Here is a 72,089-nt window from a genome sequence, read left to right as displayed (position 1 = left end):
ATATACATCTGATCCTATATTGTTTATGGTTATATATCTCTATGCTTTGATGGTATTTTGCTGCTTTGACTCTACAAGTGTTCTTTGAAGCGGGACAAGTGAGAAAGGAGTGGTGAAAGCTCTATCAAGGGAGAGGGGAAACAAGCAAGGAGCCAAGCGAAAGACTGAGGTTGGTATTATCTGCTTCTCTCTCATCTATCTCTCATAAAGGAAAACACAAGTGACTTTAAATTGTTCGTTTCTAAGATAGCTACTCATCTTAGTGGGACTAGCAACTGTGAATGGACACTAGTTTTCCCGATAACAAAATGGCGACTCCGCTGGGGAGCGAATAGCTTGTTTGCTTGTTTCTATTTGTTTGCTTTATAAACTACAAATGAAGCCTGAAGTTAAGCCAGCTAGCCTTCGAACTGCTTTTGCTATGCAACTGCAAAGTAGATCAACGCTGCTTCAGTCAATCTCTGGGTTAGTTTATGAACTGAACATCTGACTTGCAAACATCCTAAGTGCCCTGGTGGTAGCTCAAGTAACCTCATTAGATCAGCCCCTATGCTTTGTGTTTACTGCCTATCATTAGCTCAGCCTAAATCCCTGAACTAAGCTGCAAACTGTGAGCAAAAACCAAGCTCAGTCTCGTCCCTGGACCATCACACTGTCTCTCATTGGCAGTCTGGATGCATCGCACCTCCCGTGTGTTGCAGGTGAGATGCATCCCTGTTTCCCTGTGTTACAGGTGCGATGATTAGGTGAAACTGTTTCTGCCTCCAGATTTTGGTTTTTTCTTCATTGTCTTCAGCTTTATTCAGTAGTTTTGCTGTCTATGATCAGTATATCATTGTTGAAACTCCCTTCCTTTGCATTATTCAGCCTCCATTGTTCAAAGAATTTAATTTTTTTTATGTATTTTTTGTCATTTACAGTTCTCCTTTGCAAACAGTAGCTTAATCGAACTGTCGTCTTTTGATTTGAAAGTGTCGCAAGTGTCGTTTTCAGTCAAAGAAAAGAGTCTTCCTCTTTTTGATAGTTGATTACACTTTTGCCATTGTATTTGATTTGAATTAATAGTATTTCAAGTGTCGAAAGCAGTTTTCAATTCGAAATCGCAAAGTGTCGTCTTAGTCTTCCTTTCGTTTTTTGAAAAGAAAATTGTTAGTACTGTCACTTTGAAAGAAAATAGTTCAGATCTGTACTTAGCATTCTTTTTGTCATTCACACATTAAGAAAGTGGAAAACAAATACATGCATGTGCATTTGCATTTAGATTGCGTGCGGAAATTGATTTAGGACAATGTATCTTAGTGTGTGCTCTCTGCTCTATGTTGAAAGAATTTCACTTCTCTTTCCTTAGTAGATAGGATTTTCATTGCAAAAAGAAAGTAAACGAATGTTTATCATCTTAGATTGCATATTTAGGAATTGTATATCTACATCATGCGGTGAACCTTAAAGGAAAACTTCTTAAGAAAGATCAACTGTAAAATAAATTTCAATGAACATAAAAACGCTTTGGAACCTAACGCACAACATCTAGAAGTCTAGGCTAGAGACGTATTCCGGCGTTGTAAAGCCTGGCAATTATCATTTTCATCGTAGGTTGGGTGATTCCTCCTCTTTGATACGACAAGTACCAGTACGGACTTGTTCTCCCACGTACCGTTGAGTATATATTGGGAGACCACAATAGGTTATATCCTTTATCCTTAGGAAGCTGTGTCTGCCGCCCTATCGATCACAATGTAATGAACACATCATTCGGGAAGATTGACTGACGTACCTTAAAAAGTATTCTGCAGTTTTGCGATTGGTTTGGTAATCCCTCTGTCTAGATTTCCAGAGTAGTCACTTTCGTTCCTTTTCAGACTCTTTAAAAGAAAAGGTCCATCTGAGCACTTGTCACTTCAGGCTCATTAAAAATCGAAGGCGACTAGAGTTATCTTTAGCTTTTTTTCGACTCTTAAAAATTGAAAAAGCAAGTTGTGTCAAAGCATCATAAAATTTATTTTAATCGGAATAACATCACTGTTCCCTCGTTGGTCTTAGGTTGATAAAATGGAGTCCACCAATCAAGGATTTTCCCTTGGGGGGAATCCTAGTCCCTTCTCCTCTTGGGGAGATGTTGGTGACCTCATATGGCCACATTGTCCCTTCCAGGACTGACAATTGGCCTACCAGTATGGCTTTTCTCGACCTCTGTAGTTCAAAACACCATGATTTCTGAGCAATCAAATCAGCAACCAGATGATACTGGAGTTACCCCCCAACCTTCTACTTCGTTTGCTTCTCCCTTTCCTTCTTCCTCTTCGCTTGATGAAGCTAGTAAAACTAAAAACCAAGTAATTGAGAAAAAGAAGAAAGGGAAGGAGAAGAAGAAGAAGAAGCCAATGACAAAAGGGGGAAACCATGCATCGTCTGGCAAAAATCCACACACTGCACCATCCAAACCTAAATCTCTGTGTGTCATTTGCAAAGGAGACCACTATCATCGAGATTGTCCTTTCATCCCGCGGATCTTAAGGGACTGGTCTCCCCACTTGCACAATCCGGTGTCCTCAACCTCTGATGATCATGTTGAAAGTACACCGTCAACTAGTGAAAATGAAGTCAATGGACAGAAAGGAAGATCTAAATTTCCTTGTAGACTGTGTGAAGGTGATCATTCCGTCCACTGTTGTCCCTTCCTAGACGAAGCTAAAAGAGTCTTGGATAACCGTCCTGCTTCACCACTACGGCTTCCTCGTGGATACAAGAAACTCTTGCCGAGTCCATCACTAGCTGAAAATCCAACTAACACACCTTTGTTGTCAGTCGAAGCACCTATCATTGAAGATAAACCCTCTGAGTCCACCCCGGACCAAATTCAACAGGTCGAGATGGCAGTCGACCTAGTCTTGTCTTTAGAAGGTCCACCTTCAGATGATTACAATCACCAAAGAGAATGAGAACGACACCATTCAAATTCTTTTTGTTAACACAAAATCCGATGAACCTGGGGGAAATATACCTGTTCCTTTACCGCAGGAAGGAAGTTCATCAAGGATTTACCTGGCCGTTTATTCGGTCCCTCCTCCAAGCAATCTAGTCATTTCCTTCGATTGGAATCTACTAGGCAGACCCCGTCTACCATCTACTGTACAGTTCCGAATCATAGTACAAGCTTACAGAATGATCATGGTCGGTACTATCATAGATGAAGGGGCTTCTGTGAGTATCCTTTCTTCAACTGCTTGGAAAGCGCTTGGTTCACCATCGCTTTTTCCTGAGATTCGAAATCTATCGGGCTTCAACAAAGGAACCAGTCAACCATTAGGGATCCTTCCAACTTTTCCTATAACTTTGAGAAGGAAAACCGTTTATCTGAACGTGATGGTAGTCCAAGGGCCATTAGATTACAATCTACTCCTTGAGCGTGACTACATTTATAGCATGGGAGCTACTGTTTCCTCACTCTTTCGAGTGATGTGGTTTTCGCATGAAGGCAGAGTGGTACAGCTTGTAGACTAGCTTTCATTCCCCGGTTCAAACATAGCTAATATTCAAGTGCCATCCCCAACTGGTCTTTTTGCATAAGGAATGTCTCATCAATCTCCAGTCAATCCACCTGATGAGCGCGAGTGATTTGGTGAATGTGACTAAACCCAGGAGGCATGTGCCCTGGTCTGCTTCGGCAGGAAAACCCCAGTTATAAGGTAGGTTTCCGCGTAGGAATATGACTAGTCTGACTATCCTGTCCGTTTAGGAAAATGGATCAGACTGGAAAAGGATTACCCCATCAAAGGTTAGGTGATTGGAACTGGAATCACCTTCGTCCATTTCGATGGACAAAGCCAAGGAAGTGTTTTGTCTACTACGTGGGTGGAACAATCTGGCTAATGCAAGAACTCCTGAATGGTAACCTGGAAACTCTACTTCATTATACCTGGGGGCATGCAAGCGACCATTTATTTTCTTAGTTTGTAGGCTCTCAACCCTTTAAACTTATAGGTTGGTCGTTCCTAGCTTGCATACGAAAGGCTCCAGAGCAAAGTTTCGAATGGGGCAAGCTCCCTAAAAAATGAACCTATTGATGAGACATCCTTATTATACGACTGGCACGAGCAGTTTTATGCGAAGTTTAAGCTCGTTAAAAAATAAACCTAGCAATGAGCAAATGTTCCCCCAGAGTTCAAGCTCATTAAAAAATGAGCCCACCTTTGGTAAATAACCATTGCGATCGCATAATCATCAGCTTTTGAGCCTTGGTCGTGTTCTTACCATCACCTCCACTCTTTTTTTTAGCCGATCATACGCCTCCATTTGATTGTTTACCCATTTTGAGGAATAGCTACGACGAGTGATTCTATTAGCCATTTTCTTCACACTGCCGTGATTGAAAAGTTCCAAACCTTACCTGGAACGAGCTACTATCCGAAAACATCACTCATTCCTCAAAAAACGAGTCTCCTTTAATCTCTTTTCATCTGACTGGTAAAATGAAAAGATTGCCGAGCAATTGGCCTCTCCAGCTTGTTAAAGTGATTGGAAGTGCCATCCTTCCTCTAGATTTTAATCTTTTTGGACCTGAGGGATCATTACACAAAAATATCGAGCGCTTGTCTTGTTCGGCTCGTTAAAACTATCGAAAAGTCATCCCTTTCGTATTATTTTATACTTTTTCGGACTTAAGGGATTATATTACGAAAAAGGACTACTGGAGTTGCCTTTCCATCTCTTTTTAGACTCTCTAAAATTGAAAAGGACCGAGTTATCTTTGTCGTTAAACTCGTTAAAACAATAGCGACAAACTTGTCCATGCAGACAAGAGCAAGTTTCACTGTCGCTAGGCTCGTTAAAACATAGCGACGGGTTTGCCCGAAGGGCAAATTATAGAACAAGCATATGTTATCCTCTTCAAGCTTGACAAAAATAAAGAGGTACTGGTCAGAAATGATTGGGGAAAAATTGGGAAGAAAACTTGAAGAAACTTTATTGGTAGCAGGTCGCTCTTGAACATGACACTTTCACTCCATCACCATGATTGAGTCGGGTTGGGTTATTTCGTTCACCGGTCATATCACCATTGGTCCTCCGTACCATCCATTTTTGGGGTTAACACTACCAATCCATTTCAGTGTCGCCGATATGTTCAAGAGAAGTCGTTCAGAGAATTCACCAACCCAGCTTACGTCTCATCCGTTGCAATACCTTCACGCTTCATTCTTTCATGACCACCACCCTGAGCCTTGTATCATCAAATCGTTTTCACCTCCACAAAATCATTTGCTCCGTTTCGTGTCGTAGATGTGGGATACATTAAGGCCCTCCTACGACGGGTCATTTCTTGTCGACATCAGCTCATTATCCAAGAAGTTGACTTAGGAACAACCCTTTCAGTACTTTGAACCTTGCATGCCTCAATGGCAAGTTTCTCACTTCCGGCGACAGGTTTACATCAATGGCATCGACTGGAAGATTTTGCGTGGTGTTCGACATCGACTCATGTATTCACACCATGTGAATTGTACTGCCGTACCTTGAGGTCATTATCATTATCGGTGATTCCTCTCGCGCCTGTTAATAGCTTACATAATTGGCTGGTAATCAGGCGATGTCTTTCCATGTTCGACATCAGAACATCCTTTCACATGGATTGACTTGTACTTCGGGTGAAGATTGAACGAGTTTGAAGACCCCGGATCTAGTTTCATTCATCCGGGCTGCGATATATTCAGGAAAATAAAGACATCAAATGTACATCATAGTTGCATAGATAATCATCCAAGCTAAGGGATGATGGCTCTACCAGAATCATCAGTTTGTCACACAAATGGTTGTCTGTCATATGTACATGAAAATGAATTTATAAAGCTGAGCATGGGAATGCCCGCCTCAGCTAGATCATGAAAATATTATGAAGATAATGTATTGTATTGTATCTTATTACATGTCACCTTCCAGTTCGAAAAACCTCGGATCCTTATGATAAAGCATTTCACCCGACATCAAAAGATCTACGACCTCATGCTTTAGGGGGAAACTGTTATAGACATATTTGGGCACTACAATCCCAATCTTATATGTCCATAAACCAAGGGCTTCTAAGCCCCTAAAAGTGTTGTTTCATACCCTAAAGGAACAAGGTCAACTGATTACATCATCTCCCTGAAGTTATCCCTGAAAAAATACTCAAAACTGGTCAAAACTGGACCATACAGACTGTTCAGTGCTAAGGGTGCGATGCATCTCACCTACTACATGCAATATCCAAGTGGAACGAAGAACTATCATAGAAATGACACTAATCAAAATCGCAGAAGCTGACTCACCCACCTGCAAATATCTATATATGGATCCCTCATTCTAGAGATCCAGAGGCTGGAATTTTGTATCTTGTAGGGAAGTGATGTTGGTTTCTCTGTGGAACATCATAGTGTTGGGTGATCTAGCTTTTCATGGGGTGAAGAGGGCTTTCATGCTGGGAGGATGGCGCTGGATCAGACAGTTTGGTTGTAATCCTCTATTCTACTACTTCTATCAATAAAGCTACTTGAGTTTTCCTCCATATGCTTGTATATCTCTGAATCTTGTATTTGTGTATGAATTTGTATGGTTAATATACATCTGATCCTATATTGTTTATGGTTATAGATCTCTATGCTTTGATGGTATTTTGCTGCTTTGACTCTACAGGTGTTCTTTAAAGCGGGACAAGTGAGAAAGGAGTGGTGAAAGCTCTATCAAGGGAGAGGGGAAACAAGCAAGGAGCCAAGTGAAAGACTGAAGTTGGTACTCTTTGCTTCTCTCTCATCTATCTCTCATAAAGGAAAACACAAGTGACTTTAAATTGTTTGTTTCTAAGATAGCTACCCGTCTTAGTGGGACTAGCGGCTCTGAATGGACACTAGTTTTCCTGATAACAGTGGGGCCTCATCTCACAATTATCTCAAGTTCTTCTACTCTTAGCACTCCACTCTTGAGGATTACAAGTTTCACTTGGCCAGACTATGATTTGCATATGGAGGAATCATGTAGTTCATGGAGGAATGACGCAGGGCTATATGGGGATCATCTACATATGTGGCATCACTTAGTTTGAGTTTGCATTTGTTGACTGGAGTTATCATGGTACTTGGATTCACTCATGGATGAGTTTACTATGCCATACATGGAATTTGATTTCCCTTGATGTGCACATATGGAATTTGATTTTGCTCTGATGTATCTATCTTCTGCACATGGAAGTTGACTTATCTTTTCTTGGGATTTGCTCCAAGTTCAGTTCTCACATGAATTATTCCTTTGGATTTGCTCCCAAATCTCTATATAATGAGGCTATATGCTCTCATATTGTATCATGTAATAATCTGTAGGGCTTGAGGAAACTCTTCCATTTTGTACTTGCATACTTTCTTAATACAATCAAGACTTTGGGGCTATCTGGCTGTTGTTCTCTTGGCGTTATGAGGTAATGTCATTTCATACTACTGCTATTGTGTTTAATTTCTTTCGCACGTTGAATTAATATTAGTTTATGCTTGCCATCTTGCTTGGATTGATACGTACAAGCTATCATGCACATATAATTGATTTAGAGTAGTATTCTAAGGATAAGCTTGCCAATTCATTTTAGGAGAAATGCTTGGTTTATATTAGTCATTATATTGCTTTAATATTGTGAAAACTAATACGTGTTCAAGTGTGTAGGAAGGATCTTTTGTATTGTGTGCAGGAATCCATCTGGAAGTGGGAGAAATCTTAATTAGATCAACTCACTCCTAGAGTCATAATGATCCAAGACTCAACCATTATTTCGCTCCAAATTTTCCATCCAATGAAGAGCAAAATGGAGTTTTCTTAGTCTATAGCTACTTGATCATCCATTTAAATTCAAAAATACTTCTTTGATTCTATTTCTTTCAAAGTTATATCTCCTATTCAAGAGTCATTTCCAAAGCTAGGAAAATATGGGGTTCACTCCCATTACTTGAGCTAGTACTTTGTATATTAAATTCTAAGTTTAGTTTTGGTTTCTTTTTCCTAATTTCACACTGTCAATTGTTTTTTTTTTTGTGTTTTGTAGCCCATAGGCTTGAGAATTAGGCAACATGGAGCTTGAGGAGAAGCTTTGGAAAACTACTCACTTGTGTGTATGTAGGTCCCCCTCACGCTATCCAAAGAATAATTTCTAGGGAGGCCATAATCACTTGGGAGAGAGTTGCAAACTCATCGAGGTCGTGGGACTTTTGAGCCTTGTGAATCTTTTTTGGAGAGTTTTTTTCCATCTTCAAGTTTCTTGTTGTTATATTTTTTGGGGAGAGAGTCTAGCTTTCTTAGAGTCCCATCTTTGTAAAATGTCTCTCGTATTGTGGGCTTCCCTCTTAGAGGCATTTTTACCCACTTTAAGCGCTAATAAAAGATAATAAAAAAAGATTGTTGGAGGGAGCTTGGGATTTTTCCATGGCATCCCCCTTCCTCATTTAGAGGAGGGATTCTTGTGGGTGGCCTAATATTGCTTTTAGTTTTTCTTAGTTTTCTAGCTTTTAATTTCATATTGTGCATGCTTAAAATCAACACATTTCACTCCACATGAAAATTTTACTAATCTTGTATTTAAATTCCCACATGCATACACTCTCAAGTTTTTCAAACTATTTCTCTTTGAAGCATTTTCATGAAACATTAGTTTAATTTGGAGAATTAACACAATTTTCACTTCATCTAGGTATTTTAATATAGGAAGGCCCCAAGCCTCACTAATACTAACCTCCAACTTAAGTTGGATGAATAGAATTCTAGGGACCCTCTACCTCTATTGTCTCCTCATTGTGAGATTCAAATATTTGGGTGAGGATGAGGCCTGAGGACTAGAGTTCAATTTTAAATTTGCCTTAGCACTAATCAAATAAAATGAACCAAGAACAACATTCCATCACATTTGCTTTGGTTTAAAGTCTCACATGCAAATCTTATTTCAAGAGGCACTTTGGATGCAAGCATTGTAATCTCTTTTAATTTTGCAACAAGTTTAATTTTCTTGTACTTGAAAATTGACTCATCTTTTGGTTTAATTGCATATTGTCATGAATGGTTGATTTCACTTTCAAGTACTATTATTTTGGGTTGCAAACTTAATTGCATGTTGTCATCTTGGTCTAACATTTGAGTTCTTTTTGTATCCTTTTGAGCAAGATAGTTTCCATGCTTTGATTTGTAGACTTACTCATCTTGAAATCATTTATAATATCTTGTGCTAACAATTTATTCTTTCACTTTTCAAGATCATTTTGGCTTTCCATTTGAAAGAATTTCACTTCATTTTAAGCAAGTACAATTTCATTTCTTAAAGAGCAATACTTGGAAGGCACTGGTTGTTCATGTATTTCATGATTATCTTATGATGGTTATTGCTCATATCAGTTTTTGCTTATAAATCTTAAAGATATAATATATTTAACTCTAACAATTCTCCTAGAAACTCACATCTTTTTTAACTTAACTTTTCATTAGGGACCACCCCCCTTAGTTAACCTAGGAGATAGCTCAAATGGAGAGAGTCGGGATTAGTTTGACAACCCCTTCTTTGAATTCCCTGCCACCAACCACACCTTATGGGGTTGAAGGCTTTTCTCACTAACTTGTAGGTAGGTGTAGGCGGCAAGGTCAACATGCCCAAGCAGCCCCACCTTGGTTTGTCCATTGAAGAACCTAGATATAAATCTCAACCATTTGCTCGGAGGGAGAGGGAGCCGGACGAAGGACGAACATAGGCGGAGCCACATGATAGAACTAGGTGCAGGCGCATATTTTGAGATGAGTATATTTCAAGGGAATATTCCCTAGAATATTCCATGCAAAATCAGTGAGGAATCTAAAAGATTCCTTAGAGGGAAAAAAATTCACAGTGGCAGAATCATACCAAGTTTATTCTCAAACGGACTCGAATTTTGCCAGGAGTTTGATGGTGTAATCAATTTTCAGATCTGAGCAGCAAAACTTTAGTAAACCAGCGAGAATGAATCTTTGGGGAATTTTTGATATTCTCGAGGGTCCAGATTTTGGCATTGTCAGAAATGGGTCAAGTTTATAGTTGTAACAACCCTGGTGAAAATATCATGTAATAAAAGTTAAAAAAAGGAAAATAATAACCACAGTTTATGGGACACTTATTCCAAGTTGAATGTTGGGAAAGACATCCTAGTGTGGGTGTTCATTTGGTTATTAATGGCTAAGGAAATTAGCAAAGGCAATGACTAAGGATTCGAAAAGGAAAAATGGTATTTTTAGCACATTTATTTATGAAAATAATGGAAATTAGGAGGAAAGGGAGGTGAAAGGTCATAGGTTGCATGTGAGGAGGAAAATGAAGGAAAATAATGGAAAATGGAGAAAATAGAGGCCTTATTCATAAAAGGGCTTCTGAGGATCAGTTGGTAACCTTTTGTTAGTTCAGTTTTGGAGCTCTCTTATTATTCTCTCTCCCTCTCTCTCTCTCATATTCTTGGAGAATTAGAGTTTTCTTGGAGCACTCGTGGAGGGTGTGGTGTACTTGGATTTTGGAGCATGAAGGCAAAGGAAGAGTAGGAAGCACAAGAGGACATCGAGATCAACAGGTATAGTGGGATTTTCTTGCAGGTACCGAGTTTCATGTATGTTTTCCTCACTAGTTTTGGCATGCATGTGGTTTGTTTGTTGTGATCTATAATTGGCATCGAGGATGGCCAAGATTGATAGTGGACTGCCTAACCTTTCCATTTCCGGGATAGCCATGGAGGTTGTGGGTTTATTTTCATTGTTTTGTTTTGGTTAGTTCTCATGTTTCCTTAGCTTGAGTTGAGTTATTAGTCTCGTAGCCTTGGTCAGAAAAACGCCATGGAGCATTGTAACATCTTGGGTTGAGTTACCACTCCCGTAGCCTTGGTTGGAAAAACACTCTGGAGCCTTGTAACATCTTGGGTTAAGTTACTAGTCCCATAGCCTTGGTGAGAAAAATGATCTGGAGCCCTTGGTGGGTTGAGTTACTAGTCCTGGAGTCTTGGTTGGACAAACGATCTGAAGCCTGGTAAAAGTTGTGGGTTGTGTTACTAGTCTTGGAGCCTTGGTTGGACAAATGCTTTCGAGCCCTGGAAGGCTTGGATAAAGGAATATTTGATGATGGTTTTGTGATGTCCAATCATGAGGTGGAATCACTGTTTGATGGGTTGAGGTGTATGGCCTTTGGAAGCCCTAGATGGTTTTGGATTAATGTGTTCTATGAGATCCCACATTCATGCTTGGAATATGGCATGAGGGTGAATGGCTGAAGATAGATTTGGCTCAACCATTTTATGGTTGGGTGGAACATGGAAGTCCCATCTCGGATTTGGATTTTGCTTCATCAATATGAGGTTATTTCTCCTTCTATTTCTATGAGTATTATACATGATTATGTGTGGTTTATATGGCTATGATTTCATTGGTATTTTTGTTGCTACTATGTTGGTTATGTATGTAGTTTATGACAGTAGCTGTTTATGGATGTCATCATGTTTTTACTTGTAAATGAATGGAAAATGTGTCTATGACCTAATGGATGAAATGGAAGTTGATGTGTTGAGGCATCAATGCTAATTAGCGATTCTCAGCTAAGTATGAGACCCCTATGCTTAGATATGTTATTTACACATGTAGATTACATATTCATGATATGTTTGACGAATTCATTGTCATGGCTAGTAGGGGTCCAGTCAAGGTCTCATTTTAATGATTGCATTTACACTGTCATATCCTTGTTATTTTACTGTTCTGAAGACATGATTCAATTCTGGGCAATGAACTGGGCTCCGGGCCTCAAAAAGTGGCTCATATCCTAGGGACGCTGGCACAACACTGTGCAAAATAGTCCCTGGACACTGGCTTACAATCCTGTGAGAGCGTCCAAAGGTCCTTGGATGTTGGCATGCCCATAGCATGAGAGCGTCCAAAGGTCAAGTGGTCCAAAATCTCAGTGGGACCCAGGGGCTAGTTGGTAGAAAGGTTGGATTGGTTTCTGAGGGTCCTAATGCCGATGTTGAATGTCTGTATGGTGTGTTTTTGTCGGTTCCACTTAACATGACTTGGGAGGTCGAATCATATCATAGTGGCCTCTCATCACATGTTCACCCTGGCTCATCGGTTGCTTGTGTAGATGTGGAAGGAGGGTGTTACAGAGTGGTATTAGAGCATGGTTCACCCCTCAGACTGGATGGGCTATGTGTTGGTCATGCATGCATGTCAATTGCATGTGTGTCTCTTACACTTGCATTCAATGTGCTTGTTGCATTTGCATGATGTTGATCGTGGTTGCAGTGATGTCACCATGTTGTTATTGTGCAGTGCATCGTCATGAGTATATGACTGGTTACATGTCGCTTACATGTATCATTATTGTACACTTGGTTACATTCTTGTATGTTTGGTTACATTCTTGTATGCTTGGTTGCATGTATCGTTTTGGTAGGTTGGTTACAAGTATTGTTATTTTATGCTTGACTACATGTGTTTATGCATGTGTGTGGTTGGTTACGCATTGCTTATGCATGTGGTCAAGTGTACAATGATGTAGTGGTTGTTTTCATGCATGAGGTCGTGATGTGTGTTGTTGTTAAGGTCATGCATTGATGACTGGACCCTATCTAGAATGATGGTTGCATGGTCATATGCTTATGTGTTATGTTTCTATATGCTGTCATGATTATGTTATACATGTATCACGCTGATTTGTTGATCTTGTAGACAAGATATCCTCCCCAAGCTATACTAAGATATGTTGGTTTATTGTGATTTGGTTTAGCTGACATGATATACCTTGCAAGAAGAAATATCAAATGGCTAGCAAGATGGTAGACTACAAAGACTCTCCCTATGAATCAGAAGAGCAGTATGGTGTTGGGAACTCTTCCAATTTGGCAGATACACTGAGAAGCTTAAAGGAATAAATAAGGAGTTGTAAGGTAGATAATGACATAATCATGCAGGCACAAGAGAAGCTAGCAAAGGTAAATGCAGTGATACTTCAAGGTTTGTCAGATTTGAGGCCACAGGGACCACTTCAGATCAACCATGAGAAGGAGGACAAAACTAATGGGGCATATGGTAGTAGGTCACATTGTGGTCACAAGTCAAATAGCGATGACATGGTCAGAGATGACATACTGTTGGACACTTCGGATATGAGAAGGGATAGACACAAGAACCATTCTAGTTCTGGTTTTGACAGGCACAATGATCAATATTGTTATCATCCGTACATGTGGAGTGATAGGGGATATGTGCTAGATGAGTTTAGGAAAGTAAAGACACCTAATTTTGATGGAGACATGAAGAAATTGCAGGATGTAGAGGCATGGTTTCTTAGTATGAAGAAGTTCTTTAGGTTGCATGATTATTCAGAGAACATGAAAGCCAGAGTAGCTATATTTAGTCTCAAAGGTAAAATAAACATTTGGTGGGAAGATGTGAAGAATGTCATAGGTACACATGATGAAGATTTGAATTGGAGTGAGTTTGAGCAACTATTCAAGAAGAAGTATTTGTCAGAGAGATACTTTGATGACAGGGCAAAATAATTCTATGAGCTAACGATGGGATCTATGACAGATGATGAGTACACTAACAGGTCCTTGGAGCTATTGAGGTATGTGCCTTACCTCAAGGAGGAGAAGGCCAAGATTCAGAGATTCACTAGTGGGTTACCAATGGCATTCAAAGATAGGATTGAGTTCGATGAGCCTATATCATTGGAGGAGGCCATCTGAAAACTAAAGCATTGCTATGAACAATTGAAGCGCAAGTATGAGACTAAACCATATTGGAAAGGTAATGCCAAGAATAAAGGAAAATGGGACAAGAAGCGAGTAAGACCACAAGATTCAGGTAATAAAGAGAATGTTACACCACCTAAGAGGTTCAATGCATCAGATAGAGGACATGGACATCGATCTGAGGAGCAGAATAAGGAGCCTGTGTAGTGTTGGACTTGTGGAGGAGATCATTGCAGGAGGGATTGTCCACAGATATATAGTGCATAGGACACATAGACTGTTGGGGATGTTGGTCAGAGTGTTCCTCATATTTATGCAACATTGGATAACAAACAGGTAGGCCACCAGTTATCTATCATTGAGATGGACGGTAAGATTTGTGATTAAGCTATTTCTATTTTGATTGACCCTGAATCTAATTATAGATATGTTAGTCTTGACTTGGTGGATAAGTGTGGTTTTAGTAAGGAATTGCATGCAGAGTCTTGGTTAGTGCAATTGGCTACATGTACAAAGAAGTGAGTTCATCATTGGGTAAGAGCTTATGCATTTGATTTGAATGCTATGCCTACAACAACACATTTGAATGTATTACTGTTGGGATCATACAACATGTTGTTGGGTATGGATTGGTTGTACCTTCATAGAACCAAGGTGGATTGCTATGACAAGGCCATTGAGTGCTTGGATGAAAATGGGGAACCAAGAGTCTTGCAAGGAAAGAAGAAAGCCACATCAGTTAGGATGGTGACATCCATGCAAACAAAGCATAGTTGCATAAAAGGGTGGGTGTTATTTGCAGTACACATATCTAGTGATAAAGGTAAGGAAGTTGAGGATCTAGATGTTTTGAGTAGGTACCCAGTTCTACAACAGTTTAAGGATGTATTTCCTGAGGATATTTCAATGTTTCCACCTCCCAGGGAGGTAGACTTTTCTATTAAGTTAGTGCAAGGGGCAAATCCAACATCAAATGCACCTTATAGGATGAGCACACTTGAGTTGGTTGAGTTGAAGCTATAGTTGAAGGAAATGTTGGACAAGGGATACATTAGGCCAGGTGTATCACCATGGGGCACACCAATATTGTTTGTGAAGAAGAAGGATGGTACTCTCAAATTGTGCATTGACTACAAGCAGTTGAACAAAGTGACCATCAAGAATAGGTACCTGTTACCAAGGATTGATGACTTGTTCGATCAGTTGAAGGGAGTAGTAGTGTTCTCGAAGATTGATCTGAGATTCAGATATCATCAGGTACACATCAAAGAGGAGGACATTTACAAGACAACTTTCTGGACCAGGTATGGGGATTATGAATTTTTTGTAGTTCCATTTGGATTAACTAATGGTCCAACTACATTTATGTGCTTGATGAATAAAGTGTTGCGTTTGTATTTGGATAAGTTTGTTATTGTGTTCATTGATGACAGATCGGTATATTCTAAAAATGAGGAAGAGCATGCTGAACATTTAGTAGTAGTGTTGAGGTTGTTGATAGAGCATTCGTTGTATGCTAAGCTCAACAAGTGTAGTTTCTTTCAGACTAATGTACACCACTTGGGGCATGTTGTCTCCAAGGAGGGCATTGCAGTAGATCCGGAAAAGATAAGGGCCATCATGGAGTGGTTAGCTCATAAGAATGTAGATGAGGTGAGATATTTCATGGGTTTGGTAGGGTATTATAGGAGGTTCATCAGGAACTTCTCACAAATTTCTTATCCTATCACATAATTGCAGAAGAAAGGTAAAAATTTTGAATGGACAGAGGAGTGTGAGGCTTGTTTTAAGTAGCTTAAGCAGTTGTTGACACATGCACTAGTGTTAAAGATTGCAGATCTAGACAAAGAGTTTGTAGTATGTACATATGCTTGAAATAAGGGAATTGGTGGATTCCTTATGTAGGATGGACAGTTGGTATGTTATGAGTCGTGAAAACTGAATTAACACGAGAAAAAATACCCCACACATGATCTGGAGTTGGCAACAATTATACATGCGTTGAAGATGTGGAGAAACTATCTTCTGGGTAGGAAGTTTACATTGATGAGTGATCACAGTGGTTTTCAATATCTATTTGATCAACTGAATATGAATGGTAGGTAGGCTCAGTGGTTGGCTACGATCAGTGAGTTTGATTTTGAGATAAGATATATCAATGGTAAAGAGAACATAGTGACAAATTCTCTCAATAGGCGAATATAGGTAAATCACTTAGCAACTATGAGCTCCTATGGGACAAACTTACAAGACATGATCTTGTAAGAAGGTCAGCAAGATGTCAGATATATAAAGATTATGCATAGGTTTCTGCAGAGTACTGGTATAGGTACAGGTGATAGTACATGTACAGGTATAGGTAGTGGTATAGGTAAAGGTGTAGGTGCACAGGATATGGACTATTGCCTTACAACATATGTATTGGTTAGATTTCGAGACATGATATATGTGCCAGAAAACAGTGAGCTCAAGAAGGTGATCTTGAGGGAGTTTCATGCGAAACCATATTCGGGTCACCCAGGTTATCAAAAGACATTGACAACAGTGAAGAAATTTTATTATTGGTCGAACCTGAAGAGGGATGTAGCAGAGTTTGTGGCTAGGTGTTTTGATTTTCAGCGTGTGAAGGTAGAGTGTAAACACCCAGGTGGACTGCTACAACTGATTGCAATTCCAGAGTGGAAATGGGAAGTCATTTCCATGGAATTAACCACAGGGTTGTCGAGGACAATGAGACAACATGATTCCATCATGGTTATTATGGACAGGCTGACGAAGGTTGCGCACTTCATTCCAGTGAAGTCTACGTTCTCATCTAATGATGTAGCATAGGTATTCATCAGAGATGTAGTCAGACTGCATGGTGTTCCGAAAAATATTGTGTCAGACAGGGATGCAAAGTTCACTTCCAAGTTTTTAAAGGAGTTATTTGCAGGTTTGGGCACATAGTTAACCTTTAATAACACTTATCATCCACAAACAAATGGATAGAAAAAGAGGGTCAACCAGATATTGGAGGACATGTTGAGGATGTATGTGATGCACCAACGACAAAAGTGGGAAGAGTATCTTCCATTGGTAGAGTTCGCTTACAATAATGGATATCAGGAATCTTTGAGGATGATTCCGTTTGAGGCATTGTATGGGCGGAGTTGCAATACTCCTGGAAGTTGGAGTGATCCAGTTAACAAGGTGTTGATTGGACTAGACATGTTGGCAGACATGGAACAAGAAATGAAGGTTATAAAGAAAAACCTAAAGGAAGCACAGGATAGGCAGAAGAGCTATGCAGACCGAAATAGGTTGTTTAAGGAGTTCCAAGTTGGGGAACATGTGTACTAGTGCATCAAACCAAAGAAGAGCTCCTTACAGATTGGATCATGTGCCAAGATGGAACCACAATTTTGTGGACCCTTCAATATTATCGGGAGGATTTGGTTAGTAGCTTATCGACTTGCACCACCTCTGACAGTGAAAGTCCATGATGTTTTCCATGTGTCATTGATTAAGAAGTATGTTAGAGATGCTGATCATGTGATTGATTGGTTTGTATTGCAGGTGGAACCAGATGGAGAATTCTAGCCGAAGCTTCAGGGTATATTGCAGAAAAAAGTGCTCATGCTCTGAAACTGAGCAATCGAGAAAGCTAAGGTGCAATGAAAGCACTTTCGGCTCGATGAAGCTACATGGAGGATGGCGGATCAGATGCGGGCTATGTATCCTTCTTTGTTTGTTGGTTGAGGAAAATCAGTTTTGGTATGGTGTTTTGGTATATGTCTTGGTATATGTTTTGGTACATGTTTGGTGATGTTTGGTATATGTACATATGTATATGGATGTAAATTCTGCCACAAGCTATGTTATAAAGCACCAATAAGCGGTATAGGTATCATGGCATTATGATGTTATGTTTTCATGTTGGTTTTCTTCTCAACAGGTTGACCATTGTAAATACTGCATCGAGCTAAGTTATAAAGCTCCATCGACAATATATTTTTCTTACAACAATTTTGTGGTTATAGGTGTTGTTGAACACCCAAGACGGTGTTCCCCCAAGGGGGAGGGTTCGGTAACAACCCTGGTGAAAATCACATGTAATACAAGTTTAAAAAGGCAAAATAATAACCATGGTTGATGGGACACTTATTCCAAGTTGAGTGTTGGGAAATACATCCTAATGTGGGTGTTCATTTGGTTATTAATGGCTAAGGAAATTAGCAAAGGAAATGGCTAAGGAAATTGGCAAAGGCAATGACTAAGTCTTTGAAAAGAAAAAATGGCACGTTTAGCACATTTATTTATGAAAATAATTGAAATTAAGAGAAAATGGAGGTGAAAGGTCACTTTTTTTCATGCGAGGAGGAAAATGAAGGAAAATAATGGAAAATGGAGAAAATAGAGGCCTCGTTCATAAAAAGGCTTCTGAGGATCAGTCGGTAACCTTTTGTTAGTTCAGTTTTGGAGCTCTCTCATTATTCTCTCTCTCTCATACTCTTGGAGACTTAGAGTTTTCTTGGAGCACTCTAGGAGGGTGTGGTATACTTGGATTTTGGAGCAAGAAGGAAAAGGAAGAGCAGGAAAGCGCAATAGGACATCGGGATCAACAACTATAGCGGGATTTGATTGCAGGTACCAAGTTGCATGTATGTTTTCCTCACTAGTTTTGGCATGCATGGAATATGCATGTAGTTTTTTGGTTATGATCTGTCATTGGTATGGAGGATGGCTAGGATTGATAGTGGATTGCCTAGCCTTTCCATTTCCAGGATAGCCATGGAGATTGTAGTTTTATTTTCATTGTTTTGTTTTTATTGGTTCTCATGTTTCCTTAGCTTGGGTTGAGTTATTAGTTCTGTAGCCTTGGTTGGACAAATGCTCTGGAGCCCTTGGTGGGTTGAGTTACTAGTCCTAGAGCCTTGGTTGGAAAAATGCTTTAGAGCCTGGTAAAAGTTGTGGGTTGAGTTACTAGTCCTGGAGCCTTGGAAGTCTTGGATAGAGACTGATTTGATGATGTTTTGTGACGTTCGACCGTGAGGTGGAATCATTGTTTGATGGTTGAGGTGAATGGCCTCTAAAAGCCTTGGATGGTTTTGGATTAACAAGCATTAACATTGAATGTTCCACCAGACACTTCTGAGACGTTGATGAAATATATTGGCTCTTTGCATAGTTATCTCCGTCATTCATTGTTATTATTTGAACATAAAACTCTTGATGAAGCTAGTGTGTAGGGGGAAGCATGAGCAAGAAGATCGCCCAAAGAGGACAACAACGGCTAAGAGAAAGGAAACAAATCCCTCTTGCACTCATTGTGAGAAAGAAGGACATGATGAGGAGCATTGCTAGAAATTACATCCATAATTGAGGCCAAAAAGGGAAGTAGAAGACAATTGCAACTATGCAACAAGACCAAGAATCTGAATCAAAGGATGATGAGAAGATCACAACTACAAGATTTGCAGGTGTTGGACCAGTTGACCTTGGATTGGACTTAGGTAATGAAATGAAGATTGCAGCTCTTGGGATTGAAGAAGATGGACCTATCGACTTGGGTTCCGATTTTGGTGATGAGACAAATACTTCAGCAGATGTTGTGCCAAAAATGAAGAGTGCACCAAATGCTGCATGGCTCCAAGAACTCGAAGAAATCAACCAAATAATTTAGGCGAAGAATTTTGAACTAAGGAGACTCCTACAAGAAGTAGAGAAGGAGAAACAAAGGTTGCATCATCAGTTACAAGCCAAGGAGGAGGCTTTGGAAAAGTTGCAGCATAACAAGTTTGAGGTAAGAAGTGATTCTTCAATATCATGCTCTTTTTATGATGATGATTTCACTGCTTTTGAGAAACATACTACAACAATTGGATCAAAATTTTTGAAGAAAATGGGGTATCAAGGAAAGGGCATCGACATTAATGGCTAAGGCATTGTGAATCCTATCAAAGTGGAGGAATTGCCTCGATATGCAGGACTTGTATATGTCAGAAAGGAGGTTGGGGAATGCTCTAAGGCAGCCAGTGATGAACCAACGACATATTATGAGAGCACCTCTTCACATTCCGGTGATAGTGAAGATTCCACGGGCACTTATTAGAGGTGCACCAAGAGTAAGTGTTCCAAGATGATCTAGAAAGTTTGGAGGAGAAAGAATCATTGTATTCACTACAACGAGGTTTGACATCAGAGAGCCACAGGCCATATACTCCATGCCCAAAAAGCACCTATGAAGGAACCGACTGGTGAAGATGTTCAACAAGTGAATCCGCCATAGGGAGATGACCCATTCACTTTGTTGAGTAAGAGATGGTTTTACTAGATATAATAGCTTGTCATGGCCACATTTTGTAAATCATGTGTTGCGATATAATTGTAAAAGTGATGATGTGTTTTCCATTGCTTATTAAAGAAACGATGATGTTTTGGCCTTTTTGTTGATAATCGGGGTATTGGTTTCTATTATGATGTAAAATTGACCAAAGAGTGTGTGTTATAAACTCTTGGCAAGTATGGGGTTGTTTGAGTCATGTTTGGTTTTGTATTTGATTGCAAAGAATGTACCACAGATTTGCATGGAATGTAGATGTTGAAAGTGTGGTTTGACAAGGACACATGTAGAATGCAGGATGTGTTCATCCTTTTGGAGGACCAAAAGCTCCTCAATGGGGAGTAATGTTCCTGGTGGCTCCAGAAATGCTCAAGCTTCAGAAGTGGCTTTGGAAAAGCTCAAAAATCAAAGTCACTGGATTGAAGTGGAACTAGGGTCAGATCAAATATCTCGATGCGAGCTTTCCAATGACGTGAACGAAACCTCAATCCAAGTTCGTATGTGAAAGTTATGGTTGGTCAAAGTTCTGGTCAAATTAGGCTCAGTGGCAGCCACTAACGAGGAAACAATTTGGCATTTATTGACGCACGGATTCCGGCCGTCAGAACAGGCAAATTTTTGCCTCTTTAATTTTCCCAATAACCCTAAAAATCTTCCAAACAAATTTTGAATAGTTTTTTTTAAAATAAAAAATTATAAAAATCTGTTGGCGAGCCACCAACCCCGCCAACCAAATGTCATATATGTATTATATATGGTGGGCAGGCCACCCAACAGTGGACCCACTTAACCAATCATCCACCATACACATATCAAATGGGGCCAGCGGGATTCGAGCCTGCCTGACTGGCTGGCCGACCCGCCCACAGGTGGCCCCACATTCCACCACAACACAAAAATCAAAACAACTGCCATAACAACACACTAATATAAGGAGTTGCGAGATTCAACCTTAGGCAGACCCATAATCAAACAAGCCCACTTTCTAATGGCCCAATCGACCTCACCTTGGTCTGTCTACTTGTGAACCTAGATATAAGCCTCAACAATTTTTTCGATAGGAGAGGGAGCAGGACAGAGGACGAACAAAGGCGTAGTATATTTCAAGGGAATATTCCACATAATATTCAATGCATAATCAATGAGAAATCTAAAAGATTCCCTAGAGGGCAAAAATTCACTATGACAAAATCATACCAAGTTTATACTCAAACGAACCATAATTTTCCCAAGAGTTTGATGGTGTGATCAATATTTAGATATGAGCAGCATAACTCCAATCGACCAACAAGAAGGAATCTTTGGGAAATTTTTGAGATTCTCGAGGGTCCAGATTTGGCGGTGTTAGAAAGGGGTCGAGTTTATAGTCGTTTGACACGATTTCATACCACAAATTCAATAGTGATGTCTGTTTCTGCAGCTGAGCTTTTCATTTTCAAGCCATTAGGGAAAATGGAGGTATAAGGGTAATTTATGTAATTGATTGTAATTTATTTTCTTTGCCATTTAATGAAAGAGGCCTCCCCACTTTAAGCAGAGCCCGGAGACGTAGCCCATGCTGGGTGAACTTCGTTACCAATATGTTGTGTCTTTACTTATCATGGTTGCATTTTTTTCATGTGATATGCTTTCATGGTTACATGCTCTTTTATATGCAATTCTGTATGCATGTTTGAATTAAAAATATCTGGATCACTTGTTGTAAGGCCCATACAAATAATTGATTCTTTCCTTTACTGATGCCTAAAACTACCTTTTGTTGATATTTTAGGAGGTGGGATTTACACCTTACTGGATTGGATAAAACTGGGTGTAAAGTTAAACCCCCTTCAAATAGGAGGCTCTCCTTAGGCTTGGAGCATGACATCAAAATATAAGGGTTTTAGGTTGGGTTGGGGGGGAGGACTTATCCAAGCCATTTAACTTGGGAAAAGTTTCCTCTACTAGAGCGGAGCCATCTGTGGAGGTAGGAACACCAGGGGATAAGGAGGATTGCAAAGTGAGGAACCAATATTCGAGAGGGGAGGAGGGTAAATCCTTGGAACAAATGATGAGAGGGGGACACCTGCCCTTTCCAAAGGAGGAGAATTAAGGGAGCCAATGATAGAAGGAGAAATAGAACCATGAACATAATTAACAGTCAGGTGACAAGGAAAATCAATATGAGGGGTCTTACTAGGGGAGGATGCAAAGTCGAAAATTGTCCTAATAAGGTCTTCCTTTTGAGATGATGGAATTGACTTAGAAAGAACTGTCATAGAGGTTCTCAGTCGAGAATCTAGAGCATCGAATCCCTTTCTTCCCTACTTGGCCTTTTTTCTTCAGATTTTTTTAAAAACCTTTTGTTGACAGACCAATTTTTATGCATTGGCCAACAAATGACATGTTTCGTGACAAATGAAACACTAAAAGGGAAGGTGTTAACAATGATTTTTTTGAGTCCATGAGATATACTCAAAATTTAGCTTAATTTTTCCTATGAGTCCATCACTCACATCCACTTCCACTTGTATCCATAACCAACGTCGATCCACTTTTGCTACCCATTTTGATTCCAATTAGAGAAACAAATTGATTTTACCCCCCATGAAAATGATAATTTCTTCTAACCAAAAGACAAGGGGAAGCTCAAGGAGGATATACTATAATTTTTGAACAAAAATCCACTTTCTTGATGGATTAAAGTATATGGTCCAGGGCATTGGATTGATCGCTAAAGGATCCCTATTCTAAAGCAACGCCAAAATATTTTCATAGTTTCTCTCTACCATAAAAATGAAAGCAATATAGCCTTGAACCAAAAGGTGACATGACAGAGAATAACTCATAATCAACTTCCAATTGGATTTAGTTCATTCCACAAGTGACTTTTATGTAAAATAGTTTCTATAGAATCTACCCACTAGGGTTTCACCAAGGATTTGAGGGACGGCCTCTAGAATGACATCACACTCGACAACCATTGAGATCGGTGAAGACTTGGCCTTGATACTTTTAGAGTTTTTAGCCTAAAATGCGGCTGAGTTCTTTTGAGATAGTTCATGGGTTTCAGCTAGGGGTGAAGATGTATTAGGGAAGGAATAGTGTAATCCATCCAGGGAGGATGGAGAAGGAGGTACTAGATCCACTCTTAGGTTTATTAAATGAATTGTTATGACCCCCACCTTCTTTGCCTTTGAAACTAAAGCAAAATAATAGACTCCTTACCACTGCTGCTTCAAAGAATACAAAGGATGCTTCAGAGAGTTGTCAAGGGCTGACATCAAGATCAAGGAAAACACATTAGAGCGTAACACATCATATGGGATTGAAAATCCAGAGAGTGATGTGGGTTGTTAGAAAAATTGAGATGATCCTCCTCTATATCCATAGTCATAAAGGTACATTTTGTGGATCATATGGACAAGGGGAGGCCGTAAAAAGCCCATAAAATGACAATTGGAGAAAAGGGGCAGTGAGAACCATTCATCAGAGCAAAGAGAAAGCTTAAGCTATGCGATTGGGGAAAATATATACCAAGGTAATCTCACCCCATATGAACCATGGAAAAGACCCTCATATCGCAGAGTCCCTAAAATGCATATCAAAAATTTTATTGTGGTATTTAGCTCATTTACACCTCTCAAGTTACATTTAGACATTAGATCCATGATTAACTTGTAAATCTTCTAAAAAATTATTCTATAATGTGTGTGTGCATATATATATATATATATATATATATAATCACTATTTTTTTTATAATAAACGATTTATTTAAATAGCCCATGTGGAGTAGAATAGACGGTGATGGGGTGTATTGTTAAGGCGCTCCGTGATGTGAAGGTCACTGGTTTGAATCTTTGAGGGAAAAAAATCTAGTGATGTTAAGGGCTAGTGTAGCCTAGGTCATGTGATTTTGATGGCTTAGATGCCCCTGGATCGTGGTTTCTGAAGCCAAAGGTTAAGCATGCAGTCTTCTCATGACACACAACTTAGCAAAAAATAAATTTGATTTAATTAAATAATAATAAACATCATTAAAATATTAACAAAAAAATTATATTAAACAAAAATAATAATAAATATCATTAAAATATAATTTAAACATATTAACAAAGAGTTCATAATAAAATTTTACAGTACATGGTAAATTATACAAATAGTAAACACAACTTAAATAATGCTAACTTCTATTTTTATAGAATGTCAACTTAGATCCATCTTAAATCTAGATCTACCAATCACCGAGAGGGATCAACTCTAGAGTTAAGATGGATCTACACTGGTAATCTTGCATTTCATAATGGGTTTCCTCAAGACTTTAAATATCATGCTTCATCATAACAAATACCATGGACATATACCATGGGCAAAATCATGGGTTGTCAAAACTTGGAGCCCAAAAACTGCTAACGGTAAATTATTAATTTTATTTTATTATTTTATTTTTATTTGACCAAGTTAGAATGTTTACATTACAACATCTCTTCCATACTGCACTCGAGAGTGCTTCTTGGCACAATAAAACTATAGTTTTTCTTCAAAGAAACAAATATGAGAGTTTTTATTAAAAAATAAAGCTAGTATACGACCTAGAACTGTTAGATTTCTTCAAAATTACCAATATTCCTTGTTGTTTTGAGATTAAAAATGAAGGCTCAATCCAATCCCTCAAGTGATTACCCCATGATACAAAAACTTCAGTCTCGTTCCAGCTAATATTTTTTCTAAAATACTCCTAAGATCCAAATACATTTACATTCTATTTTTCACTACTTTTTATTTATTTATTTTTAACTGGCTTCTGGTTTTCCTTGGGAAAATATTTCTGCCCTTCTTTTTTCCCTTCTTTTCCACTTGAATCCAAACCACATTTTCTCATGTGTCCGATAGATCACCCTTCAATGAGTGAGCATTGTTGTCTTCATTTCTTCCTTATTTGTTGTATTTGCCTAAGAAGTTGTTTTTCCAACTTTTTTCCTTGAAGATTCAGAGGGGAGTCCAACTTTCACTAGAGTATGCTACACTTCCACTGTTACTGAATCTGGAGGGTCCTCATATACTTCTTCCTAACTAGTTTTTGTTTCCTTTGATGAATCATCTTTGACAATAACTTCTTCCTGTTTTTCCTTTTCTTCTTTCTTACCTTGAGTCTCTTCTTCTTTATATACCATATAATGTTCAATTTGAGCTCCTTCCCACCATTTGGGCCTTTGGTTATTTTTTTGGACTTTGTTATTCTGCAAATGCTTTGGGCAATTTTTTATTACATGCCCTGTTTCATAACATGCTCAACATCGAAATGAAACATTTTCATAGTTGATCTTTTGTACCCACACATAGTCTAGAGCCGTTAGGTTAATCTTAGTAGGAAAACCCTTGTTGAAATCCATATCAACACATATTCAAGCACAAGTAAAAAATTTCAAATTCTTGGTTGTGATAATTAAACTTCCTCAATGCATTACTAATGGATGATAATGTTGGGAGGATTTAAAGATGCATGGGAAGGTTCAAAAGCCCTACCCAAACAACAGTCGTGGAGATTGATGTCGTAACCCGGATCAAAGGTGAGAGACCAGGGTTGCATGAAAAGGCTAGCATTGCCCCAAAATCAGGGTCTGAATTCATAAATATTTTTCTTATTCTCAATATTATAAAAAACCACAACGAAAAAACTCAAGCCAAGGGGTAAATATTTAGATCATCAATCAAAAGAGGTTTCCACATTTCAAAAATCCATTTGTGGAGATCTTTCAATCATGGCCAAAACCCATTAAATCTACAAACCCAACCCTGATCTGAAAATATTTTTTCACAGCTAAAAACATCCTCTTTTAAATGAACATTAAAGGTAGAAGCTTCCTGAACAACCGATTGAACAGATCCAGATTTCAGTGTGGCAGTATACAGAACCGAGGCTTGAGTTACCATTCCTTCCATAAAAAAAAATTTCTTGTTCGAATCACTAAAATTCACTATTGATCAATAAACTATAAAAACCTAACTACCGCCCATCCCTCCTAGAAAAATATTAAAAATAAATTTTTAATGTAATGCGTACTAAAACTATAATTATAAAAACCATTAAAAAGTACGAAAGGCATGTCAAATTTATTTTGGAATGTAAAAAAGTAGAATGGTAAAAAAAATCATCACATTATTTATTTTTAAAAATAATTTTATATTTATTATCCATTAAAAAAGACGATCTCAAATGTGTGATTCCAAGCTTTGAATGAGGTTGAAATTCAATGAAGGTGGTTTAATTGAATTGAAATTCTTTTCATGGATCTTTTCCAAAATTTGGAACTCTAATAGTTAGGCTCACGATGGAGTATTTCCGTTTATGGAATACTACACTATAATCCAACTTATGATGGAGTATAGTTGTACTTTCTAGTATAATGGACCTGCATCGAATTAAAAGATTGATAGATTCTCAAACATGAATAAATTAATGAGTGAAGATTTTTTCAAGTAATGAGTTAATTGGTAAATTATTTAGTTGTATAACCATTGTGAAATAACGACAGCTTATGTTCTATGTCAGCACTAAAAGACGAAGCTTATAACCGCATAAAACTGGTTTCTAAAAGTACAATTTCAAATAGATAATACAATGATAGGAAAGAAATATCAAATTGAAAATTCAAATCGATAATACAATTATAAGAAAGAAATATTAAATTGAAAAGTTTTATTTTATTAACCATCATTAAAATAATCATATTTAGTATGACAGTGATATTGTCAGTGATTATGTAATATAATGTTGATTTGATCAACTTATTTTTATAAGCTTGGCAAGATTACATCTTCATCATGTCCAATATATCATTCCGATTAGGTGGGGAATTGAACCAGTGACTTCACATCAAGGAGTGCCTTAACAGAGCACTCGATCACTGTCTATCTAAGACCCCGTGGACTAATTTTTTTTTTTGTAAGCTTGGTAGGACTACATCTTCATCATGTCCAACTTCTCACCTCGATCGGGGGGATAACACAAGATTTGAACCCAAGGCTTCCGGTTCGGTGAGACTTCATTTCCACAGCCATTTCCAATTCAACTACCCCAAATGGACATTGACTTAATCAACATTAAAATTAAAAGATTAAAATAAAAAAAATAAAAAATTAATAATTAATAATTATATATAAGTTTGAGTTAGTCATTTGATGGGTTTACTGATGGTGGTTGACAAGCCCATGGTATTTGTCTATAGTATTTATTTTTTGTTTGAAGTTCAACTTTCCAATAAAAAAATGAGGCAGAACAAAAGAGAGTGCTCTCTGCTACTGGTCTGCCTAGTGGGAAACTAGCCCAGTGGCACAAGATAGGTATATTCAGATTACAACAACTTTGTTTAATCATTGGATCAGACAAACATAGAGTTTTTCCAAAATTTACAAAGAGTCCTAAGAAATTAGAGGCGTTAAGGTCTCGCTTTAACCAGTGATATAAACAAAAAATAAAATTTGCTAGGCTAAAAGGAAAAGAGTCTAACTCGTAACAATGTCAACTTGAAAAACCACTTGAAGCTACAAATTCCACAAGCTATGAGTTGCTTGAAGCCATGCGCTAGGAGCTGCCTAGAGCCACAAATAAAGAGCCTTGAACTTGGAGTCGCACTGAGCCATGAATGTCAACCTGCATAAAATTGCTGACATGTGTCTCAGAGGCAATGTGCTATGCCAGGAAGACTTGGCATTCACAAGCCATAGCCTGATGAGACCCAATTTCCCACATATATGCACCAACACTCAGCTTGAGCCACGACATTGCTAACAAAACCAACCATCTCTGATTCTTCCAGGCCTGACGAAGAGCAGACTAGATAATTGATGAGAGGATCTGACTTCTGAGAGGGACACTAGAGGAGTATCAAAGACTGAACAACCTTCCAAATTACCACAAACCTTTATACGAGAATGACCAACCATAAGAAAATTCAAGCATGATGTTTGTCTAGGGAAATTGACGAACAAAGATGAGACATAAGACTCTGCTAGAGATCCAAGCCACCACAATTAGCCGAGTTGGCCAATTGTAACCCCAAAGAGACCATACGGATGCAAGAAAAAGATGAGGGACCACGTGAAGTACATGGAAATACCAAGTCTCCAACATCTCATGAACCAATAAGCACCAGAGTTGGGCCGACCACCGTGTGCATAGCGACAATAAGAACTAGAGGCATTGCTAACATGAATAAGCATATATGACCACAATTGAAGGAGGGCAAAGTTGCTAACCGAGAGACATGGTATGTCTAAAGGACATGGTATGTCTAAAGGAGAGCACCATCACCTCCTCATTATACCACCTTCTACCATGAGCACGAACAGCACCACCTAATAATGATTATCAATAATTAATCACCAGCGAACTTGACATGCATAGGCATACTTATACCCATGACTCATTAGATTTCCCCATATGCAAGAATATAATGACATGCTCCTGAGACAACCCCACCCATGATTCTCTTATAAAAAATGCATTATAAATATTTCTAGAGGAATAAAAAATTTCAAAAAGGGGACTGAGTCAAATGGACATAGATTTCAGAGCTGAGGAGGAGGATAGATTGCTTGGGACAAGAAAGGTTTCCTTATATGGGAAGTCCGGACTATTTGGGAATACCATTAAAGGATGGTTGGTGCACGATTTTAATAGATTTGTCCCTAAATTAATATGGGCTACAAAGGAAGTACGCAGGTCCATGTGCTTGAGAACCTTAACAAGGAAAGAGGACAGGAAAAATTTAAGGAGTCGACCCTATGGGCAAGGGGGGTTCAATCATTCTCTCATTCGTTGATAGAGGCAGAGCAACCATTCGATCAAGAATGAACAGGGGACAAAGCACGAACTCACTAAAGATAAGTGAAGAGAAGTGAAGGGGATTGGTCTTCTGATGCCTTGGAGGTAGTGGGTTGGGATATTAGTCTCTGGAGCCCTGTAACAACTTGGGTTCCCTGGAGGTTCTGGGTTGAGATAGAAATCTCTAGAGCCCTATAACAACTTAGGTTCCTTGGAGGCTGTGGGTTGAGATATAAATCTTTAGAGCCTTGTAACAACTTGGGTTACCTGGAGGCTGTGGTTTGAGATAGAAATATCTGGAGCCCTGTAACAACTTGGGTACCCTGGAGGGTGTGGCTCAAGATAGTAGTCCCTGGAGCCCTGGACAACTTGGGAAGTGATCATTCTTTGAACTAATATCTGCGGAGGTCATTCTTGTATATTTCTACGTCACACTTTGATGTTGCAGTGGATTTCAGACTTCCTATAAAGGAGGTGAATCTTTGTTATTCCTCTTAAGGGTGGAGGTGGTGAACCTATGAATTCGTTGTGCATTACCTATTGGCAACAGGCAACTAGTGGGATTGAGGAAAGAGGTCCTGTGGGGTCTCCATTCTAGCTGGCAGTTGGTGTTTCAGTCCTTTGAGCAAGCCCCCCATAGTCTCTGGAATCTGGATCGGGGGTGATAGTTGCAAGTGAGATTGGCTGCAACTATCTATGGTTAGGTGGAGAGTCTTTGTCCCAAACTCAGTTTCCCTACAAAGTTAAAGATACGTATCCTTCTACACTTGCTTAAATATTAATGAATTTATGATGCATTTTTGGTTGATAGGGCTCTAGATTTCTAGACTGTAATAGTGTTGTTAGTTTAAGAAGTATGTGGTTACATCTTTGTGTGGAAATGGAACTTGTAGTTATGATGAATATATGTTTGTGTGTGTGTGTGTCACATCTCTAAAATGAATAATGTTGATAAACAGGTTGAGAAAGTGTGTGCTTTTGGATTGGAATGAAGTTTTCTGTGGAATGATTGCACGTGTTGCTCATAACATATAATATGCAACAAAATGTGAAATGTTTTACATGATAGCAAGGATTATTTTGTATCCCTGAACTGGAACCCTGTTCTGTATGAAATGATTAATTATGTTGTTAACAACATATAAGTAAATAACACAAAAGCATTATGAAATAACATAGGAAGTGGAAGGATCCATAAGGATTTGGATTAAGACCTGGAAACATGGGGCATAAAGTCCCTTTCTATTAATATGAAGTGATTACATAGGAGATTGTCTACTTAGCAGGGTATGTGTATATACATATAGCATTATTCACTTAATTACAAGCATGTGAACCCATTCAGATGGTGTTGTACAAGCATTGAAAAAGTTATTCTCTCTTTTAAGTGTAAGGGTAACTTGAAACCCTTACATGAAGGCTTAGTTAGACTTGCATTCTCAACATCCTAGAGGTCTTCCACAAGCTTCCAAGTGTTGCTAGTTAGGCCCTAGAAGCCCCTGAATAGTGCCATGGAGCTACTTACAGTCGTGCTTTAGAGTCCGGAATCCTTGGTGTGTGGTAGGAGAGGTGGAGGCCCTTTAGGAGTTCACTACAAACCATTCACAGAGAGTGGTTATAGGAGCACCTATGCCAACATACTTGGAATTACTTGTTCACGCATAGGGAATGTCTGAGGGACAATAACTCATTGGAGTCGATTTCACCTAAGCTCAGGAGAGGTAGCACCATAGGTTGCTTTAGCAAGCCACCATTGCCAGTATCGAACGATGGTGTTATACTTGATGTTTAGAAAACCTTTATGGTAGAGCCAAGGTCGAAATGACCAGTGAGAAGTGATTGGTGAAGAGCTAAAGCAAGCTCTCATGACACTCATCGAAACCCAAATTAGGCACCTCGCTTAAGGATGAGAAATTTTCCTTCAGTTAGGCCATGGAAGAGGTCGAAGGAAAGCAAGTGTTGTGGCAGAAGAGGGTTGGGACTTAGTTTTATAATGAAGTTGACCACCTTATTTGTTAACCAAACTGAACCCTAGTCGTGGCAACCATAGATTGGCGCGCCTGATTTCCCCTCTAATGTAATTGGACGAAGATATGATGATGTGGCCCAGAGGTAAATCCCGTAAGGTAACCCCAAAGGTTTGTTTTGAATAAAAATGGGATCGACCGGGAAAATTCCAGTTGGGATGAGCTGGTTGACACGTAAGCCTGATGGTTCTACCATTAGTTGAAGGTGGCGCCCACAGGACAACACAACCCAGTAGTTCAATCCTAGAGGAAATTGCGAGCACGCATAAGGCAAAGGAGTGAGATGACATTAGTAGGGAAACACTGGTGGCCATGCCAGCCATGGGGTGGTCATACCATTGGTTGGAAGTGTGGCCCACTAACCATGTGGCCTAGAGGCTTTATTCTAGAAGAAAAGAATGATTTGTAAAAGGGAGTGTCAAGATAGAAAAAGTAGGATGATGTGTGCTCGATAGTCATGCCATGGGGTGGAAGTTGAGGATGTGGGGTCGAGCACGACATGATTGGTGTAGGAGAGGCCCACCTGCCAGGTAAGCTCAGTGGTCCCTACCTGGAGGTACAAAGGGAGTGGCTAAGGAAGGATTCAGAAGGTGATGAGGGGGGTGATGTAGGTAGGACCTCCTGTGTAGATGCGTAAACCCGAATGCTTCGCCATTGGTCGGGGAGCAGCCCCACTATCTATTCAAACCTAGTAGAGGAGCTTGACGAATAACAAAGAAGAGAGCTGGGACAAGGGCGTTGGGACAACGTCGTCAGGTGAGACCCACCCAATTTAATCAAAAGGCGTAGCGAAAGGAATTGTAGCGATAGTGCACTAGGGTGAGCTGGCATAGAATGACGAGGTGAAGTCCCTTGTGGACCTATCAGAGGTAGGGTGGGTAGAGGTAAGCCCACCAACCACATGGTTGTGACACCCTACCTCAGTGACGTCAGTAGGAGGAGGGGGAGGGTGGTGCAATTTCCTTGGACCAAAAGATGGAGCGCCATTAACAAGGACCATTTGATGCGAGAGCTAGAACCTTGAGTTAGAACCCAATTGCACCACCCCTTGCCAAATTAATTGTCGTGCAAGTTATACATATGTCAATGCTATTATATGTGTGTGTGTGTGTGTGTGCACAAAGAGGGGTGTTGAGACTAGGGTGAGAGGCTTGATACAAAAGGATTAAAGATAAACAAATATACACAATTATATATATATATATATATATATATATAGATATATATATATATATATATATGACCAAGGAAAGAATGAGGACCATTTGATGCGAGAGCTAGAACCTTGAGTTAGAACCCAGTTGCGCCATCCCTTGCCAAATTAATTGTCGTGCAAGTTATACATATGTCAATGCTATTATATGTGTATGTGTGTATGTGCATAAAGAGGGGTGCTGAGACTAGGGTGAGAGGCTTGATAACAAAGGATTAAGGATAAACAAATATACACAAATATATATATATATATCTATATATATATATATATATATATATCTATATATATATATGACCAAGGAAAGAATAAGAGAAAAGACATTTTTTTTTGTAATGTGTTATCTCAGTCCTCTAACAACTACATGAGGAGTTGGATTAAAGGTGACAACATCCCAATTGGAAGTGAAGGCTGGGTGGGTTGTTACAGGTGGTATCAGAGCATCCTGGTTCAACATTTGGACTAGATGGACTCTATCATGAGTGAGTAATGAATTATTAGAAGATTAACCAAATAATTATTTAGGTGTTAAAAGCCGATTTAAATAAATCACTGTAATATTCCTAACCCAGAATATCACTCAAACCCCAGCAAAAACTCCAACCAAATATGTGCAAATGATATAATAACCCAGAAGTGACAAAATAACAGTGGAACAACATATAATAATGTAAACTGGAAATATAAGCAGATACAAGAAATGCAGCGAGAAATGCTAAGCCATTTTTATTATACTGAGCAATAAAATGGGTACAAGAGGTTATTAGATAGATGGCACCTCGACTTGCACAAGGCAAGTGAAGAAATACTCTCAGAATGACAAGAATGGCCTCTTTGTGTGGATGCTGCTGTTGCTGCTAGAAAACAAATGATGATTTGGGCTGCTCCCCTCCTCAAAAAAATCTGAAACTCTGGATTCGGGCTCTACTCAAGAAACCCAGAAAAACCCAGAAAGCTTTCCTGGAATGGCCAACCCCCGAAAAACACCCTCTTGGGGTTCTGCGCAGTTCCTCAATGCCCTTCGCTGCCACTGAAGAAACCCTTCTAAAATCTGCTTGAAACCCTGCCTGAAACCCTGCTAAAATCCTCCAATGAGACAAGAGCTGGAACTCTGCTCAATCTCCCAGCATAACTCCACCTGCAAACCCCAATCCAGCACTACAACAGAAAAGAACTACGTCCCTCTCCAAGTGCTGCACAGTCCTCCAAAATGCTGATGAAACTGCTACTGAAATATTGATAAAACTACTGCTGAAATTCCGATAGAAATACCTTGCCCAAGCAGGCACTTGAAGTCCCCTAGGGCTAGGGGTGAGATCTCCGAACGGAGACACTCAATGCACTAAACAGTGTTGCAGACCAGCTAAACAGCTAGCGTGCTTAGAAGTCGAAACGACTAGCTCAAAATGCACATAACTGAATGATCCAAAATGAGGGGGCTCTTATCTATTTTATAGCCTCTGCCTCTCACAATCCCTAGGCTCACCTCCTCCTGCGTGATTCCCCTCTTGCCATGTGTTCTTCCCTCCTGCGCAGTCCCTCCATGTGTCTGCGTGGGCTCCATTTCTGCATCCCCCTTTGGCCCCCTTGGCTCCCCCTTTAAGTCACAACGTTGTGCTACCTAGGAAGTGACTTTTTATTCTAAAGTGAGTTATGTCCCTCTTCCTCACTTTTTATTCACAAATAACTATAGAAGGCAAAAATTGAACAAAATCAAATATTCCAATTAGCCATAGCTAATTAGGAATATTACGGTCTCCCTCGGCAAAATGTTGCTTGTCCTCAAGCAACTAAAGTGATGGATGCTGTAAGATCTTCTCACTCTCCCAAGTGGCATCCTCATCCGGCAAATTCTTCCGCCTCGCCAAGAATTCCCAGACAGTCCTGCTCCGCAGCTGCCTCTCCCTGGTATCAATGATAGCCTCCGGTTGCAATACCAAATGCCCCTCGTCATCCATGGGTGGTATCTCATATGTCATCGTCACCTGCTTCCCCAAAGCCTTTTTCAGGCATGATACATGGAAAACGTTATGAATCCTGCTGCCTTGGGGCAGCTCCAACTCATATGCAACCTGTCCAACCCTGCGTATAACCCTGTACGACCCATAAAAGCGGGGCTTAAGCTTCTCAGTCCCCTTCTGTTTTAGTGATGATTGTCGGTATGGCTGTAACTGTAGGTAGACCATGTTCCCTACCTCGAACTGTCTCTCCACCCGACCCCTGTCGGCATACAACTTCTGCTGGTTCTGTGCTATAGCCATGTTATCCTTGAGAGCTCAGAGTATATCCTGACTCTCTTGGATCCATATCTTGGCTCTGGGAGCCTTGCTATCACCAAACATCACGTCAACAAAAGATAAAGATGGAAGGTAAGCTTTGTGGTCAATTTGTTTCTATTTTGATTGACACTAGATCTTAATTATATTTATGTTAATCCTCACCTGGTGGATAACTGTGATTTGAGGAAAGAATTGCATGCAAAGTCTTGGTTGGTGAAGTTATCTACAGGTACTAAGAAGAGAGTTCATTACTGGATAAGAGCTTGCGCATTTGAGATTAATGGTATCCCTACAATAACGCATCTAAATGTGCTTGCATTGGGGTCGTATAGTATGCTTTTGGGTATGGATTCATTGTATCTCCACTAGAACAAATTAGATTGCTATGACAAGGTTATTGAGTGCTTGGATGATAATGGGGAAAAGAGAATCTTGCAGAGAAAGAATAATCCTACATTAGTAAGAATGTTTATAGCAATTCAAGCCAAGCACAGTTGCAAAAAGGGGTGTGTACTATTTGTAGTCCATGTTTCCAGTGAAAAGGTAAGGATGTTGAGGATGTAGAAATCTTTGAGAGGTACCCTGTATTACAACAGTTTTAGGATGTGTTTTCAGCAGAGATTTTAGAGTTTCCTCCTCACAGGGAAGTGGACTTTTCTATTGAGTTGGTACCAGGGGCAGCACCAGCATCGAAGGAACCTTACAGGATGAGTACTCTAGAGTTAGTGGAATTGAAGTTGTAGCTGAGGGAAATTCTTGACAAGGGGTAAATTAAGCCAAGTGTATCGTCTTGGGGTGCACTAGTAGTGTTTGTGAAGAAGAAGGATGGTACTCTCAAGTTGTGCATTGATTACAGGCAGTTGAACAAGGTGACCATCAAGAAAAGGTATCCATTTTCAAGAATCAATGATTTGTTTGACCAATTGAAAGGAGCAGCAGTGTTCTCAAAGATTGATTTGAGATTAGGATGTACACATTAAAGAAGAGGACATTTGCAAGACTACTTTCTGGACCAGGTATGGGAATTATGAGTTTGTTGTGGTTCCTTTTTGGTTTGAATAATTCTCTAGCTACTTTTATATGCTTGATGAATAGTGTATTGCATCCTTTTCTGGATAAGTTTGTGATTGTATCCGTTGATGATATATTCGAAGCATGAACCCATCTAGAAATCAGGTTTGATTCTAGAAGCCTCTAAAAGACATGTTGTGGTAGTCTTAGAAAGACGTCATATTTTCCTCTATTTTTATGTAGAATTTAAATGAATATTTGAAGCCTCTAGAAGGCATGAGGTGGAAGAGGACAATATTCCTCTAATTCTATTAGGGGTTGTTATCTTTATTTTATAAGTTTCACGCGAGTATGTTAGGGTGTGTCCAGTACAATGTAGATCAGGCCAAGAAGGTACTAAGGCCTTAAGAGGTCATGATATGTAATATTGTTTTTAAGCCAAGTATTTTGTGCATTATGGAATCTATATGGCTTTATTTTTACAAATCCTGTTTAATTTTTGTATCTTGTGTATGTATGTGTATCATGTGCAATATGGTAATCCTTTAATTTCATGTGAAAATGCCTGTGTATAGACTTGTGGTGCACTGTGAAATGAAAAATAGAGTAAATGTGGTTTTCATCATTCATTCTCCACCTTCATTTGTAGATTTAAGTTGAGCCACCATGATAATCCAAGAATGAAACTTACCTACTAAGAACCAAAGGGATCTAAGCACGAGAATCCCAAGCAGGAACCGAAAAGCATGGGATTCTTGTAGTCAAACCTAAGTATCTAGACTTCATAATAAGGTGGACATGCGATAAATGATCAGACAAGCATGTATCCCAACTTGAAGACCCTTGGTCGACTGAATTACATAGGCTAGACCTTCAAGACTCAAATAAGGTACGCACATGGAAAAAGGGTCAAAGCCATGAACAAGTGGGACCGAGCCTGAGTAGATATGGCACAAAAGTGAGGAAATTGTGCATTTGAGTCCCAAACTAAGTCAGATATTCGGGGCTTGAAGGATTTTGGGCTCACATCCAGTTCTAGTGTGGAGTGGTCTAGATATATTGGAACTAGGCCCATAGTGGGATTTCCCGTGCATTGGAGGGTGTGGATATGCTAACAGAAGGAGTTGAAGCAGTTAAGGACCTTAACAATGACCATATACGTGGTACTAACCACAGACTAGAACATTTAAATTTGGGGGATTTGAAGGAGTGTGTTAGTTTGATTGATGCAAAGAGGTTAGATTAGCCAAGTCTGATAGGCCCATAACGCACAAGTTTTGGAGAACGAACCATGAGGGGTCGATTTTAATAGAACCTATAATTGGTTTTCATAAAACAATCTCATTTAGGTGATAGATAAAAAATTTAGAAAAGACAAGAAATAAAAAAATAATATATAATATTTTATATATATGATTCAATTTTAATGTAAATTTAGAAAAATAAAATAAAAAACAATATAGAAAATTTAATAAAAATTTTGAAAATTAAATATAGATAATTTTGTTATATCTTTTATTTAATTTATATTTAGTTATAACATTTAATTAAACTCAAGGATTATAAGGACATGTAGAAATAACATGGAGCAATACATATCATTACAATAATTCTACTTTATGTACATATAAGTACTAAACCATTTGTTGGGCGCAACCCAACTTGGTCCAAGTTTTGGGTCAAAGACTCCGCATTTTGAGGAGCGGAGCACGTGGAGCCGACAAAGTTATATTCATCATGCTGTGTTTTAGGGGCTTTAGGGTGGGTCAAAGCCCCTTATTTTGTAACAGGTTTCAATTATAGTCATTGTTTTGTTGGATCCATGGTGTGTGGACCATGGTTTTTGTCATGATGTAATGTATATAAGGAGATGTAATACTTTGTAATCAAATCATGAGTTCCATATCATGATAGAAGCATATATTGTTCATATTCTCTGTCTTGAGTCCGTATTTTTTGGAAGGCTCTGCAACTGAGTGCGCGGAGGCCTAGAAGAGTCTGCAACTGAGTGCACAGACCATGTGCCACTGGTTTGCAGGTTAAAGAATTATATGTATTAATAAATAAGAAGTTTGGTGAAATATTGTGTATCTTTCTGTGTTCAGTCTCTATTGTTGTTATTATCCTTATGCATGCTTTTTACAAAATTGTGCAAAGAATACATGTTGATGGTGCTAGATCCGTCAATAGGTAGGGGATGACTCTAGTATGAAGCCCCAACTAGACCTCACATAGTTTGGTGTGGGAGTCCCATCCAGTACGATTACCCGGTTGCCATTATCTTAAGGATTTTCCTCAACTCTTTCTTGTCAGCACATGAGAGTGGTCTATTTTTTCTTCAAGAAGTGAGGTTCGCATGCCTGGTGAGTGTAAGTGTCACTTGTGTCAATGGTTCTTTCATCATATAGAGAGAGGGTGGGAGTGAGTCCCAATTCAGTTGGGAGAAGTCCCAATTCTGATAAGAACACAAAACACAATAGGAAATGCGCAACTTTCGGCAGAACAGTCCACACGGATGCAGAAGTCACAACACATAAGGGAAGATAACATGTATAACACTCCGCGGATTAGTCTGCGTGAGTACAACGGTTGTTATAGCATGTTATATGTGAAAGGTTTGTCTGATGTCTAGGAGAGTAATCTACATGGGCAAGACAACATTAACAACATATACAACACATTTCCAGTAATATATTATGTATTACAACAAGTGAAATAGTTCAAATGTAGAACACAGGTTAAAGAAACATGCATCACAAGTGTTAAAGATTAATCTTACAACAGTTACAATACATGTGTGAAAACATGCTGGCCTGTTAGTAGGTTTCTTAATTAAGAAAAAGTTTCAAGACACATCGTGGCTCTAACGCCCCTACTTACTCCTCAAAGGAAAGGTTACAAAATCTCTTGGCTATGTGGGAGGAGCTGAGGTGAAAATTCCTTTGCGTGTACAAATGAGGGGGTATTTATAGCCAAGGGTGAAACTTACGCTTGTGGTTGTTCAACTACCCTCGTGACTGTTTGACTTCCATGACTTTTCAACTTTACATGACTCTTTGTACAACAAGTGGGTCTCTTGGACTTCCACGTTACATTACATTGATTTTACAACATGGCCCACAATGGAGATGTAGACAACATGAATCATGACATGAATTGACATGAGAGTGATGGTACATTCGTGTTGCTGCTAGAGTGCATGTCGAGCTGCAGTGCTGCTGGGTGATGTATGTCTTCATGGCGTATCACAGCTTCACCTCCGCATAAAAGTGCGTAGAGTCTCCGATGGTCATTGGTTCGCTTGATGTTGCTTTGGGATGTTGCTCCTTTCTTGTATGTTGGAAGTCTTGATAGGCTCATCTATTCACGAAAGGTGTATGTTCATCCGTTCATCCGTCTATGAGCACATCTTGGATGTTTACTCGTCCATTCGTCCGCGAACACATATTTTGATGATCATCCGTTCACGATCACATCTCTTCACATGCATTGTTCGTTTGTCGGTTGGTGAACATGTCCTTCTGCATGTGCTCCCTTCATTCATCCCATTCGTCGTCACACCATCTTTGTTGGTGTACCTGTACCTGCAGTCACTCATGACGAGACGACATCAAATCCAAAAACCTCCTAGTCTACCATGACACATGGTCATTTCGGATGCAGGTGACCGAGAGAGGTAGCAAGGTTACGAGGTGGGATGATGGCTCTGGGCACTGCTGATGAAAATTGCGCAAGAGTCACTGTGTGATGAAGATGGGCAATCTGATTTGATAATGACTATCCACAAGGTGTGGCTCAGCTGGAAGGAAAAACTGCACAAATTTTGGGAGGGACAGTCTGGGCTACAGGAAGGAAATGTGTAGAAATTTGAATAATATAACACTTATTCATAGAGATTATCCTGATTATACACTATTTGTGGAATGTATGCATAATACATAACCTCCTTTACCATTGATCATCAATTCGCGGAATTAGAACAACAATCGCATGCACACATTGAAACATCAATCACACATATCAACACAGTATGTAATGGGAAAGCATATAGCTGAAAATCCCCAGCTATCTGTATATTACAATGATAGAGAACATGTAACAATACATAGTACAATACTCCTCACAAGTACTCAGTACTATCTCCACATGCTACACACAAACTAGCTTAGATCTGAACAAGTCATGGGTTCAAATCTCCTCCATTGTTTGCCTGCCTCTACTGCACAATCCAAGTTGAGAATAGATCAGATCCAAGTTCAAATTCCCTTGGCTTGTACTGCACAATCCTCATTGGAAATCTCAATCAATGATTGTGGAAATCTTATGCACAGCTATAGTCACAACTGATAGTAGTCTCACCCTTTCACCCACCTCTAACACTTGTCTCCATTGAACTGTCCATGCACTGAGTTAACTGATGTATTCTTTAGTTTATTTATGAGTTAATAATTAGTGAATTAATTAATAATTAATTCACATCACTCATCACTAGTGTATTTGGTAGTTAGACTAAAATCAACTAGTTCAACTAAGTCAAACTGAACACAACTCCATCAACTCATCAATCAACTCCACCAAACTCAATCACTTGAGTTCTAACTGAAGTCCATCATGCAATAGCTCAACTAACCCATAGGAAAAGTGTATTTCCTTCTGGCAGTTGCATGTGCCACATCCGTAGCTCGAACTGAAGTGCTGCAAGAGGATAAGATAATGTTTATAGTCCAAATATTATTAAGAGCTAATAATATTCGACTGTTCTATTTTTTGACTGGCAGTCTAAAAATAGACTCCGCCCATATGTCTAAAAATAGAGGTCCATCTATTTTTACCAACATGACCAATCATCCATAAATAGCATCCTGCAACTCATAGACCATGATCCATATGTCTAAAAATAGACATAGTCTAAAAATAGACTTTACGCCAAAAATAGCCTGTAGACCCACTTAGTGAAGGCGACTTCTTTTCACTAAGATACATCATCTTGTTGCATTTCAACACTACCTCTCAACAAGATATGGATTATCTGCAACCCCTATCTTGATATGTGGTATTCGAATTTGCTCCTGGTTAGCGCCTTCGTCAAGATATCAGCATCCTTATCCTCCGTGGGAATGTATGAAAGTAACATGATTCTCCGCTGCACACAATCTTTGATATGATGGTACCTGATCATGCAACATCGCCCATGCATGATCATGTAACATCGCCTGTGCAGCACCCATGATCATTCTGTTCTTCCGCTCAGCAACCCCGTTCTACTATGGGTTATGGGGAGCTATGAGCTCTCTTCGAATCCCTTCTACGCTGCAGAAGTCCTTGAACTCGCCAGAGATGAATTCACCACCATTGTCACTCCTAAGAGCCTTCACCTTATTCCTCGATTCCTTCTCAACCAATGCTTTTAACTCATAGAACTTTGAGTATGTCTCGCTCTTCTTCTGCATGAAGAAGATCTAGCACTTTCGAGAGAAATCATCAACAAAAATCACATAGTACTTGTGCTTTGCTGTCGAAGCTACTGAGAAAGGTCCACACATGTTTTTGTGAATTCTCTCAAGGATCGTCGTGGCATGAATATCCTTCTCATGAAAAGTGGCTTTCACAAATTTTCCTAAAGTACACCCCTTGCACTAATCTGATTGCGCAAGAGTGCCTTTAGGAAGCCCAGTAGAAATCTGCTACAGTATCTTCAAGGCTCCATGGTGAAGGTGGCCCAATCTCTGGTGCCACAGCTCGCCATCATCCCAGCTCACTAATCATTCTACCTTGCATACCATTGCTGCATAGCCATCTACATGCAATTGATAAAGGTTCTTGACTCGAACCCCTATCTTCCGGGTTTCTCCAGTTGTCTTACTGCGCAGGAGAGCCTTTCCCTCGCTGAAGACAACATCATTTCCCTTGTCTTCTAACATCGCCACAGAGATAAGATTCTTCTTCAATCCTGGAACATGCATCACTTCCTTCAATACAAAGGGTTTACTAGACTCCCTCTCAAAGGAAATGGTACCGATACCGGTCGCACTGTATCTGCCATCATCGCCCATCTCGATGTGCACTCCAAGATCTTTCTCATCCAGATCAGAAAACAAATCTCGATCTCCTGTCATGTGAAACGACGCACCACTATCCAAGAACCATACCGATCCCATCACACTTGATACCAAGCATGCGATCAACAAAAAATCCAGCTCAAACTGCGAGGCTAAGGCCTCTCCCGCTGCAGATCCAACAACTTGCTTATTTTTCTTCTTCTGCGAACAATTTGTGGCATAATGTCCGTGCTGGTGACAGTGAAAGCACTTCACCTTGGACGTGTCCTACTTCTTGCCTTTCGCACCGGAATGAGAAGCTTTCTTGTTCTTCCCCTTCTTTGATTTGGCAGCCAAAGCACAATTTTCTTCATTAGATGCCTTTGATGAAGATCCGTCCCTAGTATTCCGCCTGATCACCTCTTGCACAAGATCCGACCAAAGTCTCTCCCATCCTGGCAATTTCTCCCGACCATTGACAGAGTCTTGATAGGAATGCCAACTCTTCAGAAGACCAAGGAGAGCCAAGCTCACCAAGTCCTCATCATTGGTAGTCACCCCCACACTTCCCAGCTCATCCCGACATTGGGTGAACTTCGTGAGATACTTGGGCGTACTGTCTCCTTTCTCACACTTAATGTTTCTGAGTTTATCCTTGAGCGCCAACTTCCTCTGGTCGCTCTTTCTTTGGAATAAATCTGTCAACGCTTTCCACATCAAGTATGGAGAAGCCTTTCCATGCAGGCTGGATACTATGTGATCCTTCACACCCTCCAACAGAATCCTTCGACACTTTGTTGTCTTCTTTTGCGAAGCCTCAACTTGAGCAACATCAGTAGGCTTTGGGACCTCAGCATCTATGAACTCCTTCAACCCATTGTCATCTAACACCACCTCCATCTTGTCTTTCCATGCAATATAATTCAAGCTGCCTTCAAGGGCATACTCCAATCGCAATTCGTTGAAAGACATTTCAACTTCGACACCAAGAAAACACTTCTGCAAATTCGAATTCCACCAGCTCAAAACTCAACCGCTTCTGATCTAAAATTCATGAGAACAAAGTATTTCTCGTACAGAGATTGACTGTATGGGAATTTACCGGATATCTCACCTTCCAAAATAAGGATGAATCCAGAGGCTACCTGGCCCGATTATAGACTCTGCCTGAAGAAATAAAATGTAATCACTTTCTGAATAATAGAACTGATGATCAACTTCGCTCTGATACCATGTAGAAATTTGAATAATATAACACTTATTCACAGAGATTATCCTGATTATACACTATTTGCGAAATGCATGCATAATACATAACCTCCTCTACCATTGATCATCAATTTGTGGAATTAAAACAACAATCGCATGCGCACATTGAAACATCAATCACACATATCAACACAGTATGTAATGGGAAAGCATACAGCTGAAAACCCCCAACTATCTGTATATTATAATCATAGAGAACATGTAACAATACATAGTACAATACTCCTCACAAGTACTCAGTACTATCTCCACATGCTACACACAAACTAGCTCAGATCTGAACAAGTCACGGGTTGAAATCTCCTCCACTGTTTGCCTGCCTCTACTGCGCAATCCAAGTTGAGAATAGATCAGATCCAATTTCGAATTCCATTGGCTTGTACTGCGCAATCCTCATTGGCAATCTCAATCAATGATTGTGCAAATCTCATGCAAACCTATAGTCACAACTGATAGTAGTCTCACCCTTTCACCCACCTCTAACACTTGTCTCCACTGAACTGTCCATGCACTGAGTTAACTAATGTATTCTTTAGTTGATTTATGAGTTAATAATTAGTGAATTAATTAATAATTAATTCACATCACTCATCACTAGTGTATTTGGTAGTTAGACTAAATACAACTAGTTCAACTAAGTCAAACTGAACACAACTCCATCAACTCCTCAATCAACTCCACCAAACTCAATCACTTGAGTTCTAATTTAAGTCCATCATGCAATAGCTCAACTAACCCATAGGAAAAGTGTATTTCCTTCTGGCAGTTGCATGTGCCAGATCTGTAGGTCGAACTGAAGTGCTGCAAGGGGATAAGATAATGTTTATAGTCCAAATATTATTAAGAGCTAATAATATTCGACTGTTCTATTTTTTAACTGGCAGTCTAAAAATAGACTCCGCCCATATGTTTAAAAATATAGGTCCATCTATTTTTTCCAACATGACCAATCATCCATAAATAGCATCCTGCAACTCATAGACCATGATCCATATGTCTAAAAATAGACATAGTCTAAAAATAGACTTTGTGCTAAAAAATAGCCTGCGGGCCCACTTAGTGTAGGCGACTTCTTTTCACTAAGCTCCATCATCTTGTTGCATTTTCAACAAAATGCAGACAGAATCTACGCATTTTCCAAAACGAGTGGGCAGCAGGTGCTGGAAGGAAAAACTTACGCAATTTTCTGGAGAAACAGGTCGGGCTGCATGGAGGATCAACAAGCAGGAATTGCACATTTTTTTGGAGGAACTGGTCGGGAGCCTGGCAGCCAAAACTGAACAATTCCCAAAGGGAACTAGCATTTGGATGCTACGTCACTGGCAGTATAACCTATGTAATTCCTAAGGGGAATAGGCAGTTAGCTACTGGGAGCTTAGCAACAGAAATTGTGCAATTCCTGGAGGGAACTGGCAGTCTGATGCTAGGAGTTGTTGGCGAGGGAAAATACACTTACGCTGGGAGTTCGGCCTGCTAATCATCTCTGCACAATTTTTGAGCTAAGCAAACTGTTGGGGAGAAGAAGGCCTTCTCATGAAAACTACACAATTTCTTGGATGAGCAGTCGGTCGACTATCAAGAGGACTGACTGGGAAAACTGCGCAATTTTCTGAGGTAGACAAGGATGGGCACTTGGTGTCTATCTAATCTATTTGCGTAATTTCCTCAGTCAAAAGAGTGGGCAAGGTTAGCAGCCTCTACGCAATTTTTGAGGGGAGTCAATCTTGGGGTGGCTGTCAGGTCCGACTCTTCGAGTGGCCAGCATGAAAGTTGATTGGATCACTTGCGATCAACACAACTTGGAAATACTTGCTTGGTGATTCTGCATTGTTCTGGGTGACAGTCAATCGAGTCGATGGCGTGGTGATGGTCTGGTACTAAGAGGGGATTTCGGTCATCAGAACTTTAGCAAAATGACGAAGTGTGTGAATCATCAAAAGATGCATAAGTGATCATGCAAACACACACTCACATGACTCAACGATGAGATGACTCAAACTATCTAGACACACATGTTCAACATGACTGATCGACCGTGCAAGCGACAAGCACGACAGTCATGATTGATCGTTGATCGACCATGACGACACTTACGCGACAGTGAATATGACTCCATGTGTGAGAACGACATATGCTTTCATAGCAAACATAACAATTACACACAAACTGAAGACTTTGAGCATAACCAGAACACGGTCACAAGCATGACTTAGATACCAACATGCAAAGACTTAGTGAAATTAACAAGCAAGGTGAATTCTAAGACTCACATGAGTTCATGGAGTGAACCCAAGTGTGTGCAATCATCAAGTTAAACTCTCAAGGGAGGTTTTGAACTTTGGTGCAGGCCAAAATTTTGGAGGGTGGTTGTAGTTGCTACAACAACATGTTATATTGTTTTCTTTTATTTGATGTGATAAGGGTAATTCTTTAAAGATAATCATCAACATGAAGTTATTTATGTATGTGAAGTTGTAGGAAGGTAGAAAACATAAGAAAATACACAGACACAACAGTGTGCATATCCCTCTGGTTGTGGAAACTTGGTTCTGTAGCCTCCCATGACTGCTTCAAGTGAGACTACAACCTGCTTGTAGGTTGTTACCGAAAGGGCTAGTGGTTGAGGGTTTTTTGCGGCGCACTCTAAACCTAGGTCAAGCCCCCTTAAACCAAAAAATGGTTCCATTTTTGGGACTGGGATCTATTTAAGGGATATGTTTTGGTGCCCATCAAAGAAAGAAATCCAGGAGTGGGTTGAATAGAAAGAAAGAGAACTTCCAGAAAAAGAGAACAAAAACCCTCGATTATCAACTAAAGACTAATTGTAGAATTATATCTTCGAAGAGTAGTACGAAATATTCTTTGGTTCATTCCACATTGAATTGTACAAATGGGTGTCTAAGTTCATCGAGCATAAGACTTGTTTCAAGAATGACAAAGCTAAGGAGTAGAACCTTGAATTGATACAGAAACTCAAGAATGTCAGTAACAATATCTCTAGGTCTGTTGATTTTTGGATCGATAGCATTTTGGGAGGATTTATCACTAAGTTCATGATAGACATGATCATATCCTATAGTGAAGCTAAATGAAGATTTTTGATGGGACCATGAGGTAAGTTCTTAAAATATTTTAATCTCTGGATTAAGATGTTATTGTGTGAAAATGGGATTTTGTGAATGCAATCAAATTAATGTTTGGGCGAAGAGGAAATGATCCTAAACCAAGATCTATGCGAAGTGGAAAATGATACTAGACAGATCTGAATAATTTTATTGAAACTGACTATAGCCCCCTGTTAGGAGGATCTGAGAGTGAAGAAGAAAGAAGTAACCCTACAACCCTGTGATATTCCCCCATCCATCCTAAAGGCACATCGAAGTCTGGAGCTGAGAAGAATCAGGGGGGTCTTTTGGATTCCCCATCCATCCACCCCCTTTACACCCCACCCCCCTCCCCATAGTTCCCCTACACCCTCACTCCCACCCCCTTCAACTAGCTCCCCGAGAAGAAATATGGCCAACGACATTAAGCAACCTATTTTCAAAGGATTAGGATCAGAGGATCCTCATCAATTTTGGTTTGTAGCTAATGCAATATGTACATCAAGACAGGTTACTCATGATGGTGTAAAGAAGGCACTTCTCATCAGTGCTGACTTAGTATATGAAATACTTTGTGACTAACCCAACTGCTTCGTTGGATCAAATTAAGAAAGAATTGGTGTCAGAATTCACGTTGAAATCAGAATCACAGTGCATCACAGAGTTAAAATAAATCAAACAAAGAGTGATTCAATTGGTGTGGGAGTTGGATCAGCGATTCAAGGTGTTTATGGGTCAGTTAAGGTTTGAAATACCCCCATAACAGCACAAACAATGGTTCACAGCCACATTACTTCCACATATTAGGTTACCATTGACACAACAGAAGATCGTGACTGAAGCTAAAGCATTGGAGATTGCGTTGAAGCTGGAAACTTTGTCGATTGGGGATACTCATGCGAGAGTACAACATATATAGAGACAACTATCCAATATGACCTTGGAATGGCAAGACCTCAAGAAAGATAAGGAGACTAGATCAGAAGTATGGTGTACAAAGTGAAAATTAGAGGGTCATTGTAAGGATTAATGCCCCATGTTCAAAGATTATATTGCAAGTGGAGTGCCTAATCCAGTAAATCCAGGCCCGTGGTACGAGATTTGTAGAACGAGAGGCCAACATCGCTCTAAATACTACTACCTATTACATAAGTACGTAGAGACCCCGAAGCAGTTTTTTTGTAATTTATGTATATCAGTAGGCCATGATGAGAAAAATTTCCGAAGTTATGACTTAATGATGGAGTGCATTGTTGATAGTTAAATACTGCAAGTTGAAGGACATACACAAGATGAGCAAGGCCAGCAAGTTGGTCGAGGAGAATTTCAAGAACAAGGACAAGGAAGAGGATGAGGAGTTGGTCAAGGACGTGGCCAAATTATCTGTTACAACTATGGAAAGGCCGGACACTTTGCAAGAGACTGTCAGAACCTAAGGACAACTTGTAGTTGCTGTAAGTATTTTGATCATGTGATGGAAGAATGCCCCATCCTTATTGAAAAGATGCAGGAGAAAATAAACCAACAACCTACAGTGAATATCCAAATGATGATTGTTGAGCCCAGGGAAGATCAACCGTGCATTGGCATTGTAACAAGAAGTAGATTTGTGACTAGAAATGAAAAGCTAATGGGAAAAAGAAAATTGAACCGACATGGGTAAGAAAAACTATTATAAAATATCAAACATTTGATATCCTAAAGGAAAAGCAAGTACTTATGGAGGCAAGGCAAAACTTTGTGGATGATGAAGCCTTGACCTCAACCACATAGCCGACTCAGAAGGATAACTTCGAGATAGTACCAGTTGCGGCACAAGATGTGGATCTGAATATTTTGAAGTCTTTTCTATAGAATTGCATGAATTTATTGACTAATCAAAAGTTTGTAGAGGGATTGTAGGAATTTTTAGATCCTTGTGCTCCTAAAGGGGTACCACATAGTGAGATGAATGCAGTGAATAATCTACATAGATACAAGAAGCAAACTAGGAAGGAAATGAGGCTTACAACGCAGATTGGGCAGACGACATGGATCAGGTTATCTTAGATCTTAGATCTGATGCTAATGTCTTGTAGAAGCAAAATTGGGAATTAATGGGTAGACCGAAGCTGCAATGGTCAACTATCTAGCTGAAGATGCTGAATCAACAGAAGATCATCCCTCGAGGAAGATTGCGAGGAATAACAGTAGATATTGATGGAGTGCACACTACCACTGACTTCGAAGTGATTGATATTTTGGATGATAATAATCCCTACCCTGTTTTTCTTGGGTTGGATTGGGCATTTGATAACATGGCTATAATTAACTTGTAGAAAAGGCAGATGATATTCGAAAAAAATAATATGATATTTATTGTGCCATTAGATCCATCGGAGGGAGTGAGATATACTAAACCTGTCATAGAAGAATACAACGTGGATGACATGGACAACCTTTATCAGATAATAGAAAAAGAGGAAGAATGGATCAACCTTACTGTGGATGGAAAACTAACTTGGGAGCAAGATATTTCATGCACTTCAGATTCAGAACAGGAATTAGAAAATTGGTATAACAAGTTGCGTGAAGTGTCTAAAAGGCAATGTGCAAGGATCACTAACATAATGTGTTGTATGACATCTGAGGTACATGACTTACCTTTATATGATGGTTTGGGTGATGTAAATACTTTCTTTAGAGATTATGAAAGATGGGTACCCAAATCTCAGAGATTGTTAGCTCTGGATCAAGCACTAAGGGCTACTCCTACTAGATGGTGGGGTACTCATAAGAAGAATATAGGAGATTGGAAAAAATGTAGAAGGTTGATGTGGGTAAGATTTGGACAAGTAGAAACAGATCTCGCAGACAAGTATGATGGCCAGAATGATCCTAGAGACCACATATTGCTCTGTATGGCAGCTTGGGGAGAAATTATGTGGGAATAATGGGTGCATGGCTTCATCCATACCTTGGAGACAATCCCTCAGAATTAGTATCTGGAAACAGAGATTTGACATGGTACTACTAGTTGGGCAAAGATGGTTGATGGATTCATAATGAAATTCGGATTTGAAGATGATTGTACACATATATATGCAACCCTGAATATAGTTAAGAAGAATATTTTTGAGAATGAAGTTATAGTTATATGGCAACCTAATTGGGTTGCGCAGATACACAATGTAATGGAATGTTATAATATCACTGCCGAATAGGATGAAGATCCTCACAACATTGACATTAAAGAGCCAGAAGGCATTGCGAATTGAATGGACCTGAGATAGAGACGTTTGATATAATGAAGCCATTGAACATGAGGAAGGTGAATATAGGATTAGGGGCTGAACCAAAGTATGAAAAATAGGAGATGAATGGGATTTGAGAATTCCAGCACTGTTGTGGGCATATAGAACAACATGCAAGAAATTGACACGGAAGACACCATTTAGGCTGGTATATGGACAAGAGGTAGTTATACCTATGGAATACATTGTGCTAAGTTTGAGAATTTCAGGTGTCACATATATGGCAGATCCTGACATTACGAAGGAGATAATTTCATAGATACTAGCTCTAGAAGAAGACAGGCTCATAGCAGGGTTCCATCGGCAAGTACAAAAAGTAAGGGAGAAATCTTGGCATGACAGACACATAAAGAAGAAGAAATTCAAAGAAGGAGATCTAGTATTATTATATGACAACGAATTCTCGAATTTCCTAGGAAAATTTAAAACACATTGGTTAGGACCATATATCATCAAGCACATCTCTGATGGTGGTACAGTTTATCTCGTGAAGTTGAATGGCTAGGTGATCTTGAGACGAGTGAATGTTAGTAGATTAAAGATATACAGGGACAACATTGTCCCTGGAGCTTCACACTGAAAATTGGAAGGAAGTAAGTCATAGTTCCACCTGCAGTTGAAAGTGGGCATGGGACTATAAACTACTCTATAGAAAGGGACTCCGGCGAAGGGAGATTACTGCGCAATACTCAAGAATATGATGAAGTCTGAAGGAATTGTGACAAAGAAAAGATGATTGCACCATGAGGAATGGATCGTCGAGTTGGCTAGAAATATTACCTTTGGAAGGACAATTTTACCATTAAAGGGACATTATTGTTAAGGGATGCGGGAAAAGAGAATTTATGAAGCACATCTAGTTGTATCTAGACCCATACTTTTATTTAAAAAATGAAAAGTTACAATTGCAGATGCATGATGCATTTCCATAGGCTACCCAATGGGCTCGAGTGCCTTGGCACCCTTCGCAATGTTACCGGACTAACGTGCAAAAATGATGAGAAGAGAAAAGAGAGAGAAAAAGAGAGAGAGCGGAAGAGGAGTGAAAGCAAGAAAAAACTGAATTACATTTGTGAGTAAGACTCACGCTTCAGGTTTTTCTTCCTTTTTTCTTTTCGACCTTGCGCCATGCTCCTTGAGTGGGCTCGATCGAGGCAATGACTAACTGTGTTTCTGCTTTCTGCGTGCCTAATTCCTTGTCTGAGTCTGATGTGTCTGATTGGTGGTGTCACTTTATCCCTCCCATGTTCTGGTCATCATTTGTCTTCTCTGCCTGATTTGGGTGAAGCTGTGAAACCTTGGTATCTGTTGTGGTTTCCTTCTGGTTCCCCGTTTCCTGGGGAGCCTCGGCTTCCTCTGTGGTAGTGTCTTCCTCTTCAGCTTCTGATTCTTCATCATCTGAGACCGGAGGGGAAAAGAACCAGCCTTTCTTCTGCTTCCCTTTCTGCTTCCTTTTGCTGTTTACTTTTTTGGCTTCTGGACATGTGCTTTGCAGGTGTCCTGTTTGTCTGCAGAGCCTACACCTAAAGGCAGTATTTTCATAGTCTAGTGCTTGCAGCCAATTTTGTTGTTTGTATATCAGCCTTATATTGTTAGGCAACCCTTTACTTAAGTCCACTTCCACACAGATTCGTGCGAAAGTGAAAATCCTTTCATGAATCCTTTCCATGTCTGTTTTGATGTATTTCCCGATGCTGTTCCCAATTCCTTCCAAGACTCATTCGCTCCAGAAGTGTAGGGGGAGGTTGTAAAGACTAACCCATACCGGCACTTTGTTGACTGTCATTTTGTTTGGATCGAAGTCTGTGAACCATGGGGTTATAAATAGCCCCGCCGTTCCCCAGAACCAAGGCCCAGCATTGATGATTGTATCTCTGGCTTCCATGGATGCAAATCTGACTATGAAGAATTAGTGATGTTCTACAAAAACACACAGATGAGTTTCAAAACAAAACAACACTGCTACGCACCTTTTTCCCGATTAAAAAAAATAAAAATGAATTCAACCAACTCAATGCTCTTATAAAAATTAGAGCACAGATGCTTTTAAATAGAAACCACACCATTGCATTAAAAAAATTAATCACACCATTTTAGGATTTCAAGAATAAAAAGAAGTGTATCATGTTGGCGAGTTGAAAATATTTGGCGCCCCGACAATGTCGGTGTGCATTTCTTTTTATAAATGCACTGGTGCGCTTGACTATTGAACGCACCAATGTGCAGAGAAATTGAAAAAAAAGGGAGAGATTTTTCTTTTTTCTTTTTTAAAGTTCAAAAACGAATGACAATTGATTTTTCAAAATCTAATTTCATAACGTGTTTTAAATAGTAAGAAGTTATTCACTGTTTCATTATTTTACCCAAAATTTCAAGTGAGTGATTTGCAAGAGAGACATACTAGAAGAACTATGCAATAAAAAAATACTTTGTAGCAACATAACTATTCAGAAGATCAGAAGCTGAAAGGTATGGTGATTCACTCAAAAACCTGCATAGTAAAAAATTTAAATTTAATTGTTTATTCTACTAATAAAAAAAATTACAATTTCTCTTAGGGTTTAATTAAAAGAGAGATCATTTGCAAAAGAGACATACTGAGAGCATTGTAGAGCTACAAAATATTTTGGATCCACCGCAAGTTCAAAAGTCAAAAGCTATCGTGATTCACTCAAAAACCTGGATAACAAAAATCTCAAATAAAACTGTTAAAATATTTTACAATTTCTGTTATATTTATTTACAATTTAGAAAAAAAATATTTAAAAACCCTGTATAATAAAAAAATTACTATAGATTTTACTAGTAAATTTTTTTACGATCTACTTTCCTATTTAAATTTAATTAAAATTCAGACAAAAAACAAAACAATTCAATATTTACCTTAAACCCTTGCTTCTTTCTGCAAAATTTCACCTTAGGGTTTAACTTCCTCTACCACTTCACAATTAGGGTTTTTCAATTTAGGCATTTTAGATTTAATGTGTTTGTGTACTTACTATATATAGGGTATTTGACATGTAAACTAGGAGAATCAATTATTGAATTAGATCCAAACCTTGTTAGTCCTCTTCGTTTTATTTCAAATGACTATATGTTCCACAGTCCACCCTCTGAAATATAGTGCATCGATGCTCCTTGTGTAATACATTGCACCGCTATATTATAACACTCTCTATTCTATCTAGTCTGTTAATCGTTGCTCCCGATGTAATATAATGCACCGACAAAATTCTTACAAATAACATTGTTAAATCATTTTGGTTTGTTTATCCTTAGAAATCACACCGTAATAATTTAAAATTATTTTTAAAAATTAATTTTCCATGATGGTGCTAAACAATTAAATTCTCGACGTGTTTAATGTTCTAAATGCGCCGATTCGTTTATCTAAATAAAAGCACCAGTCACCATAGTTTTTTTGGCTGAAAATTATTTGATTTATTTGTAAATTATATTTAAGGTTTCTCTATTGAATGTTATAGGTTGTATATTGATAAAAAATGTCTCAGAAAGGCTCAAGTAACAAAAACACTAATCGACATAAAGATAACACATTAAAAAAGAAGATAAAGCATGTTCTTTGTAAATTCTTTACAAAATTAATATGTTTAAACTATATGTAAGTTTAACTAATATGTATTGGTTGGTCAATGTCATGCAGAGCCACAAAATGAACAAGGCCGATAAGACTATTTTTTGCTCTATGTGCAGAAGAGCATAAAAGTTTGATAGAAAAATTGAAGAATGATGAATCAAGTGAATGAAAAGAATACTATTCAATGCGAGTTTTTTTTGAATTTTCGTTAATAATATACTTAAGAATATTAGATAACATGTTTTAAAAAATATATTAATTCATATATGTTTAATGTTCTACAAGGAGAAACAACAAAGGAAACTATCAATGTCGTTTTAAGAAAAGAAAAATTATAGAACATGTAAATGACAATGAATTGGTCATTAGCTTATCTAGAGTGGTGTTGGAGGTTTAATGAAAGGGGGAATTGCATTTACAGAACTATGAGGGATCTAATGGTATGAACGTATAAATGTACTTTCCACTTACAAAACAAAAACCAATCAAATGATTATAAGAACCACACTATTTCTAAACTATAGGAAGCTTTTCCAGAGCAATGGTCAATGAAACATGTTCGACTTGCAATAGCAAAAACATACAACAACAAAAAATAATAATTCAAAAGGTAATATTACTAATTGTATAAAATGATTTTCTAGAATTATATGTATATATTGCTACAAACCATTCATTTATTGATATCATTTTTGTTATATTTACTATTTTCATATATCATTATAAAAATAGTTTATTAATTTTTTTAGGAAGATTATGAAAATCCCAAATGATCAATGCACTGATATGCAAAACATGCTAGTAGGAATGTCCAAAAAAGTGTATAAGGAGATGGTCAAAGAAATGGACATAATTGCATCACAGGAGGAGCCATCTCAACAACAACATGCTTCAAATGTATGTAATCATGATTTATTTTGTACATATAAAAAAGTAATTTAGCATTAAATATTAATTTTCAAGCATTTCCTTGTAGAAAAGAAAACACGATGGAACTCATTTAACACATAAAACAAGACAACAAGGAAGAAAAAGGTTGATTTCATTTTTTTTGAGTAATTGTTAATATTTCCTTATAACAACTCAAGGTTTAATTTTTGTATATTTTAAGTTGTTTTACAACAACCATCCTTGAATGTTTTCAAATAGGTGCTAACATACAAAGAAGAGCCATCAAAAGAATTGATTGGCATTGGGTTAAACCAGCTTAGATCCATCAAACTCTGGAACTATCATGCCCCGAGAGGGATCAAATCCCTCAAGGTGCAAAGCTTCTTTTTGGAGTTTATAACTTGATGAAAGGTTTGCACCCAGAGGGATTTGATCCCTCTCGATGCATGATAGATCTGATGTTAGATGGATTTAAGTTGGTTCCAGTTGAGGGCAACAATGTCACATTTTTATATTATTATTATTATGTATATGTTTGAGATAAACTTGAAAATTCACATTATGTTTTCTTTTCTTGGCATGACCATATCATTCTCTTCTCTAATTTAGTCTTTGTTATTTTCCTTGAATGGTTTGTACATATGTGTTTGGATGCTTTGGGTGGTTTCTGTGTTTATGTGTTTGGATTTGGATGGTAATGTTTGTGAATGCCACAGTTGTTGAGTTATATTTTTACATGTGCATGTAATTGTCTATTAATAATTAGTTGGTGATGAAGAAGAGAGACAATCTTGTCAATAATTTGCGGGAGAATTGATATTGCACATCTATTTCATTTAATTTTAGGTATCGCAACTTATGACAACTAATTAATTCTTAATAGTGTCCCTTTGGCTATTATTAAATATATCTTGAAGATTACTAATAATTTATTATTATAATTTTTTAATTATTATTTTAATAATGTATTGCATCAAGACTACTCTTGAAATAATTTATTTCCTTCAAGAATATTTTGATTTGTTTTTAATATTTATAAATATATCTTTTCCTCTTATAATTTTTTTGAATACATTGTTTCATGCAATTATCTATTAGTACTTTTGAATATACATAAATTGAATATATGTAGTTGTCTATTGGTAATTAGTTGGTGATGAAGAAGGGAGACGATCTTGTCCAAGATTAATTTACACTTTGCAGGAGAATTGATTCTGCACATGTATTTCATTTTAACTCTAGGTATCACAACTTTTGATAGCTAATTAATTCGTAATAGTGTCCCTCTAGGTATTACTAAATATATCTTGATTTATTATAATAATAATTTACAACCTCAAGATTAACACCATCTAATGCATCTAATGGAAGTAATCAAATAGGATTAGAAAACAACATCTACACTGAAATCAATTCATCTAATGCAAGCAATCAAATGAGGTTAGAAATCAACATCTATACTAAAATCAATGCATGTAGTGCAAGTAATCAAATAGGATTAGAAATCCACATCTACACTGAAATTAATTCATCTAGTGCAAGTAATCAAAATGGATTATAAATCCACATCTACACTGAAATCAATGCATCTAGTGCAATCAATCAAATATAATTAGAAATCAACATCTACACTGAAATCAGTGCATCTAGTGCAAGAAATCAAATAGGATCAGAATTCATCATATACATCGAAATCAATGCATATAGTGCAAAAAATCTTATTCCCTATCTCCCCCCTCCATCTAATCTTGAAAAATAATTTTAATAATTTACAGTCTCAAGATTAACAACATCTAATCCATCTTGTTAGCACTTTGTATTTCTTAAGACCGTGAAAGAAATGCAAAGGTAACTACAAAACCACTTTCAAGTCTAGAAGTTAGCCCTCCTAAACTTGGAGATGGGTCTCTCTATTAGATTTAGCTTTGTTTTCTTTTAGAATTTTAGGCTAGATGTGAAAGTTCAAGGTTTGATTTTTGAATTGATTGTTTGGTTGTTTAGTTGATAATGTAAGAAGGGACCATTGGCCAATGGAGTCATTTTTTTTTAGGTGGATGTTTTCAACAGTGACAGATGAGTTTAACAGAGCTAGGTAGGCAGATTCGTTGGATCTTATATGCTTGATGAGATGGGAAAGAATAAATGACTAAGTATCCATTAAACATAGAGAAATTAATAATTATATTGCTTAACTTCGGTTGAAAACATCGAAATTGTTCAGAATACATAATTGAGTGTATTTAAACAAATTCAGATTCTTTATTTTCTTTAAACAAAATAGATCAAAAACACATGAAATTACAGAGAAAGGAAAACACAATAAGAAGAGAGAATATCACTTTAGCAACAAAATATGACACAGGAATCCTGAAAAACCTCTGTATTACTGAAAATTTGTCCACTGGAACTTGTGGAGCAGCTTTGACATAGTTATGGATGAAATGGGAACTATTACCTCAAAACGGGTACTCGAGCCCAAAAACCCAAAAATAACATGAAAAACAACCCAAAAAAGAAAATTGTTTATTCCAGAATGATGTTTTTTTCTTAAGGGTAAATTTTCAACATGTTTTTAAAATGGAAGTAAAAAACATTTTTTTTGAAAAATGGACGAAAAAACACCCTTAAAAAAATTTGTTTATTCTTGAATAACAAAAAAAATAATGGGGTTACAATTTTGACATTTTTTAGCGATGGAGTTAAAGAGAAAATATCCGGACTTTGAAAAACTGTAAAATTCCAACAATTCTCGGACATGATGTTAAAGATAAAATATCATGTTTGATAATTCCAACTATTTCTATCCATGTTGTTAAAGATAAAATATCTTGACTCTAAAAAACCTTGAAATTGTAATTGTTTTCGACCATAGCATTAAAGAAAAATGTGATGACTTAGAAAAACATTAAAATCTTGACAATTTTTGAACCATGCAATTAAAACCAAAGGTTATGACTACAAAAAAATATCAAGTTTTCAAAATATTTCAAGCATGATATTATGGAAAAAATTTATGACTAAAAAAACTTTAAAAATGAACATTTAATTAAAGAGTTATTATAACAAGAGTAATTTTTTTAAAATGTTAAATGTATAGCAATTTTAAAATCTTAGACTAAGACAACTTGAGACATTGCAAAATAAAATTTAAAAATCAACTATCAAATTGACACGTAGTGTAGGTGAGCTCAACCCATTGTAATGAAAACTTAAAGACCAACTATGAAATTAACACATTGTGGGGCAGACTCGATTCATTATAATGAAAAATTTAAAATCAACTATCAAATTGCACATAATGGGATCGAGTTGCTAGACAAACATCGACATGGACCCTACAATTATATATATATAAGAAAACAAAAATTCAAATATTGAAAAAACAAATTAAAAAATAATAACAAGTAATAAAACATAAAAAAACATAACAAAAAAATCAAATATAAAAAATATATAGAAATGCAAAATTTCAAAAAAAAAAAAAACACAAAATACAAAAGAAAACAAAAATTTAAATATTGAAAAAAATAAAAATAAAAAATAATAACAAGTAAAAAAAAAACATGACAAAAAACATCAATTATAAAAAAATATATAATAATGACATAATAAAAAACTATAAAATGTAAAAAAATTTAACCATACCATGTAAAATTAAAAAATTAAAAAATAAATAAATAAAGAGTAAAATAAAATAAAAACCAAATAATAAAATAAAAACCAAATAATAAAATAAAAAATACAAATTACAAAATTACAGAAAAAAATAAAAAAAAATTACAACATTAAAAAAATTAAAAACTTAAAAAAAAAATTAAATTCCCCTACCCACCTCGAGGCCCAACCGGCTAGGGGTGGCAAGGGGACGAGTCATGACAAAAATAAATTAAATATCATTACATCAAAAAAAAAAGAAAAAAAGAGAAGGAAGAAGAAGAAGAGGAAGAAAGCAAACATAAAAATGTAAAACAAAAAATTAGAATTAATTTGAAAAAATGAAATTTTTTAATATAAAATAAATAAATAAAAACAAAAAAAAAAATAAAAAAAAAATAAAAAATATATATAATTTAAGAAAAAAAAAACCATTTTTTTAAGTTAAAAAAGAAAAAAAAAACATTATTTAAAAAAAATGGTTAAATAATTACCAAAAGATAAAATAAAATAAAAAAATAAAAATAAAATAAAAAATAAAATTAATAAATATTGAAAACAATTAAAAAAATTAAATTCAAAATTAAAAAAATAAATAAATAAACACATTAGAGAAAAAAAGAAAAAAAAAAAGACATTAAAAAAAAATTTAAAACATTAAATTTATTTATTTATTTTTTAATTAAAATTAAAAAATATTTAAATTTAAAATTAAAAAATAAATTATTAAAAAATAACAATTAAAAAAAATATAAAAAACATAAAATTTAAAAAAGATAACCCTCCCCCCCCCCTGCCCTCGCCACCCCACCCCACCCTCACCCTCCTCTCCTCCTCCCTCCCACCTCTTGCACCCCCGTCCCCCCCTCTCCCTCACCCTCGTTCCCCCCCTCTCCCTCGTCACTTGGCCCTCCCCGCCCGCTCGGGCCCCTAGCCAGCGGCCAAGAGGATGTAGGCCGATTCCCGGCATTGGCTTGCGGCCCCTTGGCTGCTGGCTGGGGGCCCAGGCGGGCGGGGGGTGGTGGGGGTGTTGCACCCAGCCCGCCCCTACCTGCTCGGTCCCCTAGCCAGCGGCCAAGATGCCGTAGGCTAGGGGCTCGAGTGGGCAGGGAGGGACGAGAGGTGAGGGAGAGGAGGGAGGGGGGGTGGACGGGGATGGGCAAGAGGGGGAGGGAGCGGGTGGGGTACGGAGGCGAGGAGGACGAGAGGAGAGGGGAGGAGTTGGGTGGAGGGGAGGGTGAGCGGGGTGGAGGAGGAGTTGGGTGGAGGGGAGGGCGAGAGGGGTGGGCGGAGTGAGGGGGAGGGTTGTTTTTTTTTAATAATTTTTTTTAATTGTTATTTTTAACTAATTTTAAATTTAATTTTTTATTTTTATTTTTATTTCTAAATTTAAATATTTTTTAATTTTAATTTTTTTTAATTTTTTTAAATGTTTTTAATTTTTTTGTTTTTAATTTAACTATTTTTGTTTTATAATTGTTTTTTTATAAATTTTGTTATTTTATTTTATGTTATTTCTTAATTTTGTTTTTGTTTTTTTTAATTTTTATAATTTAATTTTTTAATTTTTGTTAGTTTTTTTTGTTAATTTTATTTTATGTTATTTGTTTATTTTTATAATTTTAATTTCAAAAAATAATTCTTAAATTTTTATTTACTTATTTTTAATTTTGTTTATTTAAATTATTTAATTTAAATATTTTTTAATTTTAATTGATTTTAATTTTAATTTTTTTGGTAAATTTTTAAAGGTTTTTTGTTATTTTAACTTAAACGATGTCTTTAGATTTTCTCTTTTTAGTTTAATTTGTTTTTCTTTAAATTATATTTTTTTTAATTTGATTTTTGATATTTTTTAATTTATTTTTTGTTTTTTTGCGTTAATTGTTTATTCATTTTTTTACGAGTTAATTTTGGTTTTTTTTAACATTTTTATAGGTTTTTTTCTTTTTTCTTTTTTGATGCTTTTTTATTTTTATGTTTTATTAATATAGCAAAGATTAGAACGAATTCTCATGAGCTCCAGAGTGAAACAGGTCGTTGGGCAGTTCCTAAAACGCCATGGATGGAAAGGATCTACCATATATGTGAGAATAGGAACATCGAGGATGAAAACCACTTCCTTTTAGAGTGCCCTGCGTACAACCACATTAGATCTCAGTTTCACAATCTTTGTTACAATATTGACCTTCCTAGCCTTTTTAAATGTCAAAATTATAGTGAGCTCGAGAGGCTTCTCTCCAAGCTTTTTGAGCATAGGAATAAAATCTTAAATCAAAATAAATAATTTGTTTCTTTAGGTCCAATAGACCAATGTTTGGTCTCAATGGACGTTAACCATCATCATCATCACTAACATGAAAATCACCAGCATTTAAAAAAATTTATCCACACTCAATTCATTAGAAAATTTAAAGTGTAAAAACTAAGCCCTCTAAACAAAAAGATTGATGCTCATCATCACTTTCAAAATTAATATGAAAATCACTACCAAAAAAAAAATGTTCACACTTGATACATAAAAAAATTTAAAGTGTCAAAAATAAGCTCTCTAAAAAAATGTGTTGATGCTGCGTCAACAACACTTTTCAAAATCAACATGAAAACCACTAACATTTAAAAAACTATGTTGATGCTGCATCAACACTTTTCAAAATCAGCATGAAAATCGCTAACATTTAAAAAAATGTGTTGATGCTCCATCAACACTTTTCAAAATCAACATGAAAATCACTAACATCGAAAAAAAATGTTTATACTTGATACATAAGAAAATTTAAAGTGTCCAAAATATGCTAAAAAAAAGTGTATTCTGGCATCATCACTTTTCAAAATCGAGTGATTTTTTGCTACCTCAAAAAAACGGGTACTAGTTCACTCTCTCGTTTGAGCGGTAATTATGTTCTTTACATAAATAGTCATTTTTTTCCATTAAAAAATCAACACACTCTAATTCCTATTACAACATATTTATAGAATTTCTGCTAAACTATCTTCAGATTCCAAAAAAGGAACTGATTACAAAATATTCTCTAACAATTTCTGGAAAAATCTAAATAATAAACTAAAAATAACATAATATCTCAAAATTATCTGCTGGAAATATTGAACTGTTTGCAAGTATCTTGCATTGAAATTTGGAACTGGTTCACTAACTACTAGAAATATGCAAGAACGATCCTCAATCTACTGATTTTTTTCTGCTAGGTGTCTTAGATTGATCTTCATGCCCTTGAAATCTGGAAAAAGGTTGAAATTGTCTTCACAAAATCAGCTAACTACCCTCTTAAATCTGATTGCTCTGCCTTTGAGTTCTATTTCTATTGTTTTTGCCTTTCATCCTTTTAATACTTATTGTCACAAAATATTTGGGGAAAAATATATATTTTATATAATATTTCCAAATATTTTGATTAAACCCTTAAATGAATTTCATAATTAAAATTTCAAACATATTTGTTTGCATGATTTAATAAACCATCTTGTAAATCCATTCCTTGTTTTCTAAATCCATGTGTTGTTATGTTTTCCCATGGATTTTCAAAACCGTGTGTTGTTTTGTAAATCCATGGCTTGTTTTCTCTTCCCATGGATTTTGGAAAACCATGTGTTGTTTTACCTTCTTTGTAAAAACTCATTTTTTACTCATCCTCTATTTACTTTCACCTGTAATCTCAATTCACATACACCAGTAAATTCAAATTCACATGTACCTGTAAAATTTATTTCACTTTAGCCTCATTTACCTCAACTTTATTCTTACTTTAGCCTCATTTACATCTGTAAAACTCATTTACATGAGTATCATTTTCTCTCCACCTCCAATTCATAAAAATATTTCAAAAATATCATCCTTTTCTCAGGGTCACATCCATAAAAATATTAAAAAAATATTTCATAACTGTATGAAATATTTTCCCACCACATTTTATAAATGTATCTCCGCCATAATTTAAGTAAGTAGGAATAATGGTATTACCTGGGGGTAGGTAATAAATGGTTTTAGGGGGAACCCGGAGGAGGGTATTGATGGTAAATGTAAATGGTTTTAGGGGGAACCCGGAGGAGGGTATTGATGGTAAATGTAAATGGTTTTAGGGGGAACCCAGAGGCGGGTATTGATGGTAAATGGTTTCGGTTGTGGGGGGAGCGAGGTGAAGCAGAGGCTGACAGCTATAAAACGTGGTAAAGTGAAAAACAACTTCCGGGACCCCCCCACCCTTTGGTTAAATGTAAAGGGGATGGGGTCCGTAATATATTTATAACCATTTATTTAATTTTCCTATATTTGGAGTCATGAGAAGGGTAGGGTGATTTAATATTTAAGGGGTCTGCAATATATTTATAACCATTGATTTAATCTTCCCATATCTCGAGGCATGAGAAGGGTAGGGTGATTTAATATTTAAGTGCGGGGTGGGCCATAAAATTTGACTTTGGCTGGCGTATGATAAATAAATTTGATGCATATAGTTTATAGATTTTATTATTTTTGAATTATTTTTGATAATTCAAATAAATATTTTCACACTTAGGCCTTTTTCCTTTGTTTTCTGGTGCAGACTTCAACTTTCTCTTTCTTTTGATCTGGATGTCGGTTTGAAACACTAGATATACCATTGGAAAAATGATTTTGAGAACTTTACCATGAAAACACTTGTAACATGATTTGAGCTAGACTTTATGTAAAAAAAATCTCCCAAACATCCATACTTAGTCTTGGCCACCAAAATTCAAAAACTAAATGGCTCCTTGGAGAAACAACCTTTAGGCTATGACACTTAATGATGCATAGGCTAAACTTTACCAATAGATTCCCAAAATAGATAACTACATAAACATATTACCTATATTATAGGACCCTAACTGTGGCTCCAATGGGGATGGCATCCTCCTAGTGAGGTGCTAAAGAGCACTGTAGACTAGTAGTATGATCCATTGGGCTGAACCCAAGCCTACAACATGCTTTGCCATGAAACCCCTGCAACTGAAAACTAACTGATAATCTTTTCTAATCCTCAAACTGAAACAAATCCATTATTTAAATTGGAATCTGAACTGTATAATGAAAATTGAAAACTCTACTGCAAATTGAAACTGAAAATAATGCTCAAAGAGTGAAGCTTATTCATCACACCTACTCACTCTAATCTACTAAAATGACTGCAATATCAAGTAATAACAAATTTCCAATGCAACCAGTCAAGAAAATGGATATTTAACCGAATTCTGCTCATACTTCTCATGAGAAGGCTGAAAAGATATGATACCGGCAACCCAAATTTCCACTGACACTGTTGACCATAAACTACAAACATAAGAACAACCAGTTTCCTTGATGACGCAATAGATTGGCCAGAGGATCTTGATAAACATGGAAAGTTACATTTGATGATCTACAAAAGGACTGCTTTCTAAGGGAAAGGGAGTAATTTGTTCATCAATCTTACTATCTTGGTTATCACCAAAAACTTGATCATCTAACCTAATTTACTAGATGGATCGAAGTACACCATGTAAAGCTAATTTTACCATAGTAAAATTGCTTTCACTATGAGAAATTACTTAATAAACCATATTTGTTAAGTAATTTATAATTAAACGCATGAAGAATAATTAAATAAATCATTATTTATTTAATTATCTTCTAGGAATAATTAATTAAACCATTGTTTAATTAATATTCCTTGTCATATTTGACCCAATTATGAAAAATAAGCAAATAAATCACTAATTATCTTATTTTTCTCCAAGAATAAGTAATTAATCACTAATTATTATTACTCTTTGTCAAGTTTGACTAAATCTCTTAGGAATAATTAAATAAATCATTATTTGTTTATTATTCTTTAACCAATTTCTTAAGATGATAAATAAATCATTTATTTATTTATTATTCCTAAATAAAACTTTAAATACTTTTTCCCTCCCAACCAAATATAATAAAATATTCCAAGTGGTTATTCCAAGAATGAGGTTAATAATATTTTATTGCTCATTATTCGAGGACAACTCAATATTTTGTTATAAATATAAGGGTTTTCCATTCATTATTCACTTTTGATTTTTTTCATTGTTGCACTCACTGTTGTAACTCTGATTATTATCATTGTCGCACACCATTTTTCTTCCATTTGAGTTCCCATTGAGCTCAAATATTTTATTTGTTGGGTTTACACATTATAGAGGAGAGAGACTCTACACAAGCTGAAGATGTTTGAGGATAGCCAAGAACCCATCCCATAGAGGGGGACTGGTAACATTTATTTGTTCCCTTCACAGGTGTTATAATAAAATCTATTCTTTGTATATCTGGTTTCCATTGGATTATTGGAGTTATTATTACTGTTTCATTTTTCTATTTAACTATGATTGTGGCATAGATCAGGACTTCGGGAGGTTTTGTTTCTATCAGTTGCTGCAAATCTACAACGTTTAACAACCATTTATATTGTTGAGACTATTTTTCATCCATAGTCTTAAGTGATTTATTTTCGTACATACTTGAGGAGAAAACACTATAGCAATCTTCATTTGAAACAACCAATTCATCCACAACAATAACATCATAGGTTTTGCGACAACATGCTCTTCTTCAACAAAATCTTCATTATCTGAAACTGGAGGCAGATTTTCAATTAAGGTAGCCACATCTCGAATAACAAAAAGGTATACATCCACAGGGTCTAAAACAAATTGCTCTTCAAAAATTTCTATATTAAGTTTAAAGGAAAAAACTTGCTGCATATTATTGTTGAAAATAATGGAGGGATCATGGCTTTCTTGAGTTTCAATGCTAGCAAACTCAGAATTTTGATTTTCATTTTTTTCCCTGAATTAAAAACTCAGGGGAAGAAGGGAATGCAAAGCAACTAGAATGATCATTTGTATTTATGAAAATATGAGAAGATTGTTGCAAACTATCATCTGTAAAATTTGTTTCTTCATCACAACTAGGTTGCTTTTTCTCTCGTTCTTCTGAAATGTATAGAGGTTATGAAATGTCATCAACAAGTTCATGTGAAATTAATTCATTTAAATGCATATTTGCTTCATTTCCAATCATGGGAGAAATAACTACATGCTGAATATTATCTTGAGTGTCATAGAAACCAGCTTCTTCAACTTCTTCATGGTTGAAAGGTCTCTCATGAATAGCCTCTATAATCTCATCACCCATAAATTGATCATCTTCATAGTAACTTACTAGGTATTGAATAAAACTTTCAAAATGATCACATCAGTTTTGAACCAGCAACAAAGATGGATAGTCTTCTTTGTATTACTCAAAAAATATAGTATGAATGTGCTTTAAAGAAAATATACTAGCAGTTGACAAATTTTCATAACAAAACCTCGTATTTCCTTCGAAAGTAAGCAGGAACATCTTCATAAGACAATGTTCATTCCATTCAACCCGAAGCCTTCATAAATGCATATGGAATTTGATAATATGTAAAGAAACATCATTACCTTTCTCATCTTTGAACTCTGGAAAATATGATTTCCAATCTATGAAAAGCATGTGATGCAGAAAGCCAAGCATACTAAATCTGTCCATATGATCATACCTGTGTTCTATTATTGAACTCATCTTGAAAACAATCAACAATAATTGATGAAATTACAGACCTTCACATAGTGGAGTCACCATGAGTGTTCTACAATCTGGATATTTTGACAATGGAGTTGCCATGAAAGTTTTGAGCTCTGGATTCTTGAACATGGAGTCGCCAGGTGAAAGATTCAACCTTTTTATGTCTTACTAATATCCACCATCAACAGTCAAATATGATCTTAATAGTCTTTTCCGGGGAAAATGAAACCGTCTGTTTCCTAGTATGGTCACCAAAATGTTAGCACTATGTATTTCTTAAGGTTGTGAAAGAAATGCAAAGGTAACCACTGTTAGTGTTAGTCTTTGCAGCCTTCCACCAGTAATCAAATATGCTCTTATAAAGTGGTCTTGGGGTGTCAAAGTCAATTTTTTGTCATTTCAGTGAGTCTTCAAGTAAAATTTGGTCATTAGGTATTAGGTCTATGATTGTTTTCACTCCTTCCAAAGTTTTCCAAGTATTGGTCCATGTCACCATTTGGCTGAGTGTACCATTATTCAAAGAATTTTCATCATTATTTCAGATTCCAATGGGTCATTTTACACCTTGTTTGTGCTTCAGTTGTGCTTAGGTAAGGTTCATTTCCCTCTCCTAGGGTTTTGAAGGTAATTTTTCTTGGATGGTCAAATCCTCAACAAAACTTGTATTCTGATGCTCATACACCTTCCCTTATCTTTAATATACCTTCTTAAACACTTCCCATCACTGATATCCCTCAAATTCATCATTTTCGCACAGACCCTAGCATATTGCTACAATTTGACACTTTTCTAGGCTAGGCCTGGGTTTTTCCCTTTTGGACCCCTTCCCCTCACTCAATCCTTGAAATTCCACTTCCCCCTGCTTCCTAACATCCCTCCCTACTTCCAAAAATTTTCTCAAGAATTTAGAAGCCCCTCATCCCCTTCATTTCCCTTCATTTCTACAAATCCCCCGTTCCACACATCGGGATAGGTTTTATCAAAATGATGTTTCTGAGCAAGAAAAGATGAATTGGACAATAGTGAGAGAGTTTTTTGTTCATCATAGAACCAAGAAGAACAACCTCCTTTATTTTTTACACAGGTCTCATGGTTTGGGAGAAATGTCCAAACAATCATTTGCCACAGGAGAGTAGCTACATTTCTGGAGAAACCTTGGGAAAATCAAGCTTTGTCATAGCTGGAGTGTCCAAATGACTTTCTTGATGAGTCAAATGCTAACTACACAAACATAGCTTTCCAATGAGCTATCATTCACTCAATTTGGAGTTGTGGAAGACCTCCAAAAGTTGACTGCAACAACACTCTACATTTTGGTAGCCTTATTCTACACATTTTGACCTGTCTTGGGAGATTGAGCTTTTCACAGGGAAGATGAGCTCCAAATTGAAAAATTCAAGATGTTCGAGAAGGTAGAAAGAAAGAAATTTCCAACGAGCTATCACAGGCTCAATTTGGACATTGGGAAGGTAGTCAAAAGTTGGCTTGAAAAGGCGTTGCACGTAGAGGCCGGAGGGCTGTGCTTAGGCCAGTTTTCCCTCTGCAAAAAACAACGGTGCTGCACGTAGAGACATGCGCTGCGTGTAGGGCCAACAAGGGCCAAAACGACCTCCTGCCACCCAAAAAACACCAAAATTTTCTCCTTTCCCCTCAAACAAGTAAGTGTTGTCCTTGAACTTCATCATTGGTTTTCAATTAATGCATTTGAAGATAATTTGCTAGGCTAAATGTGAAACCCTCGAATCTCCTCTATTTATGCCTTAAAACCCTAACCATTACTATTCCTCCCATCACTTATCACTAAAACCCTAAACCCCTCCTCCATATCACTCCATACCACTCCATATCACTCCGTATCCCTTTTTACTTCATCTCCAAAATAGTACCCTAAAACCCTAGCCCCTCTCCCTCATTTTCATGGTTCATACCCTCCCACTAATTTTCATGTTTACTTAGTCCACCAACTACCCCACAAGATTACTTCCCTTTCCATTATTTCTAATCACCCTTAATCACCCCTCCATCCCTTTTCTAAGGGTACGCAGCTTCAAAACTTAGCAAACATGGACAAGGAAGACCTTCTAGCAGTACTTAGGTAAAGAAAGATGAGAAGGCCAAAGAGACTAGAGCCATTGAGGTGCCTAAAACCTACAAGACATACAAAAGGGGGACAAGAAAATTGTTTGCAACTGATAGGCAAGTGTTTGCTCCACTTGGTGTGGAAGGGACCTTGCCTTCTTGATTAACTCATAGGCAAATGCTTGCTCCACAGGGTGTGGAAGGGGCTTTGCCTTCTTCATCAACACAGAAGGTACATGTGCAACAACTGCATAAAGGGAAAGCAAAGATGCTGGACGAAAGTATTAATGATGAGAAGGAGAGAGATTTTGATTTGATGGAGCATGATGAGCTAGAACAACATCATATTCATCATGGCGTAGAGATAATTGACTTGGAGGCTCAGGATGAAGCAACAAAAGAAAACATCATCATATAGGAGAAAGAGGCTCAAATCCAAGCATTGATGGACAACTTGGCGAGAGCCAAGTATGTCATCACATATCTGAAACAAGAGAACAAGCAGCTGAGTGATAAGCAGGTCCTCATGGAGCTAGAACTTCTCAAGGCAAAGAGACAAAGTGACAAGGGTAAATCAACAATGCAAAAGGAAGAAGCACTGATCACTTTGACTTCAATTGAGAAGGGAATTGAGGGTGATAGAGAAATTTGACTTGAAAGAGTCAATTTGCACTTAGAGAAGCTGCTACAAAGGGCCAATAGGGACAACTAGATCATTAGGCACATGGCCTACCACTACAGGACTCGGAACAAAATTTGCAATATAAGGGTTAAGCAGATGAAAGCAAGGCTGAGATGGGCTCTCAAAGGCAAAAAGGAGGAGGATAGGCTTATGTTGCTTGCTGAAGATTCCTTTTCTCATTAATATTCTTGATGATGGTGCTACTAACCAATTTTGATCAAATTTGGAGGAATTTTTGCCTTTGGCAAATTTTGGAAATTTTAATGCAGGGATTCAGGCTCTACGCGGCGCTGCGCTTTTTCTAGGGAAACCCAATGGAAAAATGGCTTGCAATTTTCGATTCAAAGCGATGAGTACATGCACCCTATGCATTTGATAAGCTTTTGGAGCAGAACTGGTGTACCAAAAGGTCAAAAAACACCCCAAAAATGACCTTTTTGCCACTTTTTGGACACACAAAAGCAGTCTTGGGAGAATCAACTTTTGAGGGGTCAAATGAGCTTCAAATGAAGAAATTCGATACTTTTTGGAAAGTATATTTGAATATATTTCCAATGAGATATCATGAGCTCAATTTGGATGTCGGGAAGGCCTCCAAAAGTTACCTGAAAGTGGCGTTGCGCATAGGGCCAGTGGCGCCGCGCGTAGGACAAATTTTGCATAGGATTGCCGTTTCACTATGTTTTGACTGTGATCATGGATTTTCTCTCATGGAGGATGTTTTATTAATGTAAATGATGATTTGGCTTGTAAATATGATGGATAATTAGTATTATAGGGTAGATTCATTAGATTAAAAGTCATTTTGAGCACAAATGAATCAATTTCCTCACTTTTAGAGGCAAGTTGTTAGGATGCCTAGATTCCAAGTTCTTGTTTAGTGTTGGTTAGATTAGCTCCTCATCTTAGGGGTTCGACCCCTAAGGATAGGAGGAGGTTTAAAAAATGTCTATATCTGCTTCTTCTTTCTCATTGTAAAGGGCTGGACTCAGCTAGATGCTTAGGGTTTGAAAAGACATCATTTTGTATTAGTTTAGCAGGAGATTAATATGAAATTGTAGCTATTTCTTTGGGATCCATGTGGTATGGTGTGTATTTTAAGTTTCCTCTCTTGTGATCATATGTTTTAAATGTCTTGTGTACTTCATTAATCATTTCATTGCTTCTAAGTGGATGTTTTCAAGTTGATAGGTAAAATCCATAACATTAATGCTTTGCTTTGGGAAAATATTCACCAGTTTATGTTTTCTACAGTTTAGGAAGGATTCATGATGATCACATGCTCTTCCTAGATTCTCATCAGCCTTGAATCAACTCACACATCAAACCCTAGAGTGCTGAGCCTTGTTCCTACCTTGCCCCATTGAACACCCTGCAGTTTTGACCTAATTTCCTTTCCTAAACTATCCTGCTCCTCCTGATCCAGCAGAACCCCTTCAAATCAAATAAAACCTTGTGCTACTATACCTAGGCTAATATCATTTTCTTGATCCAGTCATATTGGCTGAGATCCTTACAAAGAGAGACCTCTCCTAGCCTAGTAGGGCTAGCTACTTGGCTAAGCATGGTTTGTGGTTACCCTGGAATTGCCTTCCTTCAGCCTCAGGTTCAATCCAGGCGATAAAATAGTGGCGACCATACTGGGGATATGAGTGAAAGGTTTCGTATTCCCAGGAAAGATCATCAAAGTTCAGATCTGATTGTTGATGGTGGACAACGATCAGACACGAAAGGTTGAAATCATTCACCTGGCGACTCTAAATCAGTTTTGAGATCAGATCCAAGGACTCCACTAGAGGATGAACTCGACCAATATAAACATGAAAGGACAATATGGAAAGATCAGGTATTCAAGTTGGAATTTCATCCAAGACATTATGTTCTTTGTTATAAATTATTTCTTCTCTTTTCTCGAGAATGTCAAGAAGGCTTTACAAAGTATATTGTATTTGAGAAAATATCCTAGACCTGCATGTGATTCCTTCCCTTTGAAGATTGCGAATACAAAATATTTGCATGCCTTTGATCTTGATCAAGACCCTTCTTCTAAATCTTATGATGACCATCTTCAAACTGATGAGCCTCAAGAGATCAAGAATAATTCTATAGCTTTTGTACATATTCCTATACCTTGTAAAATTCCAAATAGATACAAGCCTCTGATTTTACCTCCTATATCGCATGCTTTCCCTAAAAATCATTACCTATATCTACCAAGATTTGATGGTGAATGTGACAACATAACTGTTGAGAGACACGTACTGAATTTTGAGTCTTTTCTTGACCTTTTTGAAGTTGATGAAGAGGATGTCAGTATTAGGCTTTTTTCTCTTTCTTTGCAAGGCAAAGTCAAGAGTTGGTTCAAAACCCTGCCCGATGCGAGCATCTCAGATTTCTAGCAGTTCGTCAAAATTTTCCTAGACAATGGGTGGTCAAATAGAACCCTTTCTTGATTATAGAAGAGTATAACCCGCTGAAAAGACAGCCAGGGGAGATAGTACAACGATTTTCTACCTGGTTTAACCAAGTCTATCTTTTGATGCCTGCTAATATAAGGCCTCCTCCTGGATACGCTCTCTTACACTACCCGGAAGCCTTTGATTAAGAAATGGAGTTTCAACCAAGGGAAAGGAACCTTGCAACACTTGAAGAGATGCAAAAAAATGCAGTAGATGTGGAGGTTAATCTAATAATCAGAAGGGCACAGTTGAAGGAAGAAAAGATGAAGAACATAGATCAAGAGGAATCAACATCTTTAGAGGTAAAGCTCGACATTTTGGTAAGTGCAGTTGAAGAGATGATGCAAAAGATCACCACAAGGAATGAGTATGATGTTCAAGACCATGGCTCACTGATTGAAGAAAAACAAGTGGCTGATCCACAACATTTTATTTCTTATCCCAATTGTCATAGATATGATAATGATTGTTTTATAGACTAGCTTGGAGAAGAGAGATCTATTGATTTGACATGTATGCTTTATGATGTGTTTTATATTGGTGATTTGCCTAATTTTGATCAGCACGGTGATGATTATGTTCTCAAAACAGAAGCTAATCTTACAGACAAATTGACAGCTGTTTTGTGGAAGGAGGAGCAGCTCGAATACAGTGATCAACCGATGCATATCAGCTATGGAAGTGAGGATGAAAATGCAGAAAATTTTGAAGTAAGTGAAGGATCTTTGCATTTTTGTTTTACTTCATTTCAATTCATCAGAGACAACTTTCGTGCAGTTAGAAATCAACCGTCGATAAGTTTTGATCTTGACCATCTAAAGGGAAATGAAATCCTTGTTCAAGAATTCTCATATCTAGATTTGCAGCCCCCGAATTCCATTGAATGTCAAGTTGCAGATGAAGGCCTGGAAGCTGGAACATATGATCAAATGATGCAAGATGATTTCGTGCCATTATGTTTTGAATCATTTTAGTTTTTGTAGGGAAATTTGCATAGTATATCTTCAATAAAGGATGAGTAGTCTGTAGAAAATCATGCAATCTCATTGGAAACAATAGAAAATGGGTTGCAACACTCTTTTCAAGTTTTTCACGATCCAATAGATGATGTGTTGGATGATATCTATAGTCAAAGTCCTTCTCCATTAGCTAACTGTCAAATTGAAAAAAGTATTGATACAAACTTGACCTGACAGCTGGTTTCTTTGTCATTTTCAGCAGGAGTCTCGTCATAAAACTCAGATGAAAGTTTGCATTCATGGTATGAGGAGAAGAAAAGTAAACCATTGGATGAGCTAAGTCCCAGTGCACATAAATTTCAAGATCCTTATGCAGTATTTTTGGAGTCAGATAGAGAATCTATATTATTCAATCTGGGAAAATTTGGATTTGTTTACAAGTTTTCATGGGAGTTGCATTTCAGTTGTTCTCTCTTGTTTCTCATGTGCCAACACTTGCGGAGGATTCAAACAGCAGCCATAATGCTTACTTGGTTGCATTGGTTGTTTCATTTCACTTGATCAGGTAAGGAATGGATCACTTAGAGTAGGGTGTGATTAATAATCTCACAAAAGTGAGCATGGTTTAGTTAGTTTCATAGTCAGTTTGTGTTGTCAAGTTGTTAGTTTTTAGTCATGCATTTCAGTTTGAGTTTTTGATCATATTGGCCCACATGGTTAGGAACTTGGTCTACGGTGTTCTTGACACCTCCAAGGAGCTGCCATCCCCAATAAGGCCAACGTTAGTGTCAATTTTTGCAGCCTTCCATCAGTGATCAAATATGCTCTTATAAAGTGGTCTTGGAGTGTCAAAGTCAAATTTTTGTCATTTTAGTGATTCTTCAAGTAAAATTTGGTCACTAGGTATTAGGTATAGGATTGTTTTCACTCCTTCCAAAGTTTTCCAAGTATTGGTCCATGGCACCATTTGACTGAGTGTACCATGATTCAAAGAATTTTCATCATTATTTCAGGTTCCAATGGGTCATTTTACACCTTGTTTGTGCTT

This window comes from Pinus tabuliformis, chromosome 8, assembly GCF_031772625.1.
Source record: "Pinus tabuliformis cultivar Carrire ecotype Pingquan chromosome 8, CPIR1, whole genome shotgun sequence".
Taxonomy (NCBI): domain Eukaryota; kingdom Viridiplantae; phylum Streptophyta; class Pinopsida; order Pinales; family Pinaceae; genus Pinus; species Pinus tabuliformis.
This window is presented reverse-complemented; position numbering follows the sequence as displayed.